Genomic DNA, 72,089 nt, shown 5'->3' on the forward strand with positions numbered 1-72,089 from the left:
GGTCACACACCTAGGAAGTATTAAGTTGACTTTTGAACTCAGGTCCTCCTGACTTCAAGGCTGGTGCAGACCATCTAGCTGTCCCAGTTTTTACCTATTTTGTTTTCCTATGCAACTATTATCCAGGTTTTCTCCACTTTTTTTTCTGTCAAAACTCATTTTCAAAAAGTATTATATATGTGCTATCTCTATTACCTATGTATCTTTTGTTCCTCTGTTACTACTAGGGACACACTAATCATTCATGAGACTCTGGACAAACTTTATGATGAGGGAACATTTTGTCTTTTCCATATCAATTCCTCCATGTTCAGAAATTTATTAGAGAAAATTTATTACATTACAAAATTCCTCTTAAAACAATACCTTAAAATTCTTTTTCTTACTAAATACTTAATAGCACCTTGGTATTGAAAATTGTAAGAAATGTCCACTTATACATTTGTAATTATAAGATTTATGAGAAAATTTAGCATCACTTTTGTCCATTGTTTCTGATCCTTCACTGCAGTTTTATTCTGACACTTCACCATGCTTTAGAGGTGATTCTGGGTTCTCAAAAGTTCTGCCTATTATATGGATATGGGGAAATTTTCAAATATACTCACAGGATATGACCACATTGATGAAATAATATATCCTTATGGTACTGAAACAAGTTTTTGATCAGCAATTATGCTGATAAAATTATGCTGATAAAAGAAAAAACCCTCATCAAAGCAGTCTATAATAATTAGGTGACATAGAAAGTAATTTCTATGATAGGAAAAGTTGCTTGAACATCATTGACATACTAACTGACTGTGCATAGGATTTGAGTTATATATATATATTCTTTTAATTTTATATATATATGATTAATATAATACCTATATATGCATGTGTGTATATATATAAAATTAACAGAACTTGACAAACTGAAGCTGCCTTCTTTTGGGATGTTATATCAAAGACCTTTAAGAGGCAGCAGGAGGGGATAGAGGAAAGAGAACCAGCTCTCAATCAGGAAACCTGGGCTCCAATCCCAACCTTGATTCTATTTGTGCTGCCAAAATGACCTTGTGCAAGCCCATTAACCTTCTGGGTCATGATATCATTACCTGCAAAATAAAAAGGTGGATTACATGGTTTCTATGATCCAAAATACAAATGAGTCCTTTAGTGAAGTGCCTTTGACCCCCCCTCCAAAAAAAAAAAAAGCCATATTCTATTGAAATTGCATGTTTAAAAAAAATCTATATTGATTTTCTTCCACCATTTTACCTTACCTGTCAATAGCAGTTAATATTGTAGACCATGCCCCTGCTCATTGTTTTCTGCAAAACTGAAATTTCTTCCCATATCTGTGACTTTCTTCATCTTCTCTTTCTTTCAATCCTCTTGTTCTTCATATTTTCTATACTCTTTTCCTCAGTGAGATGATTCTTTCTCAAGTTTCAACCTATCATTCTTGATATCCTCCAATTTGCATCTTCTTCTCTAATCTTTCACTTGAGATGCAGTCCCCTATTGCCAATTGTTTACTGCATATTTCCTTTTGGATCACATACCATCAAGTGAAACTCATCATGTCAAAAATAGGTCTTCTCACTCTTCTATCCTAAATCAAATCCCTTGTCCCATTAGTGATACCATCTATTATTCTAAGTATTCTGGCTCAAAACTTTGTAGCAGTTTTGTTTTTTAACTTTCATCCAATAGCCAATGATGAGATTCTGTCTAATTTTCCTTGAAATGACTTTCATATACATCTTTTCATTTCCATTCCCATGTCCACTATCATAATCCATTTCTTCATTATTTGTACTTTCTTCCCAACTACTCATCCTGCCTCTTGTCCCTTCCAATTTCAATCTGTCATGAATTATATAAGCAGATAAAACTTTCTAAAACACTACTTTTCACCTCAAAAGATAAAATCATATAATGATGAATGTTGGAGGGGATGTGGGAAAACTGGGACACTGATATATTGTTGGTGGATTTGTGAACAGATTCAACCATTCTGGAGAGCAAATTTGGAAGTATGCTCAAGGGGTTATCAAACTGCATACCCTTTGACTCAGCAGTGTTACTACTGGACTTATATCCCAAAGATATCTTAAAGAAGGGAAAGGGACCCACAAGTACAAAAATGTTTGTGGCAGCCCTTTTTATAGTGGCTAGGAACTGGAAATTGAATGGATGCCCAATAATTGGAGAGTGGCTGAATAAATTGTGGTATGTGAATGTTATGGAATATTATTGTTCTGTAAGAAATGACCAACAGAATGATTTCAGAGACACCTGGAGAGACTTACATGAACTGATGCTGAGTGAAATGAGCAGAACCAGGAGATCACTGTACATGGCAACAAGACTAAAGGATGATCAATTCTGATGGATGTGGCACTCTTCAACAATGAATTGATTCAGACCAGTTCCAATTTTTCAGTAATAAAGAGAGCCATCTACACCCAGGGAGAGGACTGTGGGAACTGAGTGTGGATCACAGCATTGCATTTTTACTCTTTCGGTTGCTGTTTTCTTGCATTTTTGTTTGCCTTCTCTGATTTGTTTTTCTTTGTAGATCCGATTTTTCTTGTGCAGCAAAATAACTGTATGGATATCTATACATATATTGGATATAACATATATTTTAAGATGTATTGGAATACCTGCCATCTTGGGGAGAAAGTGGGGAAGAAGGAGGGAAAAATTTGGAACATAAGGTTTTGCAAGGGTCAGTGTTGAAAAATTACCCATGCATATGTTTTGTAAATAAAAAACTATAATAATAAAAAGATGAAAAAAAAATAAAAAGAAAGATAAAATCATAGCTTTAGAGCTGGAAGAGACTTTAGAAGCTATCTCATCAAATCTCATTTACAGATGAAGAAAAGGAAGCTCAGAAGGTTAATTGACTTGCCCAGCATATCTGGAAGTGTCACCATGGAAGTAGATAAGATAGCCAAAGGAGAAAGCATATAAAAAGAGAAATGATTCTGCTTCTTTTCTAAGGTATGTAATATATTTTTTAGTAGTGCTGAATGACATTCAAAGATAGTTAAGACATCTTTCTATCTCATGAAGTTTTCAATCTAATAATGGAAATATGAAATATTAATTTTTATTTAATAATTATAGTGCAGAATATAATCATAGAATAAGAAAGGGGTAAAGATATGTGTAGTTCAGGGTCTCCTCACTTGTACACCCATTTAAATATCTATTCAAAGTTCAAGGAAATTTAGGTAATTAATTTCTACTCAGAACTAAAGCTCAAGTTCCGAATAACATTCCCTTTATTTGATCAAACAGAAGACTTCATTGTATCAAAATAAAGATATTCAAGAAATATGAATATGAATATTCATGGCAAATATATATGACAAGGAAAACTCTTTGTTTTTGAACCTATATGTTCATATATCTGTATATGCCTATGTATATATAGGCACACATCCACAGATTCCTACCTCTGATAAGAGAGAAAAATATGCATAAAAGAGATCTCATATGGAACACACATTGACCATGCAATTCCAGCTGTTGTAGCTATATCCCAACAAGAATCCCTCTTCCAATTCCGCCATTTGTTGCTCCCCCACAGTTATCATCCACAAACTATTATTCTTCTGGGATGTACTCTCTACTATTAGTCACCCAAAGCTGAGCGACTCCTTCCCTTCCCACTCCCCACCACTCCCACAAGTTCTCTTCTGCTTTGTGTTGCCATCTATGGTCTTCAGAAGCAAAGCAGCATATTCCACTGAGGGTAGAATGTGTCTTCTCTTTTAGGTCATAGCCTCATAGCTTATTTTTGCTCTTTTGTGACTCAAACTCAAGGGAGAAAAACTGTATTATTTGAATCTGCCTTCAAAAGACTTTCAATAAATCTCCTTCCTGAGTTTAGACTGATACTTAGGATACAAAAATTTTTCTCTCAAGTCTTTTTCACTCCCATTATCCCAATCATAATATGTTCAATCATCCCAAGAGCAAGACTAAGAAGAGTTGAATGAATCTGGAAATAGTTATCCTATTTTCTTTTTCTTTTTTTTTTATTTATTTATTAGCTTTTTATTTACAGATTATATGCATGGGTAACTTTACAGCATTGACAATTGCCAAACCTCTTGCTCCAATTTTTTCTCTCCTTCCCCCACCCCCTCCCCCAGATGGCATGATGACCAGTAGATGTTAAATACATTAAAATATAAATTAGATACACAATAAGTATACATGACCAAACCCTTATTTTGCTGTACAAAAAGAATCAGACTCTGAAATACTGTACAATTAGCCTGTGAAGGAAATAAAAAATGCAGGTGGGCAAAAATATAGGAATTGGGAATTCAATGTAATGGTTTTTAGTCATCTCCCAGAATTCTTTCTCTGGGCGTAGCTGGTTCAGTTCATTACTGCTCCATTGGAACTGATTGGTTGATCTCGTTGCTGAGGATGGCCAGGTCCATCAGAATTGGTCATCATATAGTGTTGTTGTTGAACTATATAATGATCTCTTGGCCCTGCTCGTTTCACTCAGCATCAGTTTGTGTAAGTCTCTCCAGGCCTTTCTGAAATCATCCTGTTGGCCATTTCTTACAGAACAATAATATTCCATAATATTCATATACCACAATTTATTCAGCCATTCTCCAATTGATGGGCATCCACTCAGTTTCCAGTTTCTGGCCACTACAAAGAGGGCTGCCATAAACATTCATGCACATACAGGTCCTTTTCCCTTCTTTAAAATCTCTTTGAATATAAGAACAGTAGTAACACTGCTGGATCAAAAGGTATGCACAGTTTGATAACTTTTTGAGCATAGTTCCAAACTACTCTCCAAAATGGTTGGATTCGTTCACAACTCCACCAACAATTCATCAATGTCCCAGTTTTCCCACATCCCCTCCAACAATCATCATTATTTTTTCCTGTCATTTTAGCCAATCTGACAGGTGTGTAGTGGTATCTTAGAGTTGTCTTAATTTGCATTTCTCTGATTAATAATGACTTGGAGCATCTTTTCATATGACTACAAATAGTTTCAATTTCTTCATCTGAGAATTGTCTGTTCATATCCTTTGACCATATATCAATTGGAGAATGGCTTGATTTCTTACAAATTAGAGTCAATTCTCTATATATTTTGGAAATGAGGCCTTTATCAGAACCTTTGACTGTAAAAATATTTTCCCAGTTTATTGCTTCCCTTCTAATCTTGTCTGCATTAGTTTTGTTTGTACAAAAACTTTTCAGTTTGGTATTGTCAAAATTTTCTACTTTGTGATCAGTAATGATCTCCAGTTCTTCTTTGTTCATAAATTCCTTCCTCTTCCACAGGTCTGAGAGGTAAACTATCCTGGGTTCCTCTAATTTATTAATAATTTCATTCTTTATACGTAGGTCAAGAACCCATTTTGACCTTATCTTGGTGTATGGTGTTAAGTGTGGATCAATGCCTAGTTTCTGCCATATTAGTTTCCAATTTTCCCAGCAATTTTTATCAAACAGTAAGTTCTTATTCCAAAAGCTGAGATCTTTGGGTTTGTCAAATACTAGATTGCTATAGTTGTTGACTGTTTTGTCCTTTGAACCTAACCTATTCCACTGATCAACTAATCTATTCCTTAGCCAATACCAAATGGTTTTGGTAACTGCTGCTCCATAATATAATTTTAGATCTGGTACACTAAGCCACCTTCATTTGATTTTTTTTTCATTAATTCCCTTGAAATTCTTGACCTTTTGTTTTTCCATATGAATTTTGTTGTTATTTTTTCTAAGTCATTAAAATAGTTTTTTGGGAGTCTGATTGGTAGCGCCAAACAAATAGATTAGTTTAGGTAGTATTGTCATCTTTATTATATTTGCTCACCCTATCCAAGAGCATTTAATATTTTTCCAATTGGTTAGATCAGACTTAATTTGTGTGAAAAGTGGTTTGTAATTTAGCTCATAAAGTTTCTGATTTTCCCTTGGCAGATAGATTCCTAAGTATTTTATAGTTTTCCTATTTTTGTGCCAATGGTAAAGTCACCACATTTCCTAGGTACATTACAACGAGAATGGAGGAAGGACTAGGAAAGATCTCAAGAAATAAAGAAAGAAAGAAAATTTGATACTTTAAAGAGTAAATGGGATTTCAAGAGGCAGAGATGACAGAAAGAGGGAATTTTAGGCGCAAGGTATAGTGTGAAAAAACTAGATCAGAAAATATCATCTAGTTTGGCCAAACTGTTTTACATGGGGGACAAGAAGTGTTAGATGAGGAAAATACTAAGGTGATGAATTTGAAAGACACTTAATTGGACATGGAAAGAAAAAATAAAAAATAGTTTTAAATAGTTTTTTTCTTTACAAAGCCTTCTTCAAGCATTTCAGTCTAGAATAGTGAGATTTCACATTACATAGAACTTAACACAGATTAAGTCAAACCTTTCACTTTAAAATGAAGGAATAGAATAGAGAAAGGAAATTGTTTACCAAAGGTGACATAAGAAAATAAGTAGCAAAGTCAGAATTTGAACTTTTGTCCTCTTAGTCTAAATTCTGTATTCCTTCTATTTTGCCAATAGTGGAATGTCCCCAAGACTCTGTCCTTGTCTCTGTTCTGTTAGACCGTTTTTTTTTTTTTTTTGTTTTTTTTAGTTAATTGGATAAAGACAGATGACATGCTAATACAATTTTCAGATAACATGTTTAGAGGAATTATTAACATATTCAATGATGAATCAAGATCTGCAAATATTCCAACAAACAAAAGCAATGAATTTCTATTAATTCACTCTCTAAATTTAGAACCTAAAGAACTATTCAAAGATAAATGTCACTTTTGCATTTATTATTCATGCCACTTACTTTGATCCTCAATCATATATATATATTTTTTTGCATTGCTCCTTAGCATCTCAAATCTTAGGTTGAGAAGGGACCTCAGATGATATCTAGATCAACTTTTTCTACTTTTTAATATTTGTTTGTTTTGTCTATTTAACTGGATGATAAAGATGGAAAGAGTAGCAATGAACAAGATTGAGAAAAATGTACCCAGGTTCTCTCTGCACTTTGCAAGCTTATAATTAAATTGAAATATATTGTTGAAGAAATAATTCATTTAGCTTTAACCATAATATCCTATAAGATACCTAAGAAGGTTATGATCTCACATGAAGCCATCACCCAATAAGCAACCGACATTATTTTTTGCTTTCTCAAATAGGTCTCCCCCTAAAATTATTTTTTGTTGTAAAATGAACTAATAACTCTTTTCCTAAATATACCCTGATTCTGACTGCTAGTCCCAGATTTTCCACGATGGGGTGATATCAAATCTGATTGAGTGTAATAACAAGGGGAAAAAGACAGTGAAAAATCCTTTTCAGATCATATTGTCTGCTTCCTCAGGCATCCCAAACAGCTGGAGAAATTTAGCCTGCAGCTCAGCCTGAAGCACATGATGTCCCCCAGAGACCTAGACAAGAGAAAGGAACACAAACACCGATATAAAGAGAAAGAGAAAAAAAAAAAAAAAACTAGACCTCATTCCTCCAACCCTCTGAAGCTATAGACTTTAGCCATGAAGAGGTTTCACCTGGTTTATCTGTTTTTTACTCCTGTTAAGACCTTTGTAGTAATAGTATAAGTTATTTTAGAAGCACTCATTTAGAGATTCTTGATGTCTCTGGTTTTTTCCCCTACTATCTGCAGGAAGCCTCAGAATTTTAAAAAATGTGCATCTCTTCTTCAGTCTATTGACCAGAAGAGCTACTGCTTTCCATAGTTCAATGGCCCCACCCTTCTGATTGTGCTAACACAACCTCTTAAATATTAGCTCTCTATTTTATAACCTCATAAAAGTTCTTTGATGCTTTATCATAGGTAAAAGTGCTCTTCATTTGCTAATAGAGCATAAGATCGAGTAGATCTAGTTTTACTTAGCCAAATTAAGTTTAGAAGTTTGGTAAAGTTCAATCTATATCAACAGTAGAAATGACCCTAAAATCATGAATATTTGAGATATTGAAGTCAGCAAAGTCCATTTAATAATAGTAGTGGTAGCAGCAGCAGCAGCAGCACCAACAGCAACAGCAGCAGTAATAATATTTTATAGTGCTTTAACATTTGAAAAGTGCTTCACAAATGTTATCTCATCTGACTCTGGTAGATAACTAAGATACTTACTGCCATTTTACATATTAGTAAACTGCAGCAAATAGCAACCAAGTGACTTTCCTAGGTCACAAATCTAGCAAGTGGACAATGTACATACATATGTCCTATTGATTGTTGTGTCATCTTTGATGACTAGTACAGATTATTTACATGTAGTATGTGGTTAAAAAAGGTTGCTGGAATTATAGTAGTTGAAATCTTATCTGCCATGAATGCAAAAGATTAAGATTGAAATCAGTAGCATCTGGAAACCAAATCCTAGAATACAGAAAATTGGCACCAACTTTGATTCCCTTTCTAACTTTCTATTTATGTCTTCACTTTTTCCCTGACTTTAAGAGTTCTCCATGTTTGCATGAATCAGTCAATAAACATTTATGAAGCACTATGTGCCAGGCACTATGCTAAGTACTAGGAAGACCAAAAAAAAAAAAAAAAAAAAAAAAAAAGGCAAAAGACAGTTCAAAGTCTAATAAGGGAAACAATATACAAATATCTATGTACAACAAAGTCATATACAAGAGAAATAATCAATAGAGTAAAGGCACTAGAATTAAAGAGGATTGAGACAATATTCCTAGAGGAGATGGCTATTAGTCAAGACTTAAAGGAAACCAAAAGGTAGAAAGGAGGGAGAAAATATTGCATGAATGGGGAAAGCCAGTGAAAATGCCCAGGATTAGAACATGAAGTTTCTTATTCAAGGACTTCAAGGTCAGTTTCACTGGATTATAAAACAGGGAACAGGGAGATTATAAGATTCAATGTTCAATAAATACTTGTGAAATGAAAAAAAAATGTAAATTGTTAGACATTATTCCTTCTCTCAAAGGAGTAATAAGTAATACTCTGATTTCAAGGCATATCCCAGTAATAATCTGTTCCTGATTCGACTGAAATAGATCGTAGTACTATATTGTAAAATATGATTTCTTAAAATAACAATATAGAGTAATTAAAAAGCTTTAGAGATTGTACAGATCACTCTAGCCTCTTATTTATGTTGGGATATGTCCAGAGAGGGAAAGTGACTTGTTCAAAGTCACATGGTTAGAAAGTATGTCTTCTACTTGGGATTCAAAACCACATCCTAATCTATTCTTCCAATTATACAAAATCCTTTCATTCTGTTTAAAATAATTACAAAAAACTCTTTATCTTCAATGAACTCACATTACAATAGGGGAAGATAATGTATAAAGCTAGTATGGTAGTCAAGGAAAGGTGTTTTGGTCCAAGAAAGAACAGGAATACTGATTTAAGTAGTCAACTGACATATCATTTTCAAAAACCATGGTAGTACATATTTGATTACTGTTCCCAAAAGAAGAAGTAAAGAGATGAAGAATTCCTAGGATAGCAAAGTGAGTACTGAGAGTATGTCAAATCATGCTTGGTTGGGGATCTGATGTTTACTAGATGCTGTGGGCTATGAGAATTTGTGCTTATTCACTCACCAATGAGGCAATGAGGACAGCCTAGCTTAACTCTTCCAAAAATCATGGTCTCTGGAAGTCAGATTCAGAAGATGCAGGATCAACAGAAACAGAACTACATGTTTAAAGATGGGTACGATGAACCACAGGGTACTGCAGAGAGTATACCTTGACCACGTACAGTTTAACAACTTTATCACTGACTTAAATGAAGGTATTTGTTCACAAAATTATTGAAGACAAAAAAGCAGAAAGGAATTGTTAACAGTATATGATGAATCACGATCCAAAAAGACCTCCTTGGCTAGAATGTTGGGTAAAATTGAAAAAAAAAATTTTTTTAAGGCAAAACTTTGAAATCCAATACATGAACTTAGTCTTACCAATACAACCTGTGGTAGGAGTGGCTAGATAATATATGGAAAATATCCATGTGCAAAAAAACTCCAAAAAACAAAACCCACACAATATCCATGCACAGGTTTTACGAACTCTAAACTAAATTTAGGTCAACGGATTGATATGATAGAAGTAATATAGGTAAAAGGAAACAGCATTATATTATTATATGGTATTCAGAAACAAGTGGAGGGGGCAGTTAAGAAACAAGTTGAGGAGCAGCTAGATGGTCCTAGTTAGAGCACTAGCCCTGGATCACGACAACCTGAATTCAAATGTGTTTTCAAGATACTTAATACTTCCTAGTTGTGTGATCTTGGACAAGTCAATTAACCCCAATTGCCTTGCAAAAAACAATAAAAGAAACAAGCTGAAACTGGGGCAAGGGAAGGGAAGAGAATGGGACTCTATCTAAAAAGGAAAAGGTGGATGCTCTAAAGATAATGATAATTTATAGCTATAATTTATTGTGTAATATTGAATATGTCATAATATAATAATTATTTAATGTCTTTGTATAGGAGGATCCCCAGAATCAAAGAAATACCAGATTGGGGATTAATAACCTTTTAAAGAATCTTAAACAGGAGAGAGCATTTTATTGAAGAAGATCACTAGAGAAAGGGTAAGGGAAATAAAAAGTCTTGATGTCATGAGATTACAAACTGGATCATATGAAAAACTTTAATAAGAAGCATGATTTTCTAATAGAAAGATCCTTGACCTTAGACTCAGAATACATGAGTTTGAATTATGGATCTAACATTTATAAACTATATGCATTGGGATAGGGAAACAACAGAGACGAGATATGGGAATTTGCTGTTACAAGAAACTCCAAAATGGAAACTCCCTCTCCAATGTAGATCAGTACTTTTTTCCCCCAAAGTATAGTCTTATAGAGTTGCTTAGAGTACTGAGAAGTTAAGTGACTCTCGAAGTATTATACAACTAATATGTATCAGAAGTAGGCCCTGAAACAGTTCGACCTGATTCAAGGCTAGCTCTTATTTGCCATATTGCTCCTTGATGTTTAACATTTCAAGTATGTTGTATGAAAATAGTTACAATTCCTTAAATTGTATGATAAAGAATAAATGAAACAGTCATTTGATAGCATTCATTGTTTCTTTGTGGGATGAAACTAGGCAATTGCCTCTTCAGGTGGTAGTGCCTTCCATCTCTATAGTCACACTACTGAAAACTCAGAAAAGAAAATTCTCACAACCAAATTCCTTAGTATTTTCAAATATGATTTTGTCATTCGAATTGACACTGAAATAAATCCATCGCCATCTGCTCTGCTACTACACCCTGAAGACCATTGGCCCTTTCCCTCTGATTTGGATCTGAAATCTCTGAATGTGTTGGACTCCCCTATTAGTGTGAGTTTTCTGAGAGCAAACTATCATGTTTTCTATTCAGATCTCCAGCACTAAGCACAATGTTTTATACCACATAGATGTTTAATAATATTTTTTCATTTTTTCTTTCCTCAAATGTGAGAATCATCCAATCCTAACACTATACAGTTACTTGCAGATATCAAATAGTACCTCTGATAAAATAATACTACAAAAACTTTTGCTGTCTTCTTTCTACTTTTTTACTTTCTCCTTTCTAGTGTAACTTCAAACAAATCACAAACTCAAGAAGCGAAGAAAGATTTAGAATTGGAATGGGGTCTTAGAAAATATCTAGTCTAATAATTTTCAAAGAGAGTACTGTGGCCTACTGGGACTGCTAGGTAGTACAAGTGAATGGAGAGATGGGCGTGGAGTCAGGAAGTCTTATTTTCCTGGGTTCAAATCCAGCCCAGGTACATATTAGCTATATTTGTCTGTTTCCTTACCTGTAAAATGAGCTGAAGAAGGAAATGGAAAACTGGTCTAGTATTTTTGCCAATAAAACCCTATGGACAATATTAGCAGGCTGGTCCATGGTATTACAAAGAGTCAGACATGATTAAATGACTGAACAACAATAACTTTAGAAAAGGCCCAAGTGAAAGAATGTAAAATAGGACTAGTGGTGAATTCAACAATAAGATGAGGAAAAAAAATTTTTTTAAATGAGAAAAAGAAAGAATTTCCATGAAGAAGGAAAGAGAAAAGGAAATGTAAGTGATGAATAAGATCATAGGAAATAGAGAACAAACAATTAGATATCAATGAGGAGATGAAGATAGACAATCAAATTCTTACTATTATAAACAAGATGGCACTTTATGATGTTTTTCTTAGTTTATCAGATTAATTTGTTTAGTAACTGTTTTAGGTTCCTCAGTTTCAGAGACCATATCTTAATTTTTTCTTTTTCCTTTCCCATTATTTCTTTTTCTCCTCCTCTTCCTCTTCTTTCCCCCTCTTCTTCTTCCTTCTCCTCCTCTTCCCCCTCCTCCTCCTCTTCTTCTTCTTTTCTTTTTCTTATTTCTTCTGTTTCTTCTATTTCTTCTTCTCAGATTATTATCATATTTACTATTTACTAAAACATTTTTGTCTGGCCTATAGCAAATAAGAGTACTAACTGGCAATATTATTTTGCTATGGTTTTGTATAAGCCTTTCAAGACCAGGATTACATTTTAACATGGTCTGTTTATCATATACCCTAATATCTGAAATAGTCAGTAACTGTTGGCTTGCCTGCCTAATAGTATTCTGAAAGTATTCCCTATATATTTTAGGAATAACATAGTTTCATAAGTAAAGGAGGTATCCCAAAAATGTATTTTATAATAATCCAAATACATGAAACTTGGGCCATGGCAGAAAGGGTATGTCAGATTTACTCTTTCTCAAAAACTACTGTACTCATATCACCCAGTCTGGCTTCCCCAAGGAAGATTCAAAAGGTAAATAAAGATGCTTGACTTTGACAGCTGGATATAGAAAGACAATCTCTTAGTAGTTTATCTCAGTCAGAATTTGATGGTTATTTCCCAGTGTGGCCTAATAACACTGAGGAAAAGCCATCATGTTACTGGTGTCATGCCCTTTGAAATGTGATCCAAGGCAAATAAAATGCTATTCAAACATTTTTTATCCTTTCATAACCATTTTAAACTGGGTGACTTACATTTTGGGTGACAGGGAAAAACACATTCTCTTTTTGTATGGGAAAGGTAAAGATATATGAAAAATTCCTAATTTTTTATGTATGAAAACCATTTTCGCCAAAATGAATTTTCCAGGCAGGTATTCAGTACAAACAGTTTATAAGCCATTTTTCCAATGATGCTTTTATGAACATCTCTGAATTCCTATGAAAAAACCAACCCAAATTACAACTTTGGGTTTATGACATCACAGAAATCCTTAGCAACTTTTATTTTAGAAACTTTTATTCTATTGTAAACTCCATGTTTCTTTGGGTCTGGTTCTTTCTTGGTTTAAGCAAGTTTCTGATAGTAGGGCAAATTTTTCCAAACTATTTCTCCTCTTTTGCTCCTCTCTACTCTATCCATCATTCCTTTATATCTGAATCAGTGACCAAAATTATTGGCTATTTCCAAGTACAGTTTTTATGTAAATAAATTCCCTCCCTTAAAAAAAAAAAAGGAAAACAAATTTAAAATCAAAGTAAGGAGAAGTCAACAAAATCAAAACAACACTAGGAATTCACTCTGATTGGTAAAGGTTAAAGAAGGGGGAGCAATTGCTAGGTCTTTGGATATAGTGGTTCCAGAGATAAGTGAAGGGAGAAAGGTGACTCTACTTTGCCCAGTCTTATACAAACTTGACTCAGAACATGGTTTATGAATCCCACTGATCAGCTAGCTCTACCCCATACACAGTTCTACCTTGCAAAGATTAAGATCAGAGCCTAAATTCCCTTTAATAGATAAGGGATCAGGAGGCTCCTTAAAGCAGAGCCCACAGACTGAGAGCTCCACACCTTTCCCATATGACCAGATCATCAGTCCAGTATGTTTTTGTTTTCATCTTTGGGTAGCAGCATGAAATAGTGAAAAGTGATGAAAATGGAGTCAGAGGACGTGGGTTCACAACCTGGAACTACAGTTTTAACTGGAGCAAGTCATTTAATCTACAAAATAGGAATACAGATTAGATAACATTGGGAATTCTTTCCATCTCTAAATTTACAATCCCATGATAGTGGATATAGCAATTATTTACATTTTATGAATAATTTTTCTTATATATTAAAGATGTTCTTGTACTTCTAAAAATAGTACAATCACAATGTTATTTGCCCAGACTGCTTCATTAAAAGAGGACATCACAATATAATTTTTGGAAAACATTGTAATTTCAAATCTTTAAAAAATTATATATACTTTCTTTAGTCTTCAGAGTAACTGTGCAGCTAGCTATTGACACTATTTATATTCTAAAGAAAAATTGCATATAGCTGAAAGAGTTGGTCCCTGTGATCTACTTCAATTCATTAAAAAAAAAAAAAAAGGAAACAGATAATGATGCTGCCACTCATAGAATTGTCTTAACAAATTTTGAGGATAATTTAAATAGAAATATTTTAAGTGATGGTAAGTTCTCCCTAGATAGAACCATTGTTTAAGTTTTCTAAGGAATATCTTGATAGCTAGCAACAGTTAACATAGAAAGAGGAAGAAGAAGAAGAAGCAGAAGAAAGAGGAAGAAGAAAAAGAGGAAGGGAGGAGGAAGAGAAGAAAAAAGAACAAGGAGAAGATGAAGAAAGAATTAACATCTATAGAGTGCTTACTATGTTATAGGCATTATGTTAAGCACTTTACAAATATTATCTAATTTAATAATCACAACAACTCTGTGAGGTAGATGCTATTATTATTGTGTCCTTTAAATGTAGATTAATCTCTTTTCCACATAAAATTCTTTCAAATACTGGTATATAGCTTTTCTCTCTTCTTATATAACATGGATTGAAGGCCTTTACCATTCCAGCTGCCCCCCTCACCCCTTTATCCTCTTTTATAGATATCAGCATCCTTAAATTGTGGTGTCCAGACTAGAATACAATATTCCTGATCTGAGTGGGTTATAGTGCAAAAGATCTATTATTTCTTTGTTCCTGGAAGCAAGACTTCTGAATGCAGCCTGGATCACAATAACTTTGTTTTTAAGTATTAAATCACACTGCTGACTCATTAAATCTTACAGTGAAAAATAACCATCAAATCTTCAGACAAACTGTTGTCTAACACCACCTCTTGCAACTAACAACTCTGTTTCCATGGTTTTTAACCTAATTGTAAAAGCTTATAATTTTTTAAAAAATTTTAAATCTTACATTTATTTCTACCAAATTTCAGTTTATTAGAATCAGCCCAATGCTATGGCCCATATTTTTAGACCCTGCATCTTCTATCCAGGAAACTAATTATCTCTACCAGTATTATGTCATTTGCAATGTTGATGAGCAAACAATCTCTCCCTTTATCCAAGACATTGATGAAAATGATGTTGCTGCTATTGTTGTTTGTTTATCTTTCATTCTTGAAGAGGACCATGATATCAGGGAGGTTATAACATTACATACAAGTGAATGGATTTAAGTGAGGGAGAACTTTCCAAAGTCACCAGCCCAATGGTCTCCTCTGGAGTCTTCTGAGATGTAGATCAGGCTGACATCAGATCAACTATAGAACCTTGGATCATTACTGGGAGCATATATATACTCCCAGTAATGCTCCAAGATATATATGTAAATAAACAAATAAAATAAAACTATATATAATATATATACCAAATACATAACCTGCCAAACTGACCATTAACCATTAACTGCTATTTTTTGAGACCAGTTATCCAATCAGTTCCATATTCATCTAATTGTACTAATATTCTAGTCCATGTCTCTACTTGGAGATTCCAACAAGAATAGTAGGAAACACTTTATTGAATGCTTTGCTAAAATCTAGGTAAGCTACATTTGCAGCACTTCCCTTAACAAGTTTAGTAATCTCATCAAAAAAGAAAATGGCAATAGAGCATGAAAAGCTATAGAATTTTGTCTATCAGTATAGATATGAATGTATATAGCAAGATATATATAGCAGTATTATTTGTATGTGGTATATATAGTATATAAATGATATATGATGGACTATATCATAAATGATATATACTATATTGGATCATGCTATTTATCATCATATATATACTATACCATACAAGATAATATACTATCTATATATGTATATGTATATGTATAGTATGCTATATATGGTGCATACACATAATACTGCTTTACACATGTATATACCTTACTATACTTACATAATACACTGATAGACAAATATTATATATATACTACTATGTAATACATATAATATGCTATACACACATATGTATATACCTATGTATAATGCATACATATACTCCTTGGACAATCATTCTAAATATAAAATGAAATGGTTCAGACTTGAACAAAAAAGAGGAGAGTAAAGTGATTGCATTTTGAAAATTAGTTTTTCAGCACAGTACACAGAGTTGTCCTCAAAATCAGGTCTATATAGGTTAAAGATTCTCCTTTGACAACATTAATTGCATAATCCTTTGGTGGCCCAGGTAATTCTCTATGACTATAAGTTGTAGAATAGTTGCTGATTTGCATTACCACGGTGAGTTTCCACATCAGGAGTTCCTTTGACTATGAAAACACAGGTCCAATTTTTTTTAAACAATAATTATCTTTAGAAAAAGATATTGGAATGATTTATTTATATATAAATTGACAATAAAAAAGTTAATTTTAAATGCAAATGGTTGGAGAATGGACATTAAAAATGCATCAGTGGTTCAAATCTGGCCTCAGACACTTAATAGTTCTTATCTATGTGACTCTGGGCAAGTCACTTAACCCCAATTGCCTCAGCAAAATAATAATAATAATAATAAAATAAATAAAAATAAAAATACATCATTGGTTCTCTCAAGATGGCGAGAAAAGAAGAAGAAAAAGAAAGATATGGCTAAAAAGGTAGTGATAAAAGCCTCAAAAAAATTGTAGTTGGAACCCAGTCCTGGTCCAAGGGATCAGTAAATACTCTTAAGTCTAAAATGTATTCCCAAAAAGGGAGAGAACAGTCCTGCTACTATCTCAAAGCCAGGTGGTGGTGATAAGAATGTAGGAACTCATTTGGCAAAGATTCACAAAATGCCTAGATATTATTCCACCGAGGATGTGCGAAAGTGAGGGCAAAAAGCCCTTCAACCAGCATGTGAGGAGACTTCTAGTTAGCATCACCCCAGGCACAGTGCTGACCATGCTCACTGGCTGTCACAGGACTAAGCCAGTGGTCCTAAAGCAGCTGGCACTTAGTAGCTTGCAACTAGTGACTGGACCTCTGACCATCAACCGCGTTCCTCTGCTAAAGACCCATTAGAAATTTGTCATTGCCACCTTTACTAGGGTTAACCTTTCCAGCATAAAAACTCCAAATCATCTTACTGAAAAAGGCCCCTGAAACCTCAACATCAAGGAGAGATTTTTGACACAGAACTAGAAATACGAGATTACGGAGCAGTGCAAGGCTGATCAGAAAACAGGGGACTCTCAGATCCTGCCTAAAAATCCTGCCTTAAAGTTCCTCAACTCTGTGGCTACCTGCTCTGTATTCTCTCCTTCCAATGGAATTTATCCTCACAGACTGGGATTTTAAATGCCTTGCAGAGAACTCTTATTAAACTATTTGTAATAACTAAAAACAAAGCATCAGTGATATTTAGGTGTCAATGTGACATTTAGAGATACAACTCTCTAACCTGAAGTCTACATTTTGTAATATCAAAATGTACAAGCATAATAGTCTTAGATAAGAAGCTTTTATTCCGTGAAATCCCAGTTCTTTCCCAAACCCATAATATCTTCTAATTTACTATTGTAATTCTGTACTGGTCTGAGAATGCCCAGTTTGGCTAATGAACTCTTACCTTTAGTGTCCATTCAATGTGAATGCCATGAACTGAACCTACCCTTTTATCTTGACTCTGAAAAATGAGCTTGAAGGTATTTGTTTTTGTCATATATTAGTTGTTCTGTTTTGCAGATGTCAGAAGTGACCTCCATAGGACCTGAGAGTCCAGATCATGGCAATCTTGGAACTAGGATTGAAGGTGGGATATTGCAGCAAAGTAACCTGTTGTGAAAACCTTAAGAGGTCAGAGTGCTGGGACTGAGCCCAAAGAATTAGGATTGTAGTCTTAGAAGAGAACTAAATTATAAATCTTATGTCCTTCCTCTCCCTAGAGACTGAGGTGCTGTCAAAAGTGATAGCACTGTGTTATAAGAAATGAGATTGACTTTTATGTTGAGTTTTATGGAAATATCTTTCCTAAATTCACATGTGGTTTTTTAATGAGGTATGGGGTCGGGGTAAGGGAAAGAATCTGGAACTCAAAAATTTCAAAAACAAATGTAAAAAAGTTGTTTTAAATGTAACTGGGAAAAATATTTATTTAATTAAATTTTTAAAAAAAGAAATAATATGTGTTCTAGAGATCAGCTAAGTGGCTTTAATTCCTTTTTCACCAACAATGGGAAAATAGAACTAATGGTGTCACTTAAATGGAGAGTAATACTAGGTCTTCTTATTTTTGCCAGATATCATAATAATCTCCAGTATGTTCCAAGCAAAAAAGGATAAAAAAGAAAAGCCCTGGAATTGCAGAAAGTGTAAATGAAATTTTAAGGAAGTTTTAGATTTTTTAAAAAGATCTCTTTAAGGTAAAATAAGGGCAAGACAAAGATCGCCAGTGCCTATAAAACTATGAATGCTCCTTGGAGAAATGCTTCTACTTCATTTTGAGATTTCTGATGATTCTCAAGCTTAACTTCAAAGAGAATGATATTCTTGTGAATGTGGAAAAGTAGCTGTAGTCATGTAACAAACTTTAGAACTAATTTAAAATTTTAATTTACAGAACATTTAATAAATTATTTAGGGACAATTTAAAAATGATATGTGTGATGAATACAAAGAAATATGGAAAGAGCTATATGAACTGATGATAAGTGAAGTAAGCAGAGCTAAGGAAACAATTTGTGTAATAACTACAACAATGCAAGTGGAAAGAACAGTCACACATCAATAAATCAAAAGTAAGTATAACAAAATGGCCAGCTAAGTGACTTAGTTGGTACAGCAGTGGGCTTAGAATGAAGAGGACAACTTTCTGTGTTGTAAATTTGGCTTCAGACACTTATTAGCTATATGATCTTAGGCAAGTCACTTCAATCTGTTTGCCTCAGTTTCCTCATCTGTAGAATGAGCAGGAAAAAGAAATGGCAAGCTACTCCAATGTCTTTACCAAGAAAACACCAAATGGGATCACAGAGAATTGAACATGACTGAAAAGAACTGAATAACAAATATATATATATATATATCTTTATAATTTTGTTATATATATAACAAAATCTTCATAATTTGGTTATATATGACATATATAACCAAATTATAAATATAATTTGGTTATATTATATCAATATATTACAAAATTATAAAGATCAAGGAGAACTCAAAAGAAAAAATATGAAAAAGACACCTCCAGACTATCTCTTTTGTGTAGCTGGAAGAACCATAGGTGTTACACTTTGCATATGTTTTCAGACTTTTTCAATGTACAGATTAGTTGTGCTACCTTTTTTTCCTCTCTAAAAAAATACTATATGTTATATGGGATGGCTCTCAGGGAAGGAGAGAGATATATGGAATACTGTAGTGATGAAATACTTCCAACTCATTCATACAAATGCATGAAGTGAGTGATCTGATTCGGGTAATCTGAAAATTTAGTTGAAATTTAAAATTAATTTGCTTTTAGCATCTATATTTTAATTCATTCTTTCTCTAAGCCTACTTTTCCATTTTTTTACTTGAGAATTAAAGTATTCTAAAAAAAAAAAAAAAAACCTCAGGGTAATGAGTACATGCTACATAGTTCTTCAGTGCTTCAAAATAGCTAAGTCAAGTAGTCAGGCAGCTATACTGATTGAGTGCCTACTATCATTTGTGTCTGAAAATGAGGCTGCTGACAATGCTGTTCCCAAAGTCAGAAGAATTTAGTGCTCAAAAGAAATGATTGATGATTGCTTATGTTGTACCAGTCACTCTAGGGGCCATGTCTCTAAATATGAACAAAATGGACCACGACATAGCACATCTGGACTTCAAGACTATAGAAAGCTGTGGCTGTATGTCACATGAGTAACACATTAAAAAAAGTTTAATTGACCAATTAATTCTTTGGCCATTTTGTTTACCCTGAAGGAATGTAAGCTTCTTGAGGATGGAGACCATTTCTGTCTTTGTGTCCTTACCACATAGCATAATATAAAGTTGATACTCAATAAATGCTCATTGATTATGAAGGACAATATGACAGTGCATGGTGAAAGAAGTTAGGGATTTTAAGAAACAAAGGGGAGGAAGGAAATCACTTCAGACATGAAGGAGAGCAGGGTTCAAAAATACTAAGGCAGTATTATTTAGGGAATAAACATGGTATATCAATAGAACAGTTAGTTTTCCCCTCAAATTATCTTCTCTTCTAACCTTTATTGTGTCAAGGGTTCTACCATCTTTCCACACTTCCAACCTTGTTGGCATTCTTTACTCCTCACTCTAATTCATCCTCAAAATCTTAACTATTCCTTAATTTCTTTATTTTTACCTTCACAATGTTTCTTCTATATATTCCCTTGGTTCCATTTACCCAGCCTCAACTCTGATATAAAGCACTCATCACCTCTCACCTGGACCACTGGAATAACTTTCTAAATGTTTTCTTGCCTCAAGCCTTTTTTCATTCATTCAGCCCCTGAAGCAATTTGCCTAAAGTGTAATTTTAACTATGCCATGTCTTACTCAGTAAATTACAGTGACTCCCTATTACTTCCTGGATCAGATTTATTCTTTATTTGTCATTTAAAGCTCTTCCTATCCTGGCCTCTTCCAACCTTGCCAACTTTCTTACCCTTTTGTCCATTCTCTCTTGTCTAAATTTCATACTATACTGGTCTACTTGCTGTTTCCCATACATAACTCCAGAGCAGACAACTGGCCCAGTAAATAGTGTTGGGCTGGAGTCAAAAAAATTTATCTTCCTGAGTTCAAATCTGACCTCAGACACTTACTAGCTATATGACCCCAGACAATTTGCTTAAAATAAAAATGAGTTAGAAAAGGAAATGGCCAATCTGGAATGCTCTCTCTCCTCACCTCTATTAGTTTCTGTGATTTCATTTAAGATTCAGATTAAATTATATCTTCTGTAAAAGGCCTTTCTAAATTTTCTCCCACTACTACTAACTTCTCCAATATCACCTCCTATATACTCTGTATTTCTCTTATAGATAGGTATTTATTTACATGTTATCTAACCTATCAGAATGTGAGCTTTTTGAGGAAAGGGAATGTTTTTATCTTCATTCATATTACCAAAGCATAGCACAGCAACTTAATAAAGTTGGATCTTTTTTTGATTGATTGATTGATTGTATAAGTCATAGAAAAACCCATTCAAATTCCATCTCTGACATTTACTATCCATATGATCTTGGACAAGTCTTCAGCTTCCTAAGGCCTTGATGTCTTCATTTGAAAACTGAGGAAATTAGATTAGAAGGTTTTTGTGGTCTCTTCCAGATCTTAGATCTATGATTCATTATAATTCCAAAAGGGAATAGCTTATAATTCAGGCTATCAGAAATGCAGAATATGTTGGGGGGGGGGGAGGAAACTAGTAGGGGAATGTGTGAAAAGGTACATTGGAGACAGATTACAGAGGGTTTTAAATGTAAGGGTGTGGAATTTATATTTTATCTTAGAAGCAATAGGGAGCCACTGAGGATTTTGAGCAAAGGAGTAACATGTTTTTGAAATAAAAATTTGGCATCTGTATGCAGCCCATATCTTATAAATGTATGTTGAATTCTTCAACTGTTAAATTGAATTAGAAAGACTTTCACAATCATCTAACCCAACCCATTCATTTTATAGATGAGGAAAATGAATTACAGAGTCTTTAGCTGGCTTGCCCAAGGTATCACTATTTTCAATTAGAATAAAATCTAATTTATATCCAATTATATTTCCATAAAACTCAAATGTATCAGTCTATATTTTAAAAATTTAAATCAATCAAATATAAAATACTATCAATCATATAAAATAGATTCATATATTAATACATAAATATAGAATGGATTATAAAATGTCATGGCATCAGTCCAATCACCTAACATCTGCATATACACCCTAGATATCATTATATAACCCTATAGCTCCATTTCATCTAAATAAATCCTTTAAACCTACAAACTCAAATAATTACATATTTGCCAACATATCTGTCTTCTTCCCACTCTTCTTTTTTTTTTCCTTTTTCTGGGTGATGGGGGTGGTAAGATGAGTTGGTACAGAATTATGATTTCATAGACATAGAGAACTCCCAGTTTTTAATTCTTTCCATCAATAGAAATAGACAATTTCTCTGCAAATTGTAGTTCTAGAGCAGGAGTTCTTAACCCAGGGTTCATGAATTTCTTTAAATTTTTTAATGTAATTGATTTTCTCTGTAATTCTATGTGTTTTATTCTATGCATTTAAAAATGCAAAAATCTTGAACTTCATAGATCATCTGTCTTAGGGGTGACTGGGCTCTTGGAAATGCCTTTTTATATGTCTCAAATATATGTAAAATGGAATTTGTATAAGAAAGCTCATTCCTTAATTTGTAATAAAAATAAATATCCCTAATAGATAAGTTTAATTGTTTAGAAACTTAATTGGTAAATGTAAAGAATCAGAGTGAGATCCAGATGCTCTTAACTGATGCTTTGGCCTCCTCTCCAAAGAGTGCTAACATATGCTTAATATGCATAATAATGCTTCCATTAATTCAATCAACAAGCACTTATTCTGAGCCAGACACTGCATAGAACTGATATAAAGAAAAAAAAAAATAGTTTCTGCCCTGAAGGAGCTTACATTCTAACACATATATATAAATAGGTATATGTAAGCTACTTATATACGAATGATAGAAGGTAAGCTTAGAGAGAAAAATGTTATCACTTGGAAAGGCCAACTGTAGAAGTCGTGATTTGAGTAAGTTTTGAAAAGAAGCCATTGATCCTAACAGATGGAGGGGAGGAAGGAGAACATTCCAGGCTGACATAACAACCAGTGAAAACACACAAAGATCTGTGAGTGAAAAAAAAAGCAAGTAGGATGATATGGTTGGACCATGAAGAGTAAGAGGGGAATATTGTTTAAGAAATCTAGAAAGATAGACTAGAACTAGACTAGGAAAGGTCTTAACTACCAAACAGATGAATTTATATTTGAAAGCCTTTGAGTGATTTTTGACATTAGATAAAACTGAACTGGCAAATTGGGGCTAATTTAACTAATCTAATGTCTGACATATTACAGACAAACTTAAAATATCAATACAGATCTGGTTTGGCCACCTAGTAGACATTAACAATATGAAGAAAGAACAAATAAACAAACACACAAATTAAAGTGTTCACACTTTAATAACTTTGATGACACAGTATCACAACATTTTAGAACAGGAAGTATCTTAAGAACTACTCTATCCACTAGCCATTAGAACTTTCAATATTATTTGCAAAATATGCTTTGTGGTAGTGTATTATATGTACAATTTCCAAAGTTTCATATCTCATTCAGTAAAAAACGTGATGTTGCCCTGTTAAATGTAAATCTGTTTTTTTTTTTTAAGTTTAGACTTCAAAGTTCCCATTTTTAAACTACAAATCCCCTACACTGATGCTAATCACTTATTTTTACATTCTACTTTATGTTTTCTACCAATCATTTTCTTAATCAGTCATCCAATGAACTCAAGGGGTTTTGAACTGCAACAAAGCTTTAGTATTTCTATAAAAAAAAATCACGTCTTAACATCAGAAGAAAACATTAAATGTCTGATGTGTTTTTCCAGTGGGAAAGTACTATGAGTTCTCTTAATAATAATTCAAATTCATATAACATTTTATAATGGTCAAAGTTATTTTTTCATAATAACCCTAATAGGTAAATAGTTTGAGAATTGGAGGTAGGGTGGGGTATGTGCAATATGCTCTCATAGAACAGGATAGAAATGGCATTAGAAGACCCAGTTAAATCCAAATTCCAATCCAAACTAATTATGTCCATTTGGCCAAATCATATAACCCATATGGGCTTTGGTTTCCTTATCTTTAGAGCAAAAGGGTTGAACTACATGACTTTTAAGGTTCTTTCCAACTCTCATTTTATGATCCTAAATATTACTACTCCCAATTTTATGAAGAAAACCAGAGACAATAAGGATTATGACTTCTTCATAGTTACAGGGCAGCTAAAGGCAGTAGCTTTTCTTGGCCAAAGCAGGGCTGCTTCTGCTATCCTATGATTCTTCTTATTTTACTATATGTGTTTCATTAGAGTGAAAAAACAGACTGCAGAAGCACAAAGTTGCTTACTTTAATAGAAAATTTATGACTCAAAAGTATCTCTTTGCATTTCCTTCAAATATTCTCAGACTTTGAGTTAGTTCTACTTTTCTTCTTTCTGTGCTTATTGCTACTGGCTTTTTTTTTTTTTTTTTTTTTTTTTTTGGTCTAATACTGTCTTAGGTAGCAGCTTGGAGTCAGAAATTCAAATTTCTCAGACTTTCTAAGTATGGGACCCTGGACAAATGCTTACCTTCTGTTTGCCTTAGTTTTCTAACCTGTAAAATGGAGATAATAATAGCACCTTCTTCTCTATGTGGTTTCAAGAACCAAAAGATGTAATAATTGTAAAGTACTTAGCATAATGCCTGATTCACTATAAAAAGGTTAGCCATTTATTAAGTCTTCTTTTCTTCATCTATTATTATAAACCAGAAGTTCTTAAACTGGTATCTACAGAGAGATGTCAAGGGATCTGTGAATTTGCCTTTATTTTCACATAAACTAAAATATATTTTCACTGACATAACTAATATTTAGCATTTTCTTCAATTATGATTTAAAAATAAAACATTATTCTTAGAAAGGGTTCATAGACTGCAAGTATTCACAGAATTCACCAAACTGCCCAAGGGGATTACGACACAAAAAGGTTAAGAAGCTGTTCTGTCCTTATCTTTATCAATGCATTGAAAAGATTATTTTTCCTTTTTTTTTTTTTTTTTTTTTTTGTTTACCAACCCCTCCCCTTGCAGGCCTCCCCCCACTTCTATTTTTCTCTGTGTCTAGATTTTATCTTACTCTTTTGGATAAAGTTCCTTTTTAAACATCTTTTGAAAATTTTTAAAGAGCATACTAAATCTGATCACATCCTATTAGTATGTATATATAATGCTATGATTTTATAAACTAGTATCACATGAATTATGAATTACAATGTTATAATCTACACAAGATTTATATTGCTGAAGTTTTTGGATTTGAAATGCTCTATTCAGAAAGGTAAATATCTATATACTAATTTTTATTTCTTTCTCTTATTAAGGCATCAATAACATTTTAATCTTTTTAAACTTTCCTTTGAACATTAGTTAAGATGGTGGTTGGAACTCCTATATTTATTTTAAAACAAGTTTTGGAAGACAAAAAGTGGGATTTGCTGGGAATTAGTGGCTGTCTGTAACTATGGAAAACTGATAGCAGAAATGGCAGTCACACAGTCCGGCATCCAAAAATCCGTTCCCTTTTCTCCTCAGTGATTGTCTAGCACAGACGGAGTTAGTGTGAAAACAGAATTGGGTTCAAGGCCAACTGTGTAGAGATTTTAGGGTAAATATGTTACACGTGTGAAGTAGCTTCCCCTCGTGTTCTCACCCTAGATCTTCCGACAGACAGATGCCATTGAATCACTAAAAACAAAACAAAACAAAATCAGGCCATTTGTTCCCAGGTTGGATTTCTCCTCCATTTATTTATGCATCTGGAGAAGGAGGTTTTGTCATGTTTTCTCTAAACAATTATTTCTCTTCAGAATTGTCCGTCTCCCAGCAAACCCAGGAAAAAGTCCCAAGCCCGGCTTGTGAATGCACCTCAAGAACCACTTTCTGACCTCGGCTCTAACGCTGTACACGACTGTTTAATTTCCTATTTAAGACAAATTAATTGCTGCATGCTCTAATGAGGCTGCAAAGGATCCCGCTCCTGTCTAGAAGTATGTAGAGGTTACCCAGAGGTTGTCCAGATTGATGGTTCCACTGAGGGAGCGAGGGGGGAGGGATGACCTGGAGATGAACTTTGACAAAACTTTGCTCTTTGTGCATTTGGTGGTCTGATGTTGGAAAGTGAGGATTGTCTGAGCTGAGCAATTTAAAACTTAAGTCTGGTGCTTTGTTTGGGGAGGGGGCGGTAAGAGGGGGAGGAGGAACTTTGTCAACCTCCTCAATAGCTCTTTATTGGTTATTTCAAAGGTATTTCTTTCTCAATTATATCCAAATTCAGGGAAAAAGTGTCAACTCACCTCAAATTTCCCTCTTTCCTATTTCTTCTTCCTTCATTCTGTATATAAGATAGACTACCGTTTTCAAACTCCATCCTAGTTGACCTCAAAAACAGCAAGGATGTTGCGTATGTATCTTCTGCCATTTTGGAATTCAAAAAAGCACTCACAAATATTAATTCGTCCATGCAACTGACAAATAATGAAATAAAACCATTTTACAGATTGACAGTGATTGAATTCTAGTTTCCTTAGAACCCCTAATCCCTTCAGAGCTCAGTGGAAGAGACTTTCCTTTCTAATTCTCTCAGTTGTTAGTACTTCTCCCTTTCAATTCATTTTATTTATTCTGTATGTTTTCTGAATTTTCTTATTTGTGAACATAACATACTTAAAAGGATCATAAGAAAAAGCTGGAAGGGACTTTATAGGTCATGCAGTATTACTCCTTCATGTTAAGGAAACTGAGGCACAGGGAAATTAAGGTCACAAAAGCAGTAAAAATCTGAGAGAGATTTTAAACCTTGGTTACAATCACTCCACAAAAGAACATGAGCTTCTAGAGAGCATGGACTCTTCACTGTATATTTCTATCTCCAAAACTTAGTACTTGTTTCTTAGATTAGATTTCTACTGAAGTAGGTATTGCATCTCCTGTTATCTAGTTATTTTTATTTATATTTATATATATATATATAAATATATATGTTTGTGTATATTTGTGTGAGGGGATGTATACATACACACATATATGTATATAGATATACATGTGTATATATTTACATATATGTACATATGTAAATATGTGGTTGTATAAAATATATGGTATATAGAATAAACATATGATATATATGTTATATATAACTATATTTAAAAATACAAATATATGTAGATATATATAAGTATATATGGTGTATATATATATGCATTTTATAAATATATATATATATGTATAATTTCCTCCAATAGAACATTCACTTCTTCAGGGCAGATATTGTTTTTTGCCTTTTTTTCCCCCCTGGTATCTTCCCCCTGGTATTTAGCACAGTGCCTGTTGCATAGTAAAGACTTAAATACTTGTTGATTAACCAATTGATTGACCATAAATAAATGACATTGATATTGGTATTGGTATTTGCCTCCTTAAATTTATTCTCTTCACACAATACCTCAATCTGCCTAGGCATTTCTCCAGAAGCCAATTTCTTGAAATGGCTCCTCAAATAATAGACTCTTCTTTTATTCAAATGTTATTAAAAGATGGTGAAGGCCTCTAAAATAAGGAATTTTCCTTGAGTTAGCCAATTTTGGAAGGGGAAGTTTCATTTTACCTATTCAGTACTGGGATATTTACATAGCATAATGAAAGAAACACTTTTTAGATAATGTTGAAAAATGACTAATTAAAATATATCTTAAGAATGTTTTCTCACAGAATTCCTTTCTTGTACGGTACACAAAATAAATCAAATAACCCAACATCTTGGGAAACAGTCTTAAGTAGATTGTTATTCTTCCCACTCGACAGATGGAAAAATTGAGTTGGAGAAATGACTTGAATCATTTGCTGGAGCTCCCAAAGCTTAACAGTTACAAAGTGTACAGACGGCTTAGGTTGGCCCCAGAATAACATGGGTTGGAAATTTAGCTGAGACTTTTATCCCACAATTAGTTGCTTCATTTCTTTTTTCCCTCTATATACTGTGCCCTGAAGGGATGACAGAAGTGAGTATTCTAACTTCTTTAGACTCCATCCATGAAAAATACTGATGGAGTTTGAGTGCAACAGGACTACTGAGTCTGAGCTTCTATATTCGACCTTCTTCCCCCTAGGATAATTTGGCAGTTGGCCTTTGTTTTCCCTATCTGTAAATGGTCCAACAAATTCTATCATTTTAAACCTCTGTCAATTTAGCCCAGTAGCACCACCCTCCTCCCACCATATACACATTTGCATGGGATGCCTTAAGAGACTGAACTGATTTGCTTTACTTTGGGGTATTCATCAGGATACTTAACATTAGTAAAGTAAGGATAACAACACCACCTGCCTCCCAGAGTCATTTTGAGGATGAAATAAGACAATAATTATAAAACATGTTTTTAAAATCTAGGGAGCAGCTAGGTGGTGCAGTGGATAGAGCACCAGCCCTGAAATCAGAGGGATCTGAGTTAAAATTTGGCCTCAGACACTTAACATTTCATAGGTGTGTGACCTTGGGCAAGTCATTTAACCCCAACTGTCTCAGCAAAAGATAAATAATAAATAAGGAAATATTTAGCGCAGTGCTGGAACATTGTAAGCATCACATAAATATTATTGTTATTATCTCTGTTTATGACCTCCTTGAGATACCTTTATATTCTCCCCATCCCTTTGTGGTCCTCAATGGGTCCAAGAGTGGATTCGTCAACCTTCCTACAGTGGGCACAAAAGCTGGTTCTCTCCATCTTTCAAGAAAAATTGTACACCTCCAGAACAGCCTAACCCCACATCTCCCATCCAATCTTACATGTCCCATAATCAAGAAAGTTCCCAAATGCATTTCCTTCCTAAAATCTAGAAGCTTAAGCCCCGAAACCTGAAGCTTCTAGATTCTATCTTAAATTTGATATATATATAATCATAAATTGACATTTATTAGGTGGCCATCACTCTAAACCAAAGCCTCCTAATACACAATAATTGTCAAAACTATTGTCTGAGTATCTAGCAGCCTTTCTAAGGACCTTAGTTTCACCATTCTGAACATGTAGATGAAAAAGGAGTGAGAAAGATTATGAGGAAGTTATGAGAATTTGTCCTATCTCTTCTCACTGTTCCCAGATACACATGCACACACAAACTTTTAAAAAAACCCCTCATCCCCACCCCAAATTAGAGTTGCATAGTAAATTGGATACCAGGGGCAAAAAGCAAATAAAAGCTCCCAGGAATAGAATTTTACTCCTATTACAATGTCTAGTGTCTTTTGGACAATAATGATAATTACTTACATTTCTAAAATAACTTGCAAGGGTTTTCCCTTACCCATCCCCCTTATTCTCTTTGATGTGACAAACCATGCTATGTCATATTACTCTGACTTCCTTTGGAGAGCAGAATGTAATTTCAAAATCCAGGATCATCCCTGCCTGTTGGAAAACAAAGAACAAGAGTGGATATCTAGATTAATAGACATGTTTCTGATTAATGTTTTGAGCTATATCTGAAAGGCTGCAGGGAGGGCAAAAATAAGGCCTTACTTTAGTTAAAGAAATCTGCTCAGAAATTTTGCACAGAACATCAACACCTTTTGGGGGAAAATTTCCAGTCATACCAGATGTTCCTAACGGCCCAGACACTTTAAGATGTGTAATGAGCTCCCTGGTAGGGTTGGGAAGGCAATGATAGTGCTCTGACTACTGTGCTCCACATCCTTGGTGACTTAGCTCTCTTTCAGGAGAGAGGTTTTATTTCTGGAACTTTTACAGCGATGAACTTTCTACTTCACCAACTGTATCTCTTGATAACGAGCCGAGATATGCCTCCACTTCCTTCTGTAAGACAAAGCTAGCAAAGAACGATTGACAGATCAGAGTCATTTGGGGACTTATTGCCAAATGAATTTCATTTCAAAACTTCCAAGCAGCTGAACTCTTGAATTATTCTCTGGAGTTAGTTTGAAGTGTCCTACAGTCAGTCTCTGGCTATATGCCAATTTCTTTTAAAATGGATTAGAGACACAGAAGTATTATCAAGAGAAAGCCCATATTGATATTGAAAAACATTAGGCAAGACCTGATTATATTTTCTCTTTAAAGCAACATTTCTGAGAACAATATGTACCTATTTCAGGTCTAAGAAACCAAAGGATCATAAGATTTAGATTTAGATCTGGAAGGGATTTCTGAGGTAATCATTTTGCTGATCAGAAAAGAAGACAAAGAGAGGTTAATTTATTTGGCCAAAGTCATGCAGTAAGAAAATGACAGACGCAGAATTTGAACTCAGTTCAATTAACTCTAAATCCCAGGTGTTTGAAAATCATCTCATGATTCAGGCCAGTTTCAATGATCTTGTGATGGACAGAGCCATCCTCACCCAGAGAGAGGCCCGTGGGAACTGAGGGTGGATCACAACATAGCATTTTCACTCTTTTTGTTGTGGTTTGCTTGAATTTTATTTTCTTTCTCTTTTTTTTCTTTTTAATTTGATTTTTCTCGTGCAACCAGATAATTGTATAAATATGTAGGCCTATATTGGATTTAACATATATTTTTACCATGTTTAATATATATTGGATTGCTTGCCATCTAGGGGAGGGGATGAGGGAAGAGGGAGAAATTGGAACTCAACGTTTTGCAAGAGTCAATATTGAAAAAAATTATCCTTGCATATGTTTTGAAAATAAAAAAAATTTCAATAAAAAAAGAAAATCATCTCAGAGGGAAAATGTTAGCATTGAGGGAGACCAGGAAATACTTGCTGCAGAAGGTAGGATGATAGTTTAGAATGGAAGGAAGCCAGAGAAGCCAGTCTTCTAAGAATTGCTTTCTCCATATAATCACAAATGAGAAAGGAGCCCATTCTGGGTATCAGGGCCTGTCATGAAAATACCTAGAATTGGAAGATGGAGATTATTATGTGAGGAACCACAAAAAGACCAGTGACTCTGAAGCAAAGAATATGTGATGGAAAATAAAATATAAGAAAGCAAGAAAGCTGCAAAGGCAGAAACAGAGTAAGTTTACAAAGAATTTTAAAAATCAGAGAATTTTATATTTGATTTTAGCAGTAAGAGGGAGCCACTGGAGTTTATCAAATAGAACAGGGCTTCCTAATTTTTTTTCCCCACTAGTGACCCCTTTTTGCCCAAGAAATTTTTATACTTCCACATCTCAAATCTGAGTCCAGGTGTTCATGCATGTGAAGTAGAAACTACTTATGTTGTGTGCCCAGAACCAAAGTGCAGGGAATTTGCAGGATGCAACATGGGCAATCACTACCAGAAATACCTTGGATTTATTATGTGTTTGATTTTTAATTATTTTTGATCATTGCATTCAGAAACCTTTTACTGTTGCTAATTTTTTTGTAACCCCCACATTGAGTTATGTGACCCCATAGTTTAAGAAGCCTTGGAATAGGGTACTGACATGGCCAAAACTACTCTCCAGGACATGATATTCTGATGGGAGAGTCAGTATTATATAAAAAAGTCAGCAAAATGGCCCACATTTCTGAATCCCAGAGAGATCTAAGTTTGGCTCTACACTTACTAGATGCAAGTCTTTCTAGGGCTTACTTTCTCTATAAGATGAGCATGTTGGATCAGATAATTTTTAAGGTTCTGTCCTGCCTGAGCATTCTTTTTCAGAGTTGGAACTATCATAGGTATAGGCCATGAAGGGCTTTAATATATGAATATTTACTATCTGCCTCCTTCCCACCACTGCCCCTGAGCCCTAGAGCTTTTGTCACTATGACAATTCTTTCCATGGTCAGACCTTCCCCTATTCCACATAACCTCAATATTTCCCTCTCCACATGTCGCCTTCTCACCTATACTAAATTATTGGGAGGTAATGGGTATTCAAACTGTCATGTATAACTCTGGGGTTTAAGCCAGATTCTCTGGGAGCCTGGCTACACTCTATTCAACGCACCTTCATCTGGAATACATTGCCACACTTGCTACATAAGTGACTTTGCCCCATCATTTCATATTTTTGTTTATATTTTCATGTATTCATAAGCACATTTGAGTATCTGAATTTAAACCATTGAATACAACTTTAATAATGTTGTCACTGATTGGCATGAATGGGCATGAAAAAATAGAAGATTACTCTCTCTTTAAATCTCCTCTCTTCTGAGTGTTACAATACTATGTATACTCTTTGATCCAGCAATATTACTGTAATACAAAATACTAATATTATATTAATACAATTAATACAAAATACAATAGTAATACAATACAAAATACCATCCCAAAGAAACCAAAGAAAAAGGGAAAGAACCTATTTGAACAAAAATACTTATATCAATTCTTTTTGTGGTGGCAAAAATGGAAATTGAGAGGGTGCCCATCAATCAGGGAATAGTTGAACAAGTTATGATATGGGACTGGGATGGGATACCATTGTGTTATAAGAAATGACGAGCGGTCTGGTTTCAGAAAAACCTAGAAAGATTTATATGAACTGATACAAAGTAGAGTGAGCAGAACCAGAAGAACAATGTACATAGTAACAGTAATACCATAAGGATGGTTAGCTATGAAAGATTTAGATACTCTGATCAAGACAATCATCCATAACAATTCCAAAAGACCCATGATGAAAAATACTATCCATCTTCAAAGAGATAACTGAAGAACTCAATGCAGATTGAAACATACTTTAAATTTTTTCTTCTTTTTATTTTTAACATACTTTGTTTTGCAACATGGCTAATATGGAAATATGCTCTGCATGACTTCACATTAATTTCAAATTGATTGCCTTCTCAAAGAAAAGGGGCAAGAGGGAGGCAGAGAATTTGAAACACAAATTTTAAAAAGATTGTCTAAAAAATTTACATGTAATTGGAAAATATTTAATGAAACAAATATAGATGTTTTTAAAAATAAAAAATAAATTTTTCTTTTGAACTGACTTTTATTACTAGAAATATGATCATCACTGTGACATTTCTTTGCCTCTTCTTTTATTATTGATTACTTTGCATTTGTCTTTTTCCATCATATTTTAGGAAGGGCAGAATTCCTTTATGATATTTTCTAACAGTATGGAATATTGATAAGACAAAGATTTTTTTTTCTTTCTTTTCAACAATATTTTTCAAAGTGATTCAGAGAAAATCAGAAATGTGTACTGAAATAGCTAGAAAAAGATATGACAAATTTATCTTTTTATAATATATTTGAAAGCTTGATAATAATCAATTAGCATTCATCAAATAATGACAGGCAGATGGTGACAATATCTCATCTTTCTCATCATCTCATGTAACAATGAATTGATTAATTCTAATAAAATACATTGCTTGATTGATTTAGTGTTTTGTTTTAAATACAACGTGTGTCTACATGATTCCAAAACAGCTTTCATACTTGAATGAATAATTACAGAAGCTTGAATTTAGATAGTATTTTAAGGTTTGTACTTTACCAAAGTACTTTACCAATATATTTCATTTTATTCTTACAACCACCTTCAGAAATAGGAACTATTATTCTTTCAGTTTAAAAGATGAGGAAACTTAGGCAAATAGGGGTTAAGTGATTTGTTCAGGAACTTACAGATAGTAAGTGTCTGAGACTACTTTTGAACTCAGATCTTCCTGATTTCATGTCTGTGTGCTCAAATGATATTCTTAAGATGTCATAAGAATGAAAGGAAAGCTCCCATCATATTGGAGGAATCACCTATGGTGAATTTATGAAGAGAAATAGGCAAGAATTATACAGAATAATTATGTTGTATGGTTTGTCATCTGTATTGTTGCAGGGAAAATGCCCACAGCTCATCAATTTATTATAGAGTTCAAGCATTAAAGATATTCTAAAATTTAAGTAATTGTCAGTATTCTTTACCCCATTTCTCAAAAATATATCACTTACTACTATAAGAAATTAGGAGAGCAAGGGCTAGTTTATCAGTCAGAGCTATGGAGAAAAGAAGGATTTGTGACCAAACAAGATAGAGAACATTTTGAGATATAAAATGGATAATTTTGATTATAATAAATTTAAAAGGTTTTACCAAAAAAATCCCAATGTATCCAAGATTGGGAAGAAAGCAAAAAGCTGGGAAACAATTTTTATGGCAAGATATATGGAGAACTGAGTCAAATTTATAGGAATACAAGTCATTCCCCATTTGATACATGGTCAAAGGATATGAAGATAGTTTTCAAATGAAGAAATCAAACCTATCTATAATATGAAAAAAATGTTCTAAATCACCACTGATTAAAAAAAATGCAAATTAAGACAACTTTGAAATGCCACCTCATACCTATCAGATTGGCTAACATGACAGAAAATGAAAATCATAAATGTTGGAGAGAATGTGGGAAAATTTGTAGATCAAGTCACTATTGGTGAAGTTGTGAACTGATCCAATCATTCTGAATAGCACTTTGGAACTATGCCCCTTTGGGCATATTGTGTATACACTTTATAATCTAATAATACCACTCACTACTAACTCTGTATCCTAAAAAGATCATAAATGACCCACATATACAAAATATTTAAAGCAGTTCTTTCTGTGGTGGCAAAAAATTAGACCTGAGGGGATGCCCATCAATTGGGGAAGATGAATAAGTTGTGGCACATTAATGTAATGGAATACTATTGTGCCATAAGAAATAATAAGCAATCAAATTTCCAAAAAGACTGGAAAGATTTACATGAACTGATGGAAAGTGAAATGAGCAGAACCAGGAGAACACTGCATACAGTAGATAGCAGCAGTGTACAATGATCAACTATGAACAAACTTTGTTCTTCTCAGCAATACAATGATCCAAGGCAATTCCAAAGGACTCATGAAGGAAAATGTTATTCATAGCCAGAAAAAATATTGGAGATTGAAACATACTATGTTCACTTCTTTTTTTTTATTAAAGATTCTTATTTACAAAAAATATACATAGGTAATTTTCAACATTGACCCTTGTGAAGCCTTTTCTTCCAAATTTTCCCCTCTTCCCCCTAGATGGCAGGTAGTCCAATATATGTTAAATATGTTTAATATATGTTAAATCCAATATATGTATACATATTTATACAGTTATCTTGCTGCACAAGAAAAATGGATCAAGAAGGGAAAAAAAAACTGGGAAAGAAAACAAAATGGAAGCGAACATCAACAAAGTGAGAATGTGATGTTGTGGTCCATACTCAGCTCCCATGGTTCTCTCCCTGGGTGTAGATGGCTCTCTTCATCACTGAATAACTGGAATTGGTTTGAATCATCTCATTGTTGAAGAGATCCGTGTCCATCAGAATTGATCATTATATAGTCTTGTTGTTGTTATGTATAATGATCTCCTGGTTCTTGTAAGTCCTCTTATATGTCTTGCAGTTCATGTATGTCTCTCCAGGCCTCTCTGAAATCGTCCTTACAGACTATGTTCACTTCTTTTTGTGTTTTTTCCCCTCTTGATCTGTTTCTTTTTTCACATCATGACTAATATGGAAATGTGTTTTATATGATTGTAAATATAGAACCTATATGAAATTGCTTATTGTTTTATAGAGGGGAAAAATTTGGAACTCAAAAATATTTTTAAATGAATATTAAAAATTGTCTTTACATGTATAATTGAAAAATAAAATATATCATCCATAGTAGAAAGAGAAGGCAACTTCTTAAGTCGGAGCACTTCTTAGGAGTAATGGGCCTTTAACTAGCCCATCCTTGGACAGCAATTATGATCTGTTTCTGGATCTGTAATCTAGGCCTTTTCATATCTAATTGACTCTGCAAACACTTGCATTTTCCTAGCTTAGCCAAAGGTCCAGGGTCACCTTCTTGAGTAGATGAGTACTCAAAGAAAGTATTTTTTGAGGACAATTACAAATACATAGAAAAAAGAATTCCAAAAACTCAATTTCCAAAAGATTTTTCAATTTGTAATCACATGTCCCTGACATCACAGCCAAAGGATGTTAAAAACAAAGCAAAGCAAAATTTTCCCTAATATCCCCTATTCTCTAGGATCTGCTATCCATGATTCCTAAAAAAGTATAGTCTGACCATGGTATCTCCTAGCTCAAAAAATTTCAGTGGTTCTGTATTTCCTTTCAAAACAAAATATAAACTCTGTGTGTCATTTTAAGCTCAGGCTGATTACACATTATTCCTTCTCATGTACTATATGATATTCTGAACAAATTAGTTAATTTGCTTGCCCCATAAAGGACATTTCATCTCTCTCCTCCACATATCTGTACAGTCTTTCTTCTATACCTTAAATCCTCACTTTTTTTTCTTATTGAGGCATCTTGAAAGTCCTACTTCCATTCAAGGGTCATTAATTATGAGTCCTTCAGATTCCCAGTTATTAGTATTTTAAGATATATATTCCTCTCTCACAATTGCTTCATATTTGCTTTGTATATATTTATACATGTATTTATATATATTCATATATTTATGTATATGTATTTAATTTTATATATATATATATATATATATATATATATATATATATATACAATCATCTTCCCCCCCCAATAGAATAGAATATAAATCCATGAAGGCAGGAAGTATCAACCCCTGGTACACAATGGGTTCTAACTTCTTGTTTGTTAATTAAATGTTCTTAGTAAAACTGAGATAATGCTCTCTGGCACTTAGATGTCACCTTCATCTAAGAATTTCTAATATTTTTTGTTAATTGACATCGAGCCTTATGAGGTATTCACCCTACTTAAATACTGAAAAACTAGAGCACAGTCAGATGATTTTCCCAATTTGAGTAAATAGAAATAAAATAATCATACCTTGTGGACATCACTTTATCCATACAATAAAGGAAGTAAACAAGAAAATTGACATACCTATGAATCTACAGCAACCTTACTGAACTTTGCTCTTCTATTAATTAAATCTTACAAAGAGGCAGCTAAGTGGTGAAATGGATAGAGTGTTGGAAGACTCATTTTCCACAGTTCAAATGTGGCCTCAAATTGGGCATGTCACTTAATCTAGTTTGCCTCAGTTTCCTCCTTTATAAAATGAGCTAGAGAAGGAAATGGCAAACCATTTCAGTATCTCTGCCAAGAAAACCCCAAATAGGGTCACAGAAAATCAGACACCACTGAACAATTACAGTAAGTCTTACTTACTTACTGGCTGCCTGTGGAGCCGGGTAGTCTAGCAAAAAGACTTTGGGGAAGCCTTAGTGCATTCAGGTTCAGCATGAAAAATCGAGTGAAAGATGACAGATTTTATATTTAATCTTTGGATGGCAATGTGTGCTAAGAGAGTAAACAACTGTACTGGGAGTGTAAGTGGGTAGTCAATCTGACTAATTCAGGTCAAAGCTAGTGGTGTTGAAGTCACTGTGTAATAACTAGTCTTTAGCAAATCTAGATCATTTAGGTAAAAAAATGGAGTTATCTGCATCAAACATTCACATACTCTGGATTTCCAGGACAGTTACTCAAACTTACACTCTTTCAACCTATAAAAACCTTAAGGAGAATCTTTCTTTCTGAAAAAGAGATGGAATTCATGAAATATTACTTGACAATTTTGTATAAATTTGAAATCTGCCCCTTAAAATTAAAGGTTTAAAATGGAGGAACTTTGCAGCCATTATTTTTAAATAAATTTCTCTTTGAGGAATACATGCAAAATAAATTACAGAATATAGGGGAGTAATTTGATTCAAAATGTTTCCTCAATATCTAATGAAGCTAGCTAATTATGTATATGGACATTTAATTGGGAATAACTAAAATAAGATTGTAAAAGTGAAAAGATTTAGTAGTTGGAAAGAAGAATAAAAAGATTAGAACTTAGTAGTAATATTTTGTAATGTCCTTCATATTTAATATTGAAAGATAGAAAATGACCCAAATCTTAAAAACTGAACAGTAGAGAAGCTATGTTTTTAACATGGAATTTTAACATGGAAGCATGTTAACATACAAATGTGTAAAACCAACAGATTCTAGAGCCAGAAGACAAATGCATGATACAATGGAAACAATGATGATTTTGCTTCAAATTCTATCTCCACCACTTATTACCTATGTGATCTTGAACAAATAACTGTATCTCCTTAGTCCCCAGTTTTCATGTATAAAATGAGGCAATTGGTGATGATGGTGGTGGTGGTGAGGAAGACCCATTGAACACTGAAATCATATCAACAGGTGATTTAGGACTATAAGGAATGCTAACATTTTGATGTGAAGAAAGTGGGAAGGGATCCCAAAAGAGGCACATGAAGATGGCCAACAATAAGATGCTTTGGGAAGTCAAGAATCAGCATAAAATTTATTCTCTAAATACTCTTTTGGTGAACTTATGAGGTTCAGTCCCAGGGTTTAAGAATTATCTCTATGCTAATGACTCATAGATCAGTAAATCCATATTTAGTTTGCTTCATTCCTGAATTACCAATTGCCTAATAGGCATTAAAAATAGGATGATCTGGAGACATCTTCAGTCCAACATTTCCAAAACAAAATTCATTATCTTTTCCCCAAGACCCTTCCCTATTCTGTTGAGAGTGCCATTATTTTTCTGGTCTCCCAAATTCATGACATCAATGACATCTTCCTTTTCTACTTTCCCTCATCTCACACATTCAATCAGTTGCCAAATTTTACCATTCCTATTTCACGATATCTTTTGTATATAACGCCCTTTCTCTATTCACACAGTTAACACCTTATTTCAAATCCTTATCACCTGTTATCTAGATTAGGGTAATGGCATCCTAATTGGTCTTTCATTCAGCTGCTTATTCTCTTCCTCCCTTGACTTTGGAAAAAGTCACTTAATTTCCCAGGGTTTTAGTTTTCCTTTCAGAAAAAAAAAGGGAAGAGTTGGACTAAGTGGAAGTGGACACTGAAGTTTCCTCCACTTCTAGAAATATAAACCTATAGTCCTAAAATCAATTCTTCTTATACACTACAGCTAAAGTGATTTTCTTTAAATGTAGATTTAACCATGTCATTCCCCTACTTTACAAATTTCAGTGGATTCCTATTGCCTCTAGGGTAAAATATTAACAATTGAAATTTTAAAACACTTCATAAACTATCTTTCCAGCCTAGTTGAATGTTATTCTCCTTCACTACTGTATGATCTGGTCCAAACCAGTATTCTATCCATTCCTTACATATGATACACCTTCCAAGCTAAGAAGGTGCTCTTTTATCTAAACCTTCTCTTTTTTAGAGTCTTTTTCTTTCTTCTCTTCTTCTTAAACTTTTTTCAGTCATGACATCTTTTCACCCAAGAAATTTTTATGCATCTCCAGGTATATAAGTATATAAAATAGGTATATAAATCAAACATTTATTGATTAAAAAATGTACTTTGCAAACCCTAACATTCAGTTATGGTCACAACCCACAGTTTAAGTTTTGTCCTTTCAGACTCATCTTTAGTATATGTGAAGTCTTTCTTTCCTTTGCCCAACTACTTGTAACCTCCCTCTCAAACTACCTATCATTTAATTTCTTTTTAAATCCATATTTTTTTTCATATAGTTACGTACTTGTCTCCCCTGTTAGAATGTAAATGTTTGAGGGTAGAGTTCATTTTATTTTGTGTCTTTGTATCTCAGGCTCCTACTACAGTGCCTACCGTAGCACAGACAATAAATAAATGATTGGTAATTAATTTATGGGTAGATAGTAAGGAAATGTTGACTTGTTCTGTTTTGAAGTTTATCAGTGAAGAGAAGATTTTGTTTACTTATTTTTAGAATGAAGAGAATTGAGTATGAGTCATTGAAAGGGGAAGAATAAATATGAAAGAGACAGGACAAGTTTTCAGTGCTCATTACATCATGCTCCTGAAGGACACAGGGGACTATGGGATCAAATGACTTAGGTGGAGACATTCACCTTGATAAGGCTTACAGTTGTTTTATCCCCTGAGGATGGAACAAAAGATAGCATGATTGAAATTAGGAGGAGACAACATGAGATGGTGACCTTACAATGGATATCTTGAAGATGTCATTTTAATCTGTCTGAGTCTCAGTTTCCTCATCTTCAAACTGTATTAATTTTTGAACTATCTACTTTATAGAATCATAGAAGATTGCCTGAGATAATCTGGATAATATACTTTGGAACAGTAAACACCATATAAATACAAACTCTTTTTATTGTTATTAGAGAAATTGGTGAAATGCTAGGAGAAGCAAAAAAGTATGGATAAGCTACCTAACAAAATATCATACTCTGAATTTAATTTGTATCATCAATAGCTAATAATAGCAATGGTCAACATTTATATAGCACTTACTATGTACTAGGTACTATGTTAAGTGCTTAATTTAAACTTATTAGATTTAGGGCACTATGTCATATAATCTCAAATGATCTGATATTAAGGTATGCCAATTACTTTCTGAACTTGTCTTTATCAGTTTGCTTTTTTCTGGATGCTACAATCACTGAAGTCCCAGGAAGAAAGGAAACAAGCATTTATTAAGCAAATAATATGAGTTAAGACTGTGCTGCATTTTATAAATATTATCTCATTTGATTTTCATCTGAAAGGTAGGTGTTATTGTTATGTCCATTTTACAGATAAGGAAAATGAGGCAGATAGAGGTTGTTGGTAAGTATCTGAAGCTGGATTTGAATTTGAGTCTTCCAGACTTTAAGCTTAGGGCTCTATTCACTGTACCACCCAACTGCTTCCTCTTAGGAGGAAACTTTCTGTAAATTTCTCCATTTGTTTCCAGCAATTATATATGTTATTCTCTTCCCCCTTGCAAATTAGCATATTGGTATGTAAGAATAGCTTGATTGACCCATTTTCATTCTCTCTAGGGACTACTTTTGAATACAGTCCAATAAACTAGTCCAAATTCATTCACTTTGTAATCATGCATTTTACCTCAGTTTCTACAAATCCAAATTGCAAGTTATTTTTCCAAAGTTCATTATTTAACTTAATATGTTTTGAATTAACCTTCCTTTCTCAAGAGCACTTGAATGTGCATTAAACAAATAACACATTTTAATGTAGCTATAACTGAACTTCAATGCAAATTCAATTGAAATTAACTAAATTATTTTTAAAAAACTAAACACCTAAATGTGCATAATGTAGAACAAAAATACTATTCTGTTTAAAATTCTGCCTTGTCTTTGGTGTACTCAAAATCTACCTTGCATTCAAAATACTTTTACAGTGTTTTAGGTAAAAATCACCCAGTGCCATACAATGGGAGTAGAAGTTGTATTCATTCAATTCCATTCTCATCACTCACTAAAAAGTAATTTTTTTCCCCTCATCCCTGTTCTCTCTCCTAGATATTCACCTTGTCATTCAAATCACTCAAATGTCTGTGAGCTAAAATTGTAAATGGCAGCTAAGGATGACTATTCCATCTCTCCATCCACAGTCAAAGAAGCATTTAGATAGCTTCCTAGAAACACAAGGGTCCCAGAATGATGTGTTATTAAAAGATTAAGGAGCCTTTCCTTTTCTCTTCTTTCTTATTTGGGGGCGGTATGGTAGAGTGGGATGAAAAGCCTAGGTTTAATCCTGAGTTAACCATTTACCACCAAAGTGACCTTGCTTAGACTGAATCTTTATGGGCCTCAATTCTTTCAACTATGAAAAGGGTATAATGGTATTAATTTTTTTTGACCAAAGTTGTTCTAAAGATGAATTAGATCAGAGCTTCTTGAATTTTTTCCACTTGTGAAACCTTTTCACCCAAGACCCCTACTCATATAAATATATAAAATAAGTATACAAATCAAACATCTGCTGATAATAAATCATAATTTTGTGACCTCCATATTCACTTACAAGAGCCCATTTGCATTTGTGACCCACAGTTTAAGAAACTGGGAATTAGGTAATGGATACGAAAATGTTTTGGAAACTGAGGTGATTTTAGTACAACATTGATAAACACTTAAAATCTCACATCAGCTAAGGAACATTTTAAAAGTTTATACCACATCCCATTTTAATCCTGCTTGTAGAAATTTAGCCATGTGCTCACTGGGCTATTTAAAGAGCCAAGTACTCTCTCTCCATGATTTAGTTTACATGGGAAATAATTTTTCTTCTGACAGATCCAAGGGAAATACAGATCAAGTTGTCCCCATTTGCACGTGCTATTTCCCAAAGGCAATTATTCATTTCCTTTTGATTGAAAGGATTTTCTAATACTTGTACATAGAGTTCTCTCTCTGAGACAACAATATTTGTTCTACCAGTCAGAAAAAAAGGTGATTCATAATCAGAGAACAAATATCATTTGATCAGGCAGTGAAAAGATGATTCATAATCAGAGAGCTAAATTATAACTTTAGACTTGGAAAAGACTTCAATCCAACTTCTTCATTTTACAGATGAACAAACTAAGGTCCAGGAAAGTTAAGTGATTTACTCATAAAAGAGTCGAAATAGGGAGGTTAAATTAGGAGGTTATTATAATTTTTTAAGCAAGGGATCATTGGGGCCCGAATAAGATGGTTTTTAAGTAGAGTGAAACCATTACAAGCAAGAGATACTGTGGAATCAGAAATGACAAGATTTGGCAACTGATTGAATATATGAAATGAGGGAAAATGAGGAGAGGGAGATTACATTAAGGTCATGAGCATAGAAGAATGAAAGCATGTTGGAGAAAGAAAGACATTTGTAGAAGAAGGGGGAGACAGTGGGAGTTGCAAAAGTAGTATCGAAGCTAGTATTTAAACACAAGTCCTCCGACTATTAGGTAAGAATTTGTTTCTTCATAGACTGACTTTTTAAAATGATGATTATCCTTCCTAAGGGCAGTTTTCTTTTCTAGGGTCATTAATATGAGAAATATAAATGATCAATAATTCAAGAGACATTTATTGAGTTGTTCAGTTGTTTCAATCATATTCAATTCTTCATGACCCCATCTGGGGTTTTCTTGGCAAATGGTTTGCTATTTCCTTCTCCAGCCTGTTTTAGAGATGAGGAAATGGCTGCAAACAGGATTAAGTGACTTGCCCAAAGTTATACCAAAAGTGTCTGAGGTCAGATTTGGACTCATGAAGATGAATCTTCCTGACTCCAGTCCCAGCACTCTAATCAATGAGCCACTAGCTTACCATTTCATAAGTAGGTGGGCCCTCACAATGTATGAAGAACTATGATAGGCATAGGGTATACAAAGCCAAAAAAAAAAAAAAAAAAAAAACCAGTTAATCAATATGACATTTATTAATTGCTTGCTATATCTCACTAGGCACAGGCAGTAGGCTGGGGATACAAAGGTAATTTCTATATTTTAAGAGCTTATGTTATACTAGGGCTGGGAGATAATTATACAACACAAAACAATAGCAACTCACATTTATATAACATTTACAAATCACCGCTCCTGCTACAACCCTTAGAATTAAAGTTAAATATTACTATTAAATTAAATATTAATTTAAAGTTAAATAGTTAAAGGCAGCTAGGTATCACATTGGATGGAGTGCTGGACCTAGAACTGAGAATTCATGAGTTCATTTATTCTTAGACACTTACCTTCTGTGTGACCCTGGACAATTCACTTAATTTCTGCCTGCCTCAATTTCCTCAATGGAAAAAATGGGGATTACAATAGCACCTACCACAGAGGGTTGTTGTGAAAATCAAATGGTTCAATATCTAGAAAGCATAGTACCTGCCACGTAGCAGACTTAATAAATATTTTGAGGCTTATTTATTGTTTTTTTTAAATAACATAAACTCCCCAGTTCTAGGATATATTCATTTCTCATCTCCCTATCTTAGAATTGTTGGTTTGCTTCAAGACTCAGCACAAGCTTTGCCTACTCTTTGAAGCCCTTCCTGATTTTTCAGCTGCTCATGCTCCCTCTTTCTAAACTGCCTGAAGCAGCCTACAATTAATGGTTCTCCTGGAACCTGAGATTTGATAGATATGGGTAATTTACCTCAAGTAAAATCTTCCAGATTCATTACAGATCAGTTATACTACCAATGCACTAAGAATTCCGGGCAGCTACCACAATGTAGTTCAGCATCTTTTCTGTAACACGGAGTCTTAAAAAGTTGTCTTGAATGTTGAGAAATTGCATGACTTAACCAAAGGTCACCTAGCCAGTTTGTGTCAGAGAAGAGCCTTGAACCCGGTTCTTCCTGGCTCCAAAGCTGGCTCTAGAGTCCTTGTACATAACAGAGAGAACTTGTCAAAGTGAGAGGCAGATAATGTTATCTACATCTGCAAAAAAGGGAGGAAGTCCCTAAGGATCTGCAGGAATAGAAACTGTGTAAGGATCAAAGAGGAATGGGGCTGAGGGGAAGCCCATGCCCAGGAGGCAGCCGTTTCCTTCCACAAGAAGGTGATGGACAGGGCAATGGCCTCTAAGGTCAGGTAATAGATAACATGCCTCCTATTTGTGGAGATACAGTAAGAGATAGACATCTAGACACAGCGATCATGCCTTATCAGCCACCGAGAGCCAAGTGCTCCGAGTTACTGGAAAAATACTAGATTGGAAGTCAGAGGACCTGTATTCAAAGCCAGACTCTGTTGCTACCTATGTAAAATTGGGTAAATTGTGTCAACTATTTGGCTTCTGCTTCCTCATTTGTAAAATGAGGGGGTTGGGCTAAATGGTAAAGTATTAAATTATTAGTATTAAATTGATGATCTTACTGGCGATGATGTCCTGGGTCCCTAGGTGGAGTTAGCAGAGAGAGCCTGAAATACTGATAAAATCACTCCCTGAAACAAGTTAAACTTAGAGTTACCCCCTCTGTGGAGGTCTTGGGTAGCCCCCTCTTGCTGGGTCCAGCCAGAAATCCAACCATGAGGCTAAATTTCCCCTGTGAATCTGTCCGTGGCCCATGCCATCCTTGCTGAGTCCTTTTTAGTATTACAGCCCACCATGGCACTCTATCTCATAATGTCTCCTCTTATCCCTCCACTGTGCTTCATGGTGTCTTTCTTTTTCTTATAGCTAGTGAACTCTTTTAGGATGCTCACCTCCTCTATGGATTTAGTAACTAAGGGGTGTTCCCCTTTCTCCTGGTTAACTGGGAGTTCCACTAGGGATTGTCTTTTCCATTGTTAATTGTTATATATTCTCCCAGCTCTGTTTCATTCTTACCATTCCTGGTATTTAGTGTATCTCTTACTTTTGTCAGTTACCTTGTAACCTCTTCTTTTAAAATAAACCTATCTTTTGTCAAAAAAGAATGACCATTGTGAATTCTTCACCAAAATCCCAACGTTTGGTGCCTATTGCTCTCCTAAATCTCATCATTAGCATCCGATCCAGGTCTGATGCTGGTATTAAACTAATCTACCTAGTTCTGGGGAAACCAGAATGATTGAATTGTGCCCCAAGAAAGACTTAAACCTGGATTGTTTGGGACAAGGTTCCACATACAGGGACAGAGGGTCTTGGGGTTCCATCCTTCTCTATTACTGTGACTGTAGTTTTTCTGTGGAATTTGGAGCCCATTCATTCAATTTAGTATTGACCATTTATTAAATTCCCTATCAAAGAACTTATATCCTCTGTGTGGAAGGGAATCAGGACCCCATGGATAGGAGCAGATTCTGATTCTTCTGCTCAAAATTATGTTACCCCTGCTATAATCTAGAGGACTCAAAATTGCCTTGAAAGAATTCACCTAAAATGTGAAGATCTGGACTCTGCTAACTTGTACATTAAAGTACCAATATTAATTATAATAACAACAATGATAATAAATAGCATTTATATAGTGCCTATGACATGCCAGGTACTGTGTTGCTCAGTCATATGTGACTCTTTGTGACACCATTTGGAGTTTTCTTGGCAGAGATACTGGAATGGTTTTCCTTCTACAGCTCTTTTTATAGATGGGGAAACTGAGGCAAGCAAGTAAAATGACTTGCCTGCGGTCACACAGCTAGTAAGTGGTTAAGTCAGGATTTGAATTTAGGGAGTTGAGACTTCCCAACTCCGAACTTGGGACTCTATCCACTGTTCTACCTAGTAGCCCTACCATGCTAACCATTTTACAAATATTATGAATTTGATTATTTCCACAACTCTGGGGAGAAGGTACTATTATTATTTCCTTTTATAGCTGAGATAGAGATTAAGTGATTTGAAGGTACACAGCTAATAAGTGTGTGAGGTGGGATTTGAACTCATATTCTTCTGAATCCAGCACTGGCATTCTAAACACAGTATACTTAGCTGTCTCATGGTACTAGTTGAGACTTTACCTGCTCTCACATAACAAATAAAAGAAATTGCAGTGAGTTGGTAAGTTAGACTGCCATGTCTGCACCATGTCTTTATAGTATTGAGCTACTTACCACCCCTTGTAAATGTCCAGACTATCTTTATAACTTTGAAAAGGTATAATGCCCTATGCTTATAATGCCTTCTTTTCCAACAAATTATCATCACTGATACCCGCTACCCTTACCCCCATCCAACTTGAAATTCTCCTCAGCTTTTAATCTTTGAAGGTAGACAGATGGATAAGTGGACAGAGTACTGGACCAGGAATCAGGAAAACTCATATTGTTTAACTTAATTAACTTTCATTAAAACATATTTTTCTTACAGCACATCTTACCCAGATGTCAAAGTTTATTCATTATCATCCATATTAATGCACTAATAAAAAAAAATAAATAGAAGGATCTATTTTAATATCAGTGTCCTGATGATTATGACCCTATATTTGCTGTTCAAATTTTTAGGGTTAGAATTTTGGCCTAATTAGGTGGTTCTTTAGCTCAATACTGGAAAAGATACTTGAAAGCCTCTCCAATCATTCTACCTAGGTGCCTATCTAATCTGCTAATTCACAAAGCTGATCATCTATCTCGTTGACACCCCATACTTAAAGATAGTCTCTCTATATTCTTTAATAAATAAAGTAAATTATACAATACTTTTGTTATAACCTTTGATATGGCTACCAATTAACTGAAAGGAAAAATTTGAATGTAGGAGGATTTAAATAAATAGGATAAATGTATTTCATCTAGTAGACTATAGTTAATTAATTCTAAAGTTCTTGTTAAGAGAAGAACCCCAAACTTCTACCAGCTGTTGAATCTGTTACACCCCTAGATCCAGTCTTGATCATAGAATGTCTGTAAAGCTAAATGCCACAAAACACATGCATTTTTTTTGCCTCTAAAAAAAGAGGTATTTAATTGATATTATGAATCACTAGACCATTAGGAAAATTCCTGATCCAAAAGTGAGTATGCTTCTAAGTATGTGGGGTAGCTGAAATTGTTAATTCAGAAACAAACATGGAAAACTAGCTATGTGACACAAGGGATACAATGCTAGGTGTAGAGTCCAGAAGACTCATTTTCCTGAGTTCAAATATGACCTCCTTACTACTAGCTATGTAACCCTGAACAAGTCACTTATACCTTAGTTTGCCTCAGTTTCCTCATCTGTAAAATAAGGTGGAGTAGGAAATGGCAAACCTATCCAATATCTTTGTGAAAAAAAATCTCAAATGGGGTTCCCCAAATGGGAAAACAATTCAACAAGTCACAATTATGACAACTATATCATAAAGAAGAAATCATAACAATAATCCTTAAAACATGAAATATGCAATGATTCCTGAAAAGACTATAACACATTATCATCAATCCTATTTTAAATCTAATAGGACCTGCCTAAATATGAGATCATTGGATTCTCCAACTTCTAACAAAGAAAGGGAGAAGAAAAGAGAGAGAAAAGACTTCTAGCTACTATTCTTCCTTTCTGAAGTTGAGAAGCCTTTGACATTCCATTCAGGGATAGTCTCCAAAGTCTCATATAGTGGAATAAAAGAGAATAAGAGTCCAAGCATGTGGACAAAGCCAGACGGTTTTCTGCTCAATCTCAGGGGAAAAGGCAAAGTGAGGAAAAAATGAGGCTCCCATTCTGACATGGGAAGGGAAAAGGTCCAGAAAAACACAAGGACATGAGTACATTTTTTGTCACCAGCCAGAAGAGAAGTAGGAAAAAAAGGCCATTTCCTATCCCCAGCCTAAAGAAGAAAGCAAAGAGAGTGGCTCCACAATTCTTAGACCAATTTAGGAACTGGAGAACAAAATGGGATGGTCAAGAAACAGGAAGATCCACCACAATCTGAAGGCACTTCCACATGCACACAATTCTTCCCTTCAATGAGGTTGCCTAGAACCAGGAATGTGCTGATAAATATTTAATAACCAGTTCTCCAAATATATGTGTATACGCGTATATACACACAAACATCCATGATACAATTATAAGCTTACTCTTCATTATTAACATTTTCTTCATCGTGTTTTTCAAAGTCCAGAAAATCTACAAAACAAAACACCCAGCTCTGATTTATAGCATTTATCAGTTCTCAAGATGTGAATGTCTGCATTGAAAATGTAACCATCAGGTTTTGTAATCCAGGAAGAGCTGGCTCTAGCACACCCCTGACTGGAACCCATTTGGATTATTTGCCTGTTCACACAACTTGGATAAACTGCCAGTCAAATGAAATTATCTCTCTATACTGTTATTTCATCTATAGGCTTAACTTAAAGATCTCTGGGTCTTCCCATTTGCATTCCTGCAGGATCCTTAGGATTTCTGGGGCTCTGCTTGAACTGATAGTTATACTTTCTTTTATGGGTTGTTAAATTAAATTGTTAAATTGTTGTTAAATTTTTATTTAAAATGTGAGCCCCTTGGCTGTATAGTTTTGGTTTTTTAATATTTATATCCCCAATACTTAGCCCAGTGCTTGACATATAGTAATGACAGTTTTATCAGACATTCATTCCATACCATCCCTCAATGATAAGCAGAAAGAGTCAGTTGTATACAATACTAACGGGGCCAAGAGACTTCAGAATTTTTTTAAAGCTTTTTATTTTCAAAACATATGCACAAGTAATTTTTCAACATTGACCTTTGCATATCCTTGTGTTTCAGATTTTCCCATTCTTCCCCCCATCCCCTCCCCTAAATGGTAAGCAATCCAATATATGTTATACATGTTAAAATATATGTTAAAGCCAATATGTGTAAACATATTTATACAATTCTCTTGCTGTACAAGAAAAATCAGACCAAAAAGGAAAGAAAATGAGTAAGAAAACAAAATACAAGCAAATAAGAACAAAAAGAGTGAAAATACTATCTTGTGATCCATATTCAGTCCCCACAGTCCTCTCTCTGGATTTAGATGGCTCTCATCACCACAAGATCATTGGAGCTGGCCTGAATCATCCCCTTGTTGGAAGGAATCATGTTCATCAGAATTGATCATCATATACTATTGATGTTACCCTGTATAATGATCTCCAACCTCAGAATATTTTTGTTTTTGTCTAGTTTTTGAACTGGGTCCATGATTTCTTCCATGTAGGGGACTCCTAACTTGGAACCTTTCTCAACCAATGGAGAACTGTACTCGGTTTATAACTCATAATGAGTTGCCTGGGACATTGAGAGACATAAGATTATACATTTAGAGCAGGAAGGGACCTTAAAGACTATCCTGGCAGCTCCATTATTTCATAAAGGAGGAAATCAAGACAAAGAGAGATTACTTGCCTACAATCAGACCAATATGGGTCAAAAATGGAATCTGAATCCAGGTTTTACTGACTCTGAAGCTAACTCTCCATCCACTATATTATGCCATCTTTTTAGATAGCATAGCAGTTTAGATAGATAGCAATTAATTGCACAACTTTTGGTCAAGCTTCTTAGAAATTTCCTTTCTCTGTGGTGAATTGATTAAACTGACCAATATTTCTGTAGTATTTTCAAAAGCTCCTGCATGTGAAATTGATAGGAGAGATTCAATTATATGGTCAGAATAACTTGTGAATTGCTCAGGGGCTGCAGCCATTTTATCCTATGGAAGTAGAAGTTATCACAAAGCAGATTTCATCATAAACACACTTTGAGAAGCCATTTCTTAGGGTAATGAGGAAGAGACAAGGGAAACTGTAACTCCCTTCCCTCCCCCACAAAAAAAGAAAAAGACAAACAGGAAAAATATTTGGAGAGGTCAGTTCACTATAATACTAAAAAGAAATTATCAAGCAAACCTCTAAACTTTACCCTCCCAGAAAGCTTTGGGAACACTCATTTGAAGGAATAGGTGGTTACCTTGAATTGTTCTCAGCCTGACACAGAATAAGAAGTCCCAGGTTTGTCATTGTTGTTGTCATAATTATCATTATTGCTGTTTTTGTTTTTTCCCAGATCAATGAATATATGATGATTCTATGATTATTGGGTATATTAACTGATACACACATCTGCATTTTCCGGGACCATTTTTTTAAAAAAAAGCATTTGATTGACCTACATTTAGAGTGGTTTATTACAAGCTCTGTGAAGGAAAGAAATGATAAACACAAGCAAAAGTCTACAAAATATGTGTGGGCTTCCTTTTGCCTGATGCTGGGTAGCCTATCCTGTGCACCTTCAGAATAAGGGGTGAATTCAATTCATCGAGTGCATGGGACATTTGCAGCACTGTTCTAGACCCTTTTGGGTTAGAATTCCATTCATCACTTTGCTCATTGAATGTCTGTTCAACCCTTCTGCTCCCTGCATGCACATTATTAAGTATTTTACATATGAAAGGATTACCTTTTTAGCAGATGACTATAAAAATGTTAAATGTAAGAGTATTTCTGATGTTAAATAATGTCATGCTATTCCCAAATGTTCAGCCATTTTAACATCATTTGCCTCTAAACTAACATTATTAAGGATGGTTAAAGAAGATTTCTCTCACCAGAAAAGATGCAGGATTTATTAGTATAATTCTTTGTTCCCTAAAGACAGAATTACATATATACAGCATCACAATTATTGCAATTTCACATGTTTGTCATCTTCAATTTTTTTCTACCAAAGCTTTATATTTTGTTCAATCAGAATTTAGCAGCTTCACCAAATGCACCGTTTGATGCACCTGTTTGGACTCTGGGTATCTTTTTTTTCCTCCCTAGAATACATCTTCATTTAATATGTTCAGAATTGCCCAGAGGATGTCTGGGGACTTTGAGACATTGGTATCCGACTTTTTTGCTTAAACTAACCAAAAAAATGTTAAAGCTGAAATCAAACTTTGGGGCACTGATTTAATCATTCTTTTCAAGTATCTTAGATTGATGGAACATGTCAACCCAGATACTCCCAACTTCACATGTTCAATGCCTGGGAACATTTACACAAAATTGACTAGAATCTAACAAAAGCTAATATTAAGAGCGAGTGAGGCCATGCAGAGGGGAAACAATATAGAGCCAACTTGAAAAGCTTATGAGAAACACATATCAGAGTCCAGTGAGCTACAAACACATAAACTATAGTACAATGAGATATACCAGGCACAGATTGACGTATAAGAAGGAACTTTGAAATATAATTTGGTTTAAAGGTAGAAGAGAAATGGAAAAAAAAAAAAAAAGAAAATGTCTTATAATCCAAAAAGTGCCATGCAATTCTACCTCCACAACTCTGTTTGAACAGATAGACCTTCCAGAAAAAGAGAATCAATAGAACAGAGAACACAGAGTCCTTATATTATCAAAATTGAGTTTGGTTCTCAAATCATATATTTCTGCAAACTTCTCTGTATCCTATGTGGATTGCATAAAATGTTTGTCAATAAAACAAACCAAAAAACTCACCCTCTTATGCCTGTACCTTAAAAAGTTGGAAAAATAATTTCCTAACATCTTTTTAAATGTTCCATGTGAAGGGTTTCAATTTGTTTAAAAACTATGAAAAGAGAGCACCTTCATACTGGTCTGCAAAAACAACTGATTGTCATGGGAAAATAAGGAAATTTATAAATTTCATCAAAAACCTTTGTATAATAGGTACATTGAATTGAAAAAGAGGTATTTTGATTTAGAAAAGACAGTATTTCTTCCATTTGGAGCCACATCTCTTAAAGAGATATCTTTTTTCAGCTATGATAACCATTAAAATCAAGTACTGAAAATTAGAACCAGATTTTCAAGTTTCAATATTATTATTAATATTTAATTGAATATGAATTTGGATATTCTATTATTATCTAAATTCATATTTAATTAAATATTAATAATAACATTTTATTAAGATGAAAAATGATTTGTGTGCTAGTGGGAAATAAAATATTCTCAAATTTTTATTTAATTTTTGATACATTTGATCCATAATTTGATACATTTCATTTCTATTTTATGTATTTTCTAATGTTTTACTTAATATATAATTATATACAATGATTAATGTATAGCTTGTGTTATTAAATAAATTTAATTAAATAACAATTTGTTATTTAAAATATCAAGACATAATTATACATTTATTTAATATATCATTATTAGGTTAATAATACATATATAATTTGTAAATAAGTAAATATACTTCAAAACATGTTGGGTTTTTTGTTTTTTTTTTTGCTCTACAATCAAAAACATTTGGTGACCAAACAGATAAAAGCACATGACACAGAATCAGTATGTCATAGATATTTTCCTGTTTATGTCTGTGTTCTTATATGAACTTTTATTCGACAATTAACCCAAATTATTCAGCATCTATTAAATGTAATGCACCCTGCTGGACTTTGTAGGAGACACAATAATAAATAAGGATTTGCCAAGTCCTACTTTTTCCCCCCCTAAGGCAATTGGAGTTAAGTGACTTGCCCAGGGTCACACAGCTAGGAAGTGTTAAGTGTCTGAGGTCAGATTTGAACTCAGGTCCTTCTGACTTCAAGGTTGGTGCTCTATCCATTGGGCTACCTAACTGATCCCAGGCCCTACTTTTTAATGAGAAAGGAAACAAACATTTATTAAGTGCCTACTTTGTGCCAGGTATTGTGCTTATTACTATTTTCTTATTTGATCTTCACAACTCTGGAAGGTAGAAGCTATTATTATCTTCTTTTTACGGTTGAAATGGAAGCTAAGAAGCTAAATGGCTTGCCAAAGGTCATACAATTCTAAGTATTTAGGTCCAGAATTAAACTCAGGTTTTCTTGACATCAGCCCATGCTCTAACTACTATAACCCCTTAGACACTAGGTATGTGACATTAGGCAAGTCACAAGGCTCAGTTTCCTCACCTCTCAGGTAAGGATAATAATATCCCTTAACTCTCAGGATTGTTATGAAAATCAAATGAGATAATAATTGTAAAGCTCTCAGCATAACACCTGGCACATAGTAAGTACCAAATAAATGACAGCTATTATTATTATCATAATCTAAAACAAACAACTTATATCATTATTGGACAAATATACTTATTATTAGTCTTTAGATTGAAGCAATAATACAATACGTCACATAAACTCAAGAAAATACCATACATGGTCTACCTCACATGCTTATGAATAGTCACATTTTCTCTTTCCCTCCAAAGTGATCTTATACATTGATTGTGTAAGAAAATGCTAAGAGCCCAGGAAACTCATTAAACTCTAAATAAGCTCAAGCTCACAAAAGTAAGCTGGAGAATAAAAGAAAGGAAGGATGGTGCACTGCTGTTTAATGAAGAGATGATGATACTTGAATCACTTCAAGAAATATGTACAAGGAGTAGAACCAAGAGAACATTGTACACAGCAACAACAAGACTATGTGGATGACCAACTGTGATGGTCTTGGCTCTTTCCAACAATGTGATAATTCAAGGCAATTCTAACACACTTGGGATAGAAAATGCCATATACATCCAGAGAGAGAGAACTATGGAGAATGAATGTGGATTGAAGCATAGTGTTTTCACCTTTTTTGTTGTTGTTTGCTTGTTTTTTTTCTTTCTCATAGTTTGTTTTTTCTTTTTTGATCTGATTTTTCTTGTATAACACAACAAATATGGAAACAGGTTTAAAAGAATTGCAGATATGTAAACTATATCAAATCGCTTTCTTGGGATAAAGTGAGGTAAGGAGAAAAGTTTGGAACACAGTTTTACAAAAATGAATGCTGAAAGCTATCAATATATGTATTTGGAAAAATAAAATAATATTTTAAAAAATATGTACTAGGTGTTTACTATATACAAGGCACTAAGTACTGAATTACACTGAAAAAGTATAATGAATCCTAGAAAATATTTAAAGTAGAGGTGAGGGAGGACAGGGTAAGCAAACTTTTCAACGCAAAATGTATGCTCCCTGTGGGTGTCTTTGTGTTTCTGCATGTCCTGATTAAAGATGGAATTTTAGAAAGTTGGTTAATGTTCCTAACATGGAACAACTATTAGCAAATTCATGAATAGCTTTTTACTTATTCCTGATTCCAAATCATTTGTCAGTCAAGACTTTATATGTCAATTTCTTTCTTTTTTTCTGCCTGTTTGAAATCTTTCTTTTCTTTCAAGGCCCATGAAAACTTCCCTGACATATTCCACTGAAAGAGACATTGGCTTCCTCAAATTTCCCTAGAGTATTGGATCTCTCTCTCACACCCCAATTCATTCTATTTTATTTATGTACTTCATTTGTCATTATCTCTACAGAAAGTCAAAAGTAAGTCCATTGAAGTAAGGTCTGTGTCAGATTGTTTTTATCTTTGTATCCCCCATCTTGTATACTGGGTCCTTAACATAGGACCCAGTATACAGAAGGTTTTTAAGCAATGTTTTTTGTCTTTTGTTTTTAATTTGACTTTGAATTTAAATTGATGAACACAAATAAATGAAATAATATGGAGATTTCACAAAAAATGTCTGAATTTTCCACATCATGGAGCCCTGTTCAGTTGCCACTTTTATATGATTCTCTTGTCCCCATATAGACAATCTATGAGAGAACAATCCAATTCTGAAGCCACAGAGTTGTTCACAGATGCTACACCATATTTCTTACTTTTTAATATTTTGTCATGGTCACTGCTCTTATCTGGCAATATCCATCATAAATATTGTATGTTTGGTGAAGTCCATTTTCTTTCAGAATCCTGTGATTGAGCTCATAAGCTTTTGCTTCAACCAACAAATGATAAGTATTGGCATTCATCTTTAGCCAAAACATATACAAATAGACCTATTGATTTGGCATTCATGTAGACATAACTTAGTGTTATAAATTTCCATCAATACTAAACGCCTCTGACTTTAGGGACGGAGTAAAGGGTATGTATATCATTTGCAATCCAAGAAACAAGAGATGACCTGTGACATGAAAAGACTGCCTCCAAATCACTCTATGAAGTGGTATCTCTGGCCTATTGCAACTATGCACCTTCGTACATATTTATAAGTTTGCAACCTATTACAAATTTGTGGTTTGAAAACCAGTGAATTTCCCTACATCCCACCTTGCAAGGAATAAAGTACCAGTGTGTATTTTCACCACCTCCCTGCATATCCGGGTAGTAAAATATTCACGACTTGGAGAATTATGCAGTGTGTTTGCAACAGCAGCTTTTGAAAGCCACTTTTTCCATTAAAACTGTCAGTTTGGTAATACAGCCATGATTTCAAAGCAAAGAAGCATTATGGCTCAAATCAAAGACAGATTACATATTTTATGTTTACATATTCTGGGGCCTTAACCGGGTAAAGTTGTTGGATTTTTTTTTTTTTCCTTTAGACTTCATGTTCATCTCATCCATTTTGGAATTGGAATGCATCGCCCTCATTATGAACCTAATAAAACCACTGTGTATAATGTCTGTACCACCGCAGTCCATCTAGGTATTGTGCAGCCCCATTCACTAGGTACTGCAAAGAAAAAAAAGGGTTACTGTGAAAGTGGTGAAAGGCCTTTTACTGTTGTGTTTTTTTTTTTTTTTTTTTTGCAAACGAACCCCTATAAATCTTTCTACTCCTTTAAGATTCACTCCATACACAGATGGCTGGAAGGGAGATGGCTGGGAATCTGCCACTTGCTTATCACATGGTATCTTTCCTGGTCAAACACCAAAGTTGTCAAATGAATTCAGCATCAAGGAGTGTTAAAAGTAAAAGGAAGCCCCAATCAGTTTGAATTTTTAGGAGAAAATGGATTAACATCTTTGAGGGCCATATTTATAGATGGAAACTGTAGTTTCAGGAAGAAGGGGAAAATTACTTGGCAATGAGACAACCTGGATCTTAATTACAGCTTTCACTGAAGGCTGGGGCAGGCTATCTGTGGGAAAGAAGGAAATCAAAAAGAAACAAAAGAACTAAAAATAACAGTATTTTTCCCCAAGAACTTTATGAAATTCTGCAACTAAACCTGAGAGTAACAGGAACACAGTCTTTTGAACACATTACTCTTGTTACATCTGGCTGAGTTCCTCAATGCACCATGGCATAATGGTGGCTGCCCACACCGTCAAATGAGGGAGAAGGGCCTCTCTGTGAGATCTAATTATTTGTTGTTGTTTTGTTTTCAGTCTATTTGACTATGACGTAGTAGACAGAAAAATGGCCTTATTGCCAGGAAAACCGAGGTTCAAGTCCTATCTCTAGTACATAACTCGTCTTGTAACTAAATTTAGGCAAGCTATTTAATTTCTCTGTGTTCTATTGTTCCCCCTTTGTTTTTGATGAGCATCATAACAGGGAAGTAATGCCACGATAAGCAAGTGAATTGGATTTAAATGAGGGAGGGCTGTGCAAGGTTACCTGCCTCACTTTAAGTTTCAGAGAAACTTGACCTGCACTGGTAGAGAACATTTCTTCATTGGACAGTTCCATCTGATCCAGTCACTATCCCTTTGACACAAAATGCCAGAAAGTGAATAAAGCTAACATTCAGACTGTTGACTCTGTATTCCCATGGGTGTAATGTTTTTAAAGGTGAGATTTGAACCAAGGAATGCTGATGGACATCCCTCATGCTTCCAGTGACCTTAGTCATGTAAATGAGTTAATGTGGTTGCCAAAAATGGCCAATTTTCAACCAAGAATCAGTCTTCAAAAGAATCTGGATCAGAATTTCTAAGCTCAATGAGAGAATAAGGTAATAGAAAAGGAAGGCACAAAGGAGGGGATATAGACAGTATAGGATTTTGAGCTACAATATTCATGATTTAACAATTAATAGATTAAAAGCAAGGTTAATTTGTAGGCACATTTACATATTATTTTAAAACAATACCTCCATTCTTTAGTACATTATCTCTGAGGAACTCTCCCCCCAATCATTTTTTTAAATGTTTTGTTATTAAAGACCAAATTAATTGTTATTAAAGATAAAATAGTTCCCCCCACCATAAATGTAATATGTGATAATCACTAAGAGAATAGTGAAAATGGTTTTACATGTGAAATGGTGAGAAGGGAGGATTATACCCCTAATGTTATGTTCCTTGAGTAGAATGTCAAAGTTCAGGAGAGTAAAAATAGAAATGCCCTCAAAATGCATTCATTTGTTTCAGTGAGGAGTTCCCTATGTGAAAGCTGAAATACTAAATTCCTGGACATCTCTGTGGGATTTACTAGACCAGGAGTTCTTAATATGGGCTCTATGGACTTGTGTGTGATCTTGCTGCTTAAATGGGACAGTTGAAAGAACATTTGGACTTGAATCAGGAAGAAGTAAGTCCAAATACAACCCCCCACTCTTACTAACTACCACTTCCCTGCTATTGTCTCAGTGTCTTTGTCTGAAAAATAGGGATAATGATGTCATCTACTTCTCTGGATTATTGTGAGGACAAAATTAAATAATATTTGGACCGTGCTTCATAAACCTTAAAGTGCTATGTAAATGCTAGATATTTTATCATTTTAACATCATAGTAATGGTTTCTAAATATCATTTAGATTTGCTTTGTAATCCCATGTATTTTATTTAAAAATTTTTTTCTAAGAAGTCCCCAGACAATATCAGACTGGTACATCTGAACATAATGACTAAACCACACAACCATCTTGTGCTGCTGTGGCCAAAGGAAATAGGTGATTGCAATAGATAGACCAACAGGAATAGGTGATGAAAATCTCCAATGGTCTTGCTCATACAGTTGCATAATGACTTTTTTTTTTTTTTTTTTTTTTTTTTTTTTTTTTTTGCAGAGGCCATTTTTAAATGCCTTTTTAGTATCTTTTGCCCAGATCAGCAGGAGACTACATACAGACTCACTCAGCAAGGACTGGTCACATTGATAACACATGTTGGAAAAACAAACATGATTATGTAACTTTTCAATTTATAAAGCCAGTCACTGTATGGCAGAATAGAGCAAAGTTTCCCACCTACTGAGGAAATACTGTGCATTTCAAAACCATATACCATATTGGCCCATTAGACAGCTTCTCCAGTCTGCTGGGAACACAGTCATACAGACCTAGGGCCCCTTTTGCACTCCCTCTGCATTCACAGTGGTGTGGGTAAGGATGAATTGTCAGCTTTAACGTTGAGTTTCTTGGCATTAGTCCATTTGTGTTGCCATTCTAACATTATTTAAACAGTGTGCTTCATATTTATGAGCTTAAAAAAAAATTCTGGTCCTACACTTCTGGCATTCTTAAGAACCATCCAGGGAAAAGGGTGCGACTGCACAACCCAGTGTATAACAAACCTCATTCAGATGCAGGCAGTGTATTGGGAATCTTAATTCTATTAGAGCATGGACAATGAATGTATTTGTGTTAGTTACTTTCCCACTTTGAGGTTAAACAAACCAGTGAATGGGACTCCGGGTGGCAACAGAATGAGATCCTACATTGGATGATGCAGGCAGACAAATACAGCCAGGATTTCAGGGAAAAAAAAGAAAAAAGAAAAAAAAAAAAAAAACCAAGAAGTCTCCTTCCTGCCTTCCCATGACTTTCCGACAATTTAGATTCTACAAATCTTAATGAATAGCAAAAGTCCTTCTCTAATGTCTTCATTCAGCAGTTCGGTTCCGAGGGTCACATGATACATTTATCACTATGGCTGCCCCTCAGAAACTGTGCTTCAATTCAAGGGGTGTCTGAATGAACCACAGAAAATTTGTTCCGTAATAATATCCCTCACTGAATGTTTTACCTTCCCAGACTGAATGACATTCTGTAAATCTCCCTTCCAAGTTCACCACAGGACTTTAAGCCCCCCTGATTTGATTAAACTATCACATTGTCACTTAAAAATAAAACCAAAAAATCTTAGATTGTAGTTCAGTCTCAGGCACAGGTCTTCTTCCATTGTAGCACCCATCTGTTGTTTCTGAGAATTACTTTCCCTGAAGGGATATGCTACCCATAAATACCCTTGGACCACCTGCCACTGGGTTACCAAAAAAAAAAAAAAAAAAAAAAAAAAAAAAAAACTTTTACTAAACATTATTATCAATACCACAGGGAACCAGAAAAATGCATTAATGAAAACTAGTGAATTATATGGTTAACATAAGTCTAATCTCTATGGATAAGGGACAGTGTAATAAGATGACACTAGTTCTTTCAGTTAGTTCTCTCTTCCTCCATCTTATCTCTAAATGACCTAAAACCTGGGAATTGAATGAAGCCAGGAGAATCTAGAAAGGAAATATAATTACAGAAAAAAATTGGAGGCTGAGGGATAGCCAGTGAAAATGCTTATACTTAAGAGAGAAAGAATAGCCAATGGCCAGCATCACCGTATTGAAGAACATGTAGGGATGAGTAAGGTGTAAAAAGGTTGGAAGGGGATTTGAGACAAGGATTTTATATTTGTTCCTATAAGTGATAGGGAGCAATAGGAATTTACTATATAGGGGCATGACTTAATTAATTTGACAACTGAATGGAGCTTGGACAAGAAGAAAGAAATTGAGGCAAGGAAACAACTAGCAAACTATTGCTATAACCCAGGTGATAAGGATCTGCATGAGGGTGATAGTTATGTTAGAGGAGCAAAGGGAGCTTCTATGAGAGATGTTTCAAAGGCAAAATATTTGGCAAGAGATTCAATATGATGAGTGAAATTAAAGATTTGAGGATGTGAAGACAATCAGGATCAGAAGGCAACAAGATGTAATAATAGGAAGAAATCAGGAATAGACACCCTGGGTTCTAATCCTTGCTCTGCTACTAACTGATAAAATGACTCTGAGCATTTGATAATTTCTGGGTTTCATTTTCCTCATCTAGAAAATGAGATGATTAGAACAGGAAATAGCTAATAGACCTTCCAGCTCTAAAGTCCTATAAACCTATGGTACTTTTAGCCTATCTTCCTGTTCCCAATTATGTATCCAGATAAACAGATTTCTTTTTTAATAATAAATACATGTCTGAAAGGAAAAGTTATTCAAATTATTTCAAAAATTTATCAAAATACTGCAACCTTTTCATAAATTTCTATGAGAATCTTGCTTCTTTCTGAATAGATTATAACTTACCTAATATTTCAAGATATGCAATAGAGCTATTATCTATCATACTGTTTTTGTGTGATTAAACCCCCTTGGCATTCAGTTGATACCTATGAATTCCTTAGAATTATTTTGTGAATTTTTTTTAAAACTTCATTGAAAAAAAAATGCTAAATTTCAGTTAGAAGTTAGTAAAGGTAAAAATCCAGATACCCTGAAATCTGCTCATGGACCCACTAGAAATTATCAGTTAAAACTCCTAATCTAGGTTAACAAAGTATTCTTTCTAAGGAAAATTAAAGGAACAGATCAGCTTCATTCCATGTTAGACTAGGGTGTTTATCCTTCAGAATCATGAATTTCTTAAAATATCATAATATAATGAAGGTGGAAAACATATCACATGAGGCAAAAAAGGTCTTCTTTCTAAAATAACCAGCCTAAAAATAATCAGCATTGTCTTTGAATTTTTTGAAGCAAGGATCTTTTGTGCATGACTAAAAACAATCTAAAGGAGAGCCTAGAATTTTTAAAAATCCTTAAAAAATAAAGTTTTTAAAAGATTATAAAGATTCCAAGTTAAGAAAAAGAAACAAAATAAGAAAACTTCTACAGAAAGAGCAATGAAAAGTTCTTTTTTAAAAAATACTAATATCCTTTACTTACTATCATATCAGTACAACAGAAGGTTCTTGGGAAGTTTTGGGGGTTTTGGTTGTGTTTTTTTTAAGTTTCAAAAATTTAGATTATTAGACTTTTGATATCAGATCTTTGATTCCTAGAAATGTTATGATGAGGTATTGGTCATTCATGACTTTAACATTAAGAAATTGCTGTTTCACCCAAGGTGCAGGGGTTCTGTACTATTCCTTTCTCCACAAAGGGGTCTACTTTCATTAACCTCCCCACCCTCATTATCTGGGGGAGAAGGGCATCAAGAAGAGAGAAGATTACTTACAACTACATTTTGTTTAAAATTTTCTTAATGTATACCTTATATCAGGTATAGAACAGATATTTTATTTCTTATGCACAAAAGGAATGTTTAACAAAAAACAAAGACTGAATTCAATAACAATTTATGTTGCTTAAATCTCACCAGAGCATAAAGTAGTTCTGAGGACTGCTAAATAAGCATTTTATATTTCACCTCAGCACTATACTATCCAACATTTCCCCATATGTGTCTGCTTGTAAAAGGACCAGGCTTAGACCAATTTGTTTTTTGACAACCCTCTTACCCCAGAGTCTTAGTATAATTTCAAGGGATTCCTCTCTTACTAACATTCAGTTTCAATATGATGGGATCAAGTGTCTCCACACTTCTCAAATTCAAAATGTCACCTCCAAACATGGATATATCCACATCCAAATAGATATTCACTTTTCTAAGAGCACCAAAGAATAAACACAAAAAGATCAGCCGAGATCCTAAGCTCAAGTTTGCAGAGGCAGGGCATGTGCTTTAAATTCTATGTGCTCATAACTACATGGAAGTAATTGTTAGGGGGTAAGGTAAATTTATCTTTTACCAACCCCACTTGGGAAGCAGTTTGAAATAGTTCTGACACAATTCTTAGCCAGAGAGAGAGAGAGAGAGAGAGAGAGAGACAAGACAGACAGACAGACAGAGACAGACAGAGAGAAAGAGAGCTCAAGCTGAAGCTCGCTTGCTCTTTCTCTGTCTGTCTCTGTCTGTCTTGTCTCTGTTTCTTCTTCTTCTCTCTCTCTCTCTCTCTCTCTCTCTCTCTCTCTCTCTCTCTCTCTCTCTCTCTCTCTCTCTCTTTCTCTCTGTCTCTCTCTTTCTATCTCCAACATCCACTGAGTCATCAGCAATTCTAGCTCTACAGCTAACAGGGGACTCATAATCATCTCAAAGTACAAGTCATTTAACCCTGAGCCACATGACTAGAAGAAACTCCCCAAAGCTCACTTGTGGTCAGCCAGAATGAGGACAGAACATGTGAGCATACTCCATGAATTGGCTAATCATTAAAGGAGGGTAAATTTCAAAGATGAATTACTGTGATATCTCGATGGATCTGCGAGCTCATCAATAACAGGCATTCCTTCCTAGATCACTTCCCCTGCTTGCCTTTTCATCATCTCAAGCATCTGTGTGTTCTCCAATGTACTGTCTATAGGGCTCCTTCCCCTATCCCTACAAATATGCAGGCAGCCAGGCTATACATGGGTTATCTCTCTCACGAATGAACAGCTCACTTCATTATCTGTTCATACAACTCTCTGTTGACATACTATACATTGTATTTTTTGGTAAAATTCTTGATTTGTTAAAAAAATAAAGATGACCTAATAGATAGAAATCCCATGACAGATGTTGAGCTACTATTCTATTCAATCTTATCATTAATTATCTGTGAACCTCAGACACACATACATGCACATATAAACATAGCTATCCCAACAGTTAACTGCCTCATTTCTCTACTCCAGTTTGCTAGTATAGTATCTATAATAAGAGTTATATGTTATGACATCTGTAAGAGACCCAGCCAGCTAATCACACAGGGTTTCCTTGGGATCTAACACCTTTCTGAAAATATGATCAAGACCAGTTGTATTAAATCATATTTGTAGGCTTATAAAGATTTTATGTACACAAAAACATTTTGAAAGTGTCTTCAGGGTTGGATAGAAGTTGGTAAGTACTTCATCTTATGTTCTTTAAGAAGTACCAAAGAGATGTATTTCTATATGTCCTCTATCTTTCGCCCACAATAGATAGGAAATCTTAAGTTATTTTTTTCCAAATGAGTACTCTCATAGAAAAACATGTCGCTCTATTTCCCATAACTTAGGATTAGAACAATAAACCTAGCGTCTGCTTCATGACTCTTATACTCTAACAAAGTCCAATGGAAGCTTTATTGAGTATAAGACATTCCTGTTGCCACTTTACTAGCTAAATTTAGATTTAGGGTCAGGAACCATATCTAGTTAACTTTTTAATGTAATTTTTACATGTAAGCATGAATATTTAGGCACTTAATAATTTTAAAATAATAATAATGAAAGTCCTGACAGACAAAATCCTCTGATTATCAACAGAATAGACGAATAAGAACAGTATGGTGGTTTTAGCTTTTCAATCTAGTCTATCAACAAAGGAAGGCTTCTACTCATCGGAATGAGAAAGTAGTTTAAGCCTCAGTTCCTACTTAGCCCTTGACCTCAACTGTGACTGACAAGTGGAATGGTGATTTGGAGATGTGAGCAGACACCTGTCCACTGAAAAATGGACTGAAGCCAACAGCTCATTACACATTGAACTACTAAACAGCCATTGTATAGCAACGACTTTTCATCACCTGGGTCAGATAGAAGCCAATAACCTAGAGGTGAAAGGCTGTCTATCAAATTCCAGTTCCCACTTCCCTAGTCCATTCAAACCCATCTATTCAATTTTAAGGACTCTCTTCTATAGGTTTGTGCAAAAGAGGCCATGAGATTCAATAGAGTTCAGACTGTTATTATTTATGGGATGAACTGAAAGGATTATAGATTCGATCACAATTAAGTTCTCCCCTAATGAATCTGCAGGCTTTAAATAATCTTCTCAAAGTGCACATCACTTTTCTTTTCTCCTTAGATGCTCTTGAGAGAAGGCACACTGGGTGATTTCAATGGTAGATGCTCACAACCCTGAAGTGGATTTGACATGTAGACTATGCTATTAAGTCCAAGACTGTGAAGTCCCTACTAGTTGTAGTACTCATGATGTCTGGGCACGTATTCATAAATTAGCAGCCCAAGTGTTTAATTTTCATGCAAGTACTTATGTGTTTACTAAAGATTAGCATTTTAATTAGTCTATATTTTTCTCTGAGACAATTGACACGAATAGAGTATTTGCAGATACCTGACTAAAAGGATGCAAAGTTTGGTTTTTTTTTTAATTTTTAAATGAGTAATATAGTTTTATTCAGAAATTCAAACTAGCTTGACAATCCTTTGGCTGGAAGCAGCGTGGTTTGAACTTAGGAGTTGGTAGCCAGTATTTTTTGTTTGTTTAATTTTTGCTTTTTACATTATAGCTATATCTGAAAGTCTCAATAAGTCTTTTCCCCCCATTCTCATTCTAATCTGTATTGATGTCATGCCTGGAATATTAAATGGTCTATTGCCACCATTTTCTCTTCCAATAATAGTAAGCTTAAAAAAAAAAAAACCAGTTTTTACCAGACGAATTTCTGAAAGTCATCAAAAGAAAAAGGATTGGGCCACTTGAACGATGCTCAGGGATTTCCACCTGCAGTTGGATGAAATGCTGATCGTGAGAACTTCTCTGAAGAACTTACCCACAGAAGTTTAGAAAGTGCTAAAAACAGGTCACAATATACCCTAGTAAAGCCCAAGAGGTTTCCTGTGAAGATCTCTCCTTTAACAGTTTTTCCTCAGTGTGTCTTGGTTTTAAAGCCATTGAGATGTTGCATAGCATAGACCACAAAGGAACAATTCAGAAGAAGCATACAAATTTTACAAATCTCATTTTCTTACCTGTTAATTAATAAAACTGAAAGCTTTTTTTAAAAAATTAATTTATTCTTCTCACCTGCCTTGTTTTAGGGAGCTTATTTATTTCCTATACTTCATGTATAGGAAATATTTTACATTCTGCCCAATTATATTTCCCACATTTATATATGTTGTATACTCCTAAATTTGTACAGCACAAAGTACTACAATGAAATACATGATGTTTTCCATAAATGTTTTTTGGCATCCTGAAAAAAAAAAATCTGTTTTTCAAAAAAAAAAAAAAAAATGTTCTAAATGCTATGTTAGAATTGTTAAAAGTTATAGTTAGTGATTTAAAAAAAAATTCATACAAGTCTAAAATAAAAGGCCTTATTATACAATAGTTTTTAAATTTTTAATGAAAAAAGATTTAAGCTGTCTTTTCATAAGCCTTTAATTAAATTAATTAATTAATTGGTTGATTTGCTGAGTTTTAGTTGATTTAGAGATTTACTTTTGTTCTGCAAATACCCCTTTATTGATGTAAGAAATGTCTGTGAAAAAATTTTCTACCAATGTAGACTGACATAAAGTCTACAGCTTACGGTTTTAGAGAATTAACTGGAAAACCAATTTTAAAGAACTAACTAGAAAAATGACAAATTAATTGACTTTCCCAATGGCCCACAGTCAGTATATCAGAGACAGGCCTAGGAGCCAAGTGTTCCAGAATCAAACCAGCATGCCACATTGTCTCTCATTTAAATTAGTAAAAAGTATTTACATGCTATGTTTTTTTTTTCTTTCCACATTAGGGTCAATAAAAATGGGGGTGGGGGGTGGGAAGAAAGGCCTATAAACTTTTAAAATTTATACCAAGGAGACAAGTATGAACAATGTCCTCCATTGTAAATATTCATGACATCTTAAAAAGTCATAATAGATCCTGATTATTTTCATTGGTACTGTTATAATAAATTGTCACATACAAATACATGTCTTTAATCATATAGTATTATTATATTATGTAATATGGCATGTGACAGACATTAGATGGCTTCCTGAAGAAAATTGAGAAGTGCATGAAAACAGAGTCATTATGACAGAATTACAAAAAGGGCAACTGATCAAAAGGAGAATTGTGCTCTTTTAGATTTTTTCTCTCATAGTCTTTCTCATGATGTGATTTCTTGAGATAGCAACATTTTTTCATTTGGGATCAACCAAATGTTCTCTTCTAAAACTGAAACTTCTTTACATTTGAACTCAAATGCTAAATACTTGATTGTTTTAAAAGTATTTTGCCATCTTTTTTAATCTGGTCTCATCAAAGAATGAAGCATGAAAAGAAATAACCATTGCTATTAATAAAAATTTATCATTTAGCAACAAAATTGTTATCATTGGAGAGATATAGATGAAAATATTAAAATCAGAGTTAATTTCTACATATTCATTTTTACCATTTCTGGTGGAAATCTTTCTCAAATATATTGGATACTTTTTTCCTGCTCATACAGAGTATACTGAACATCATTTTACCTTTTATTAATCATTTGGGGGTCATTATTTTATACCCAACTATTCTATATTTTTCTTCTTTTATATAGGCAATATGCAATAATACAATAGCCTGTTCCTATTTATCTAGAATAATTAACAACTTGCCTTGAATGACTGAAATTATTACAATTATGTATCTAATCTATTAAATGGTAAGAATTAGCTTGTAGTACATTTTCATAATTCCCCCCAATAGCAAAGAACCACATTATAACTAAAGGATTTGTGGATGTAATGACTGTCTGTCCTCTTACTCAATTTCTTCATCTGTGAAGTTGGGATTAGATAACTATGGAAAATGATTCCTCTATTATCTATTTCATTGGGGATATTTTGAAAAGTAACTGACAACATTTGAAATTGCCTTGAGCTTGTCAGATCAAATAAGACAATGTATGTGAAAGCATCCATTCCTTCTCTTAGCACCACCCTAATTCAGACCTTCATCACCTCTCACTTGGTCTACTTTAATAGCCTCCTAATTTGTCTCTTTTCTTCTAATCTCTCCTCCTCTTCAATACCTCTTCCACAAAGCTGCCAAAATAATTTTCAGTGACTTTTTAGGATAAAACAATCAAACTCCTTAGCCTGAAATTTAAATTTTTAGATTTTTTGCATATTATTTCCCTTTACAAACTCTTTGTTACAACCAAACTGGCCTACTCATTGGTCTCTAAACCCCACCAAGCCTTTATATGGTCTGAGTCCCATATTGGTCAAGCAGTTTTTCTCTTCTATCTTAAGACTCCTTAGGTTCTTTCAAGGCTTGGCTAAGGAGCCAAGTCTTATGGGAATTATTATCTGCTACCTATGGTTTTAGTCACTTATCTCTTCAAATATCTTTTTACTTATTTGCATCTTGTTATATCCCACCCAGCCAATCTCCTACCCATCAAAAATATTTGAAGGTCTTTTAGGACAGGCAGTTTAAAATGTGTGCCTTTTGACCTTACCACCCTTGCCTTTTTGCCTTTCTCCCCCTGCACCACTGCCTTTCTGTCTCTGTCTTTGTCTCTGTCTCTCTCTCAATCTCTGTCTCTCTGTCTCTATGTGTGTCTCTCTCTGTCTTTCCTTCTGTCTCTGTCTCTATCTCTCTCTCTGTCTCTGTGCCTCTGTCTTTCATCTGTCTTTCTGTCTCTCTCTCTGTCTCTGTTTCTGTCTCTCTGTCTTTCTGTGTGTCTCTGTGTCTCTCTGTATCTTTGTCTCTCTGTTTCTCACTTTCTCACTCTGTCTCTTTCTAATTCTGTCTGTCTCTCTCTATTGCTTTCTCTCTCTGTGTCTCACTTTCTTACTGTCTCTGTCTCTTTCTCTCTCTCTCTGATTCTCTGTCTCTGTGTCTCTGTCTTTCATCTGTCTTTCTGTCTCTCTCTCTGTCTCTGTCTCTGTATCTGTATCTGTTTCTGTCTGTCTTTCTGTCTCTCTGTGTGTCTCTGTGTCTCTCTGTATCTTTGTCTCTCTGTTTCTCACTTTCTCACTCTCTCTGTCTCTTTCTAATTCTGTCTGTCTCTCTCTGTCTCTCTCTCTGTCTCTCTCTCTCTCTCTCTCTCTCTCTCTCTCTCTCTCGGTGTGTGTGTGTGTGTGTCTTTATTCTCAAAATCCTGGAACCCATTCCAGATGGGTGGATGGTGATAAAATCTGCAGTCACAGGGAGAGCCCAATTCTTTTTCTTTTCCTTCATTCTACACTGGAACCAAACAGAGTAGATAGCTTAGAAGTCCAGTAGAAAGATCCACTACTACCAGGAACACCTAAGCCCTTTGCCCTTCTTTAGGCTGCTTTATTACTTCAGGCCTTGGATGAGATAGAAATCAACAGGTCCATTTGTCTGGATGAGATTAAGGACCACCTACCATTTTATTCCAAGGTCCTCTAGGCCTTATCTGCCCTGCCTCTAAACCCTATAGTCCTTCAACACTGACATATTGTTAAATCGATCTACCCATTTAACCTAGGGACCTCTGGGCTTTTCTAGCTGAACTTTCTTTTATGTGTTGTCTCCCTGAATTAGAGTGTGAGCTCCTTGAGAATGAGGATTGTCTTGTTTTGCTATTTGACTCCCCAGAGGCTTAGCATAGTGGTTGGCACATACTAAGTACTCAATAAATTTCATTCATTTGTTCCTTCATTTTTTGCACCACCAGCACTTAGTCCAGTGTTTTGCATAGTATGTGTTTCATAAATGTGTTGATTTGAATCAAGCATTCTGAAAACCGCAAAATGTTGAAGAAATTCAATGAACCCAGTGTCCAACACAATATCTGTCACAGAAAAGGTGCTCAATAAATATTAGTTGAATAGGGAAAAATGACATGATGATTATTTTTGTGACAGATACATGAAACTGTAGATATGAATGAATGAATGCTTATGGTTATAGGTATATTACCTTATAATTGGCTAGCCAGTAATAATTATCCTATTCTCTTTGTCTCTGGAAATTTAGCCACATGCTAAATAATTAGCTCCCTTTCTTATCCTAGGAACTAAATAATAGTCCCTTAGGTCCACATGGTGCCCTCCTTTGTTATTTCATAGAGTTTTTATTAAATACAAAATTAAAAGTGCAATCACAATAGCTCAGGATCCCCTCCCACCACCTAGGAAAACTCTTAGAATATATGCAAAAGTTTGGCTCCCTGCTCTAATTTGAATTTATGTTTACATTGAGCTAACTCTTTTTTGGAACTTCTCTTAACTCTTGCAGAAATGAGCACAACTGGAAACTTCATACTGAGCTTTCTGTTCTAATATGTCTACAGGGCCTAGGAACGCTTCCATCTCTTCTTTTTTTTTGCCAAATATGTGTCCCGTTTCCTTTCTCATTTCTCCTGTAGCCCCTATGCCACTAATTTTTTCTAGTTCACTCTTCATTCTCTCAGTCTGCTTTTTATCCAATCTGATTCATATTTATTAAGCACCTACTATGTGTTGGTCACTGAACCTTTAAGCTCTGGAAATACAATTAATAAAAAGAAACATGGTCCTTGCTCTCAAGGTCTTAATAGGAATTGGGAGTGAGAGGAGAGACAACACATAAAAGGAGACAGGAAAGGGGAGGAGACTAGGGGATATCAGCAAATCATTTTCAAGACTGAGAGGAATGTTCTTCATTGAAAACTACAAATCTCAAAATGACAATTCTTAGCATATGCACCCTAAATAAAGTATTTATTAAGCTATTACTATATGTTAAGCATTGTACTACAACATCAATCCTAACCTTAAAAAAGCTTACATTCTAACTGGGGAGAAAATACATGTGGGGAAAGATGACCAGGAAGGGGCACATTGGTCAGGAAAGTTGCAAGGTTATCAGTGGGACCTTAAGGGAAAAAATTGACATACCCTTTCCAGGAACAATAGCAGAGTTGATTTAATCATGATTACAGAATTACAAAGCCAGGCAAACTATAGGAGCAATGGTAAAGCTGCTGATGAGTGGGTTGAGAAATTTATTACTCTGATGCAAATACATCTCATGCTTAAATATATATCACCTCTTTATACCTTTTCCTCCATCAAAATATATATAAGATATTATAGTAGAAAAAAACTTTTGGAATGTTCAGTGTTCAGTAAATATTTGTTGATTACTACTTTTAAAGAGTTATTATATCATTCATCTTAATAACATCAGTGATAAAATGTTTGTTAAAATTAATTGCCTAAGAATGTCTCCAAAGTTTTCATATACACCCCAAATGGGTTCACTGATTTTGTTGATTTAAAAATCATTTGCTACCAGGTTGACAAACTAGATCTCAGCATGAATATTCATGATCAGGTTACATGAAGAAAAGATTGCTGAGAAAGGCCTTTGAATACATAAAATATTTAAGCCTTTCCTTCTTCATCTGCTATATCACATATATTCTTGCTTCCATCAGAGAATATATTTTTCAGATAGAAAAGCTTACACAAGTTTAACTGGAATGATACTAATAATTCAATCTAAATCAAAGTAGTGTGCACTCACCCACAAGTTTATAAGGGGAACTCTGCAAAGATAATTGTGGCTTTGTCTATAACCATAATATGAACAGAAGAATGAAGCAATCATCTAGATAATTCAACCATTCAAAATGCCCCTTTGCCTGAAATGTCCAGATAATGGAGGCCAAAATATTTTTTCTCTTTCCATTGCTTCAAAGTTCTACTTCATTTTATATTCAAAAATTTAATCTCTCATTCAGCAGCAAAAACCTAAAATTTTTTTGAGTGAGGATAAAAAATGTTTTCATAAAGGTTTTGTCCCCCTATTAACAACAATCGCCTCAGGATTATTGTAGCAATATGTTGCCCTTATTATATATATTGGAACAATGAGCTCATGAAAAGATAGGGCAGGCCAAAATACAAAACATTTTTAATTATGGTCCATCTCAGATTTGGAGAAATTTTTTTTCATTAGATTCTTCTGGAATGTTAATTCAATAAACATTTATTAAATACCTACTATATATTATGTTAGTCCCTGAGAATATGAAAGCAAAACTGAAATCTATGTTCTCAAGGAGATTATATTCTACTGTTTTATTCTCTTTGATCATTCTAACACATACTTTATAATAACTATCAAGAGATTTGGGGAACTTTTTTTAGCTAAATGTTAGATCAAAAACATATCTTTGTGTACATTAACTGTCTTCTAATAGATAGTTTTTGGTTCTTTGGGGATATTGCTTAATTTAGTTAAGAGAGCCGTGGATGGGGGGAAATTGTCATTAAAGGGCAAGGCACATGAGAACAGGGATATTCTCAATGAGTGAGCCCAGAACAAGTATGAAGACAGGGGAATTTGACATGAGATATCCAGATAGTCACGATTACAAAATATGAAGGATACCTTGTCCTACACTCAATTAACTGTCAGCATGATAAAATCATGTTAAAATTTATTGCATTAACAGGGATTCCTTGGAGATACAGAATGGACAGCATTGTGGTTTCTTGCAAAATGTTGTGTTCTAAGGTCAGCAAGGTAGATAATATCCCATCTGGGCCTTTTCTGAGAATGTAGCACTTGGGGAAAAGAACAAAATCTTGATTCCCACCAATAAATCTAAAATAGTTTTTCAAGGTTTGAAAATGTTATTCTTTTTGAATTATAGCCCTGCCCTCCTTTGGCACTAGAAGGCACTCATGACTACTGCCAAGGCAAGGAAAAATTAATAGTTCTCAACTTGGGTTTTCTTTAACTTGCTTTACTCAAGGTTTTCTGCAAAGAGCAAATTTATTACCTGTTTTTTAGTCCTAACACCACTTGGTCATCAGAAGTTTATCTTAAGTTAATGAGGACAGTGAGCCAACATAAATTTGACCATAACCTGGTCTGACCCAAACAAAGACTCTTCTAGGCTTTGTTTGAAGGTTATGCTGAATAAGATTTAAACTTCTATGGTCAAAAAATATAAACAAACAGTTCTCAAATTGAAAGCTATTAAAAACCATATAAAAATTGATCCACATCACTAATAAGAGAAATGTAAATCTTTCATGTTCAGAAAATTGGCAAAGATGAAAAAAACATGGAAATACTAAATAGTGGAGGGATTGTAGAAAGACAGACAAACCAATATAGTGTTGATGGCTCTGTGAATTGATAAAAATCATTTTTAAAGCAATCTGAAATATTAATAAAATAGCTAAAATCT

General features: G+C 34.3%; 1 pseudogene; it reads left to right on the top strand.

The window, feature by feature from the left end:
• The first annotated feature begins 9,664 nt into the window (after positions 1-9,664).
• LOC100933106 lies at positions 9,665-17,820 on the top strand (annotated as a pseudogene).
• The last annotated feature ends 54,269 nt before the right edge of the window (positions 17,821-72,089 follow it).

This window comes from Sarcophilus harrisii, chromosome 1 (assembly GCF_902635505.1).
Source record: "Sarcophilus harrisii chromosome 1, mSarHar1.11, whole genome shotgun sequence".
Taxonomy (NCBI): domain Eukaryota; kingdom Metazoa; phylum Chordata; class Mammalia; order Dasyuromorphia; family Dasyuridae; genus Sarcophilus; species Sarcophilus harrisii.